The following is a 72,089-nucleotide window of genomic DNA, read 5'->3' as shown; positions in this document are numbered from 1 at the left end:
GACGGAATAATAGAATAGGCAATGGGTAGATAAGTTAGTAATATTTATTTGACAGAGAAAAGAAGTGTAGTTGAACGGTGTGTGATGACTGAATGTGTTTAAACATAAATCTCACGTGAACCGTGGCGATAAATAAGATTCAGTACTGTAAGGACACTCTCAGTTCTTGCCCACTAGCTTCTTAATATAAATGGTTTGAATATATCGAGATTCCACGAGCTAAATAAATAATTGCTGGACTCCCACTGTTGCCTACAATAACTATGTGTGTTTGCGAAATAGCTCAGTTGATCGCATCTACGTCTCCCACATAAAGTGTTTAGAGTAGGTTTCGTCTCCAGACAGTGGGACAAAGTGGTACTTTGAGTCATTCAGAGCTTTAGCTAGTTAATTTAGTTTAAGAAACGACGTAACACCTTTTTGTCAGCTTCTGCATACAGCGAAGACACGTTGGCTACAGAGATCCAGCGACCATTGTGCCCTGTCAGCGAATCCGACGGTCTCAGGCAGGTAGTGCAAATTCACGTCTTTGGAAAGGCCACATTCAAAACATCGACACCAGGGCGCGAGTACAAGGACAGAATAATATGCAACCTGCAGTATTTCAGTGCTGTTAATGGCTTGAAACATAAAAGACCAATGTTGATCGCCCAAAGATTAAATAACAAAAGCTAAACGCTTTTGCATTTCAGAAAAATAGGTATAAGAGAACGTCATCAGCACTTGATATGCAAGTATTTGTGTACCCAGAATACGGATTTTCTTACAGTTAACAGATATTCGACTACAGCTCAGATACAGTTTGGTACGCCCAAACAACTTGAGTAAAACATAAAGAAATGGGATTTTGTATTCTCTTGTTACACTTCCAAGTGGTTGTATCGTAATGTCGGTGAAGAACTAGTTGTCATCGAGGCTTGTCTTTTTTCACAAACATATTTCTTGCTATTGCCAGCCTGCATTTTATGTTCTCTCTGCTTCCCAAAAATTTAGTGCATCGAGTGAACAGCTGTGTCTGAATCCAAAGATAAACTGATATGTTTCACTTATTTTAGTAATTGCGCATTTTACACTACTGGCCATTAAAATTGCTACAACACGAAGATGACATGCTACAGACGCGAAATTTAACCGACAGGAAGAACTTGGTGTTATATGCAAATGATTAGCTTTTCAGAGCATTCACACAAGGTTGGCGCCGGTGGCGACACCTACAACGTGCTGACATGAGGAAAGTTTCCAACCGATTTCTCATACACAAACAGCAGTTGACCGGCGTTGCCTGGTGAAACGTTGTTGTGATGCCTCATGTAAGGAGGAGAAATGCGTACCATCACGTTTCCGACTTTGATAAAGGTCGGATTGTAGCCTATCGCGATTGCAGTTTATCGTATCACAACATTGCTGCTCGCGTTGGTCGAGATCCAATGACTGTTAGCAGAATATGAAATCGGTGGATTTACGAGGGTAATATGGAACGCCGTCATGGATCCCAACGGCCTCGTATCACTAGCAGCAGAGAAGACAGGCATCTTATCCATATGACTGTAACGGATCGTGCACCCAGGTCTCGATCCCTGAGTCAACAGATGGGGACTTTTGCAAGACAACAACCATCTGCACGAACAATTGGTCGCCGTTTGCAGCAGCATGGACTATCAGCTCGGAGACCATGGCTGCGGTTACCCTTGACGCTGCATCACAGACAGGAGCGCCTGCGATAGTATACTCAACGACGAACTTGGAAGCACGAATAACAAAACGTCATTTTTTCGGATGAATCGAGGTTCTGTTTACAGCATCATGATGGTCGCATCCGTGTTTGGCAACATCACGGTGAACGCACATTGGAAGCGTGTATTAGTTATTTCGTCATCGCCATACTGGCGTATCACCTGGCGTGATGGTATGGGGTGTCATTGGTTACACGTCTCGGTCACGTCTCGTTCGCACTGGCGGCACTTTGAACAGTGGACGTTACATTTCAGATGTGTTACGACCCGTGGCTCTGCCCTTCATTCGATCCCTGCGAAGCCCTACATTTCAGCAGAATAATCCACTATCGCATGTTGCAGGTCCTGTACGGGCCTTTCTGGATACAAAAATGTTCGACTGCTGCCCTGGCCAGCACATTCTCCAGATCTCTCACCAATTGAAAACGTGTGGTCAATGGTGGCCGCGCAACTGGCTAGTCACAATACGCCAGTCACTACTCTTGATGAACTGTGGTATCGTGTTGAAGCTGCGTACTGGCTGTAACTGTACACTCCATCCAAGCTCTGTTTGACTCAATGCCCAGGCGTATCAAGACCGTTATTACGGCCAGAGTTGGTCGTTCTGGGTACTGATTTCTCAGTATCTATGCACCAAAATTGCGTGAAAATATAATCACATGTCAGTTCTAGTATAATATATTTGTCCAAAGGATACCCGTTTATCATCTGCATTTCTTCTTAGTGTAGCAATTTTAATAGCCAGTAGTCTAGCTATTTGCTTTACCAATAAATAAAAAGTTGTTTGATGTACTGTTAAAATTGGAGATGTGTAATGAGCAGTAGTAAGTAAGATTACAGTGCGGGAAAGTAACGAGCGGTTCATATAAAGCGGCTAATGCTGAGAAAAATGATTTTACGATTTTCTTACTGAAAACAACTAAAGCTTATTAAAAAGTAGAAATTACTGTACGTAAATTAAGCAAAGCTACATCAACACCTGGAGTTGGGTTTTCGGTAAAAGTTCTCCTTTTATTTTAAAATATGAAAAACTAATTGTTTCTAATTCGCTCGTTTTTTCAGTAATGTATATTATACCTCTCGTTCGATTGTGATGAAAACAACTAGTGCACAAAACTGATTTTTTTCGTATCTTATAGTTTCATATCACTCCTCGATGATGAAGTGTTCATTATTTCGATATTGGTCATTGTAATTGTGATACGTAATTTCCTAGTACTCTGCAGCATAAAATTTGAAGAATCTGCAGTGAAAAATGTGGTAGCTGGCTATTTTATGTTTGATTCATTTTAGGTGAGGCATTACTGCGTGCTAAATGTAGATGACAATTCTATATCCTTTTTAAAGTTGGATGAAAGTCATATCTCACTACAGTATAGAGAAAATAGAATGGAAGCTACGTTATCTGAGCACATTACCTGACTCTACCAAGTGCAAGCAGCCCACAGCTCAGTCGTGAACAGTTCGTCCAAGTAGATACACGTTCCTCAAATCAGTGACCGCGAATTTTTTTGTACTTAATTCAGGACGAAGATGATGATGAAGAGGAAGACATTCCAAATCAACACTTACACAATGGAAAAGGTGAAATATATCTCACATTTACGACAACGTTCGACAAAAGAATCTTTGCGACATTTATCAATCGTTATTAAAATAATATGATTTTTATTGCAGAATATGTTAGAATCAAATTAGTTCTGGGCCTAATTCAAAACCTTTCTATAAATTAAGTTTTAATGCAACCGATTGTCTTGAATTAAACTAATACCTATGTTAATTCCAAATAAATTCACTGACAGAATATTTTTGCATCAGCAATGTCAGATATAGATATACTAACGATTATTGACTTATGAAAATCTTTGGTGAACCAGAACTCGAACTTGGATACCTTATTACAAACTGTGGCCTTCACCAGTTCGGCTATCGGTACTCGCCAGTTTATTTCGAATTAATTTCGGACGGCTGTCAGATATCGTTACCGACTGTTCATACAGGCATGCAAGTAAATAATTCCGATGCGTTAATTTCAGGTTGAAAACATGAATGAAGATTCCAGCACTGGTCCAAGCACTGAAACTCCTCCAGAGTATCGCAAATAGCTGTTTCTGTTGGAAGCGAAGTTGATTTATCAGCTCACGGTCCCGGTGAAGAGCAATCAATAAGTAAAATAACATTTCTGAAAGGTAAAAAACAGATATTTATACAACAAAGTAGCTTCAATGTCATCTGAAGCCAGAAGCATTGGCTATTCACAGATTGCACAGGCGAACAGTTATGAATTTAAAACTAAAGTTTTATAACAGCTTATTTCATTAGCGTTTCCTTTCACACAAGTTTTCATTTAGTCGTTTAAATTATTTCCATTTCGTAAGAACTTCTATTTCAAACCGTAGTAATAAGCCGCCATCGTTTCGTGTTTACTAGGATTCAGTGCGGGTTCGATTAGAATGCTTGACTTCATACAGATGAAAGGAGGGGCCATCAGCTTTCGTTTTTGTATACTCACTATTCTGTGGTGAAACTCTTGTCTTATTTATTAGTCAAATTCCCTTAGAATTATCTGAGTCCACTTTACTACGCTCCATTATGCTTGTGTTATTTTTGTTGACGTTCATTCTATTTGGCAACCTCTTTTGAAAACATTATGCATTCCGTACAGTTTGTCTTGTTAGTCCATTGCCGTAAATTACTTAAAACGTTTGCCAACAATGGCTGCCGTTCTGTAAACTATTTAATAACTGTATAATGGAGAACATCTTATCGACCCCCAACTAGTGCGCTGTCTTGCTACTCTGGTACATTAACTTCATGCTCTCCAGAAAATAATCTACTACTCTTACACACACACACAAGGCCGATTTTCGTAAGTACGTTAACGTAAGGTGAATGAAATTTTTCATAAGGGATATCTCACTGCCATGCCGAGGGAAAGGACGATACCGAATGCATTCGTGAAAAACATGTTTTACTGATACATTTCAGAAATGAGCCGAAGCTCTCGTCTTAATGCTAAATAGCTTTTGCGAGTTGCTAAAGGACTGTTGCGTAATTAATAGCATTAGCGTTGTGGGCCGACAAACATCCGTAGTATATCATACGGCTAGACAGGGGGTCTCTTGTTTCCCAAAGAAGCGAGTATTACGAAAGTCCATTAGGTAAATTGCTGCCTTGTTAAACGGAGCAGCGGACCGCGTTCGAAAGCCCAAAGAAACTTCCTCCGTCCTTAAAGAGATGTTTCACGCAACGACCCGAGAGCAGACCCTGTATTTTCTTGGCGATACTTAGTAATGCGACAATAGATAATATAATCCATATAAAACGAGTTATTATGATGTCTGTTTGGGAAGCGCTTCGACATTTCATTGCGATACAAACCTTTTCTTTGTGCACGTGCAAGTTGCTTTTGAGTTGCTATTTCTCCAAAGTTCGTACTGACCTTTATGTTTTACGTGAGTAATATCTGTCCTTAATTTTTATGGGAGACACACTGAAACTATTGAACAAGGCGTTAGCAGTCATCGTAATCATTCTTAAATAGCAACTTTCATTTTCGTTCTTTCTTTTTACGAGATACAGACATGGAGATGTTTTAGTTAGTAAATAAAGAGGTACACCTATAAATTAGAGATATGCTTTGCCTGACACAAAATGTGAAGCACACGCAAGACATGATGGATTTCAGTTTAACTTCTTACACGTACACACAGTTCTCTGTGGGAAGTAAAACGGCCACAAAAGTGCATTCGTGTTGCGCGGGTTTAGTGTTTCGTGTCGTTACTAGGCCTGGTAGTGTATATACGTTGTAAGTGCCATGAACAGTGGCAGGTGTTGAGTCATCACTGTGAAGGACATGGAGATACCACGTACTTCTGTGAAACAGTGTTATCTTCACCTCACGGTTTGAGAGCGACCTCATGATACGTCTCCATTTGGCCGGCTGGTCGAATGGCGCAATACCCGCATTTATGGGGCATTCGGATGTGACGGTGGCCCAATGTTAAACTTCACTTGAACGTGAGAGCAGTTATATCCGTCGTCAAGACTCCTGTGGGCCACGTCTGACGACTGCAAGGTATGATCTCCTTACTGTGCACCAAGATCATTACAACGCTATCACATCTACACCTACCATCCAAGATCAAGTAATGGACTCCCTGCAATATTCTCTGTCACAACGCACCATTTGTCAGAGACTAGCAACTGCCGGACTAGTGAATTAGCGTTCCAAGATAGGCCGCCGTTAACACCGCAACACAAACGGCTTTGTTTGAAGAGGGGGCGTCACCAGAAAGTACGGACTGCTGATGAAGGGCGTTACATAGTGATCATCGGTGAATGTGCACTATCATGGATATCCATCGTCAGCCAAAATAGCAGCGACCTGGGGTGAGGTCCCATTCTTCTAGTGTTTTGAAGAGTACAGCCACGTTAATCCTGGTGTCATGGTGTGGGAATACATCGCGTATGAGATCAAGTCACGTCTAGTAGTGACTGAGGGAACGGGAACTACGATGGCACAACGATACGTCTTGGACATCCGGCGTCCTCATGTGTTACTTCTCATGAAACGGTATCGTGGTGAGTGCCCATCCACACTGCGTGATTCTGTGGTACTCCTAAGGCTCCAGTTCAGTCCCCGAGAGAGCATGTGAGGGACCAGCTGGGACGGCAATTCCGTCCCATTTGCTTTTGCCCATGATAGGAAATACCATTTACGACAGTTGTAGCCGGCTGGTGTGGTCGAGCGGTTCTAGGCGCTTCAGCCTGGAACCGCGCGACCGCTACGGTCGCAGGTTCGAGTCCTGCCTCGGGCATGGATGTGTGTGATGTCCTTAGGTTAGTTAGTTTTAAGTACTTCTAAGTTCTAGGAGACTGATGACCTCATATGTTGTCCCACAGTGCTCACAGCCATTTGAACCAGTTGTGGACCAGCTTCCTTTAGGAGACGATGAAACGTATGTCTGACACATTTCCCAACCGAAGAAGTGCATACATCCAGGTCAGATGGGGTGCAAAGTCATCAAATCAAACGTATGTATTTCTTTAGTATGTTATCCTTTCAATTTAGTTGTCAGATAAACTGCAGCTTGGCCACGTTAGTTCTTTAATGATGACTCATTACTGCAGGATAAATGGGACTTAAAAAATGGATTACATAATTTCAAAAGAGAAGAAGATAGATACAAGAACGCCTTGATACTACTTGTACTTAATATGATTACGTTAATTAAATTGTCGTAGTAGCGATTCTCAAATCTTTGGTTCACTTAACAACGCCGCTCAGTTGTAGTGTATTATTTGGGAATAATAGCGTGAAAGGAGGGAAGTTAATTTTTGTTATGATTCCAACTGCCGGAGAACGCTACGGGTGATGGCTGTTGAGAAGTTCCCTAGGTGTTCGTAATAGATGTTGTACTTCCTTTTGTGAAATACAGAGTTACATTTCCTAGCGAGAGCAGGCCAGTGGAAATTTTTTTGGGCTATTCCTTACCATCAAACTTCTTGTGATTACCTACAACAGCGGTTAAGTAAGAGTCTTCTTACATTTGAAATTCTTTTCTCCGTAATATCAGACTTTTTCGCAAATTATAGTACGTTTATGTGTGAAACGAATTAAAATAAATACCCATCCATTGTTCAAAGCCACTATATTTCAGTACTTTCTCCAGATGCTTTAAACACATCTGAATACTGCCGATACAGAAAAAAGAAAGATTGTACAGAAAAATGAATGTAACAGTCATCTGTTGTTTTCTACGGGAATACACTTCTTTTACATTCAGAGTAGTGAATTTTATGTAATCAATTAATCACGTAAACAAATCTGACGACCAACAAAAAAACATAAGTTGTTCTTGGCAATCAATATGAGAATAAAAAACTGAGAATAGTTCAAATGGCTCTAAGCACTATGGGACTTAACATTTGAGGTCATCAGTCCCCTAGAACTTAGAACTACTTAAACCTAACTAACCTAAGGATATCACACACATCCATGCCCGAGGCTGGATTCGAACCTGCGACCGTAGCAGCAGCGCGGTTCCGGACTGGAGCACCTAGAACCGCTCGGCCGCAGAGGCCGGTAAAACTGAGAATTAGCACTAATCTGACGTATAGGGCACACCAGATAGTGTATGGAATTTTGAGGTTTGGCTTACATCAAAAATCGCGAATACAAGTACGAATGAATATTCGATTATCTGATTCCCATTTTTTGTAAACTGGTTCACCCACAGACTTCTTCTCTGCTGTAAACTGCATATAAAAGATCCCTCGTGTACTTCTACAGGAAGATACATAGCGGAAATTTAACTCAATCGAACTAACCGTACAATGTGTCTCACCCTGGCTACCTTTGGTCTGGACATCGTGATTCCAAAACCTCATGTTTCCTTGAAACATAAGAGCTATGTTGTCAATAAGCGGTTTAGTCCTCTTCATCAATCAGTTTGTCGAATGATCCTTCCTGACAGCACTGTTTCTCAAAGGAAAATGCAGTTGCAGCGCCTATACTCTGACATTTCAATACTTTAAATTGCATATTGATTATTTTTTTAATTTCATTCGGCAACAAAAGGTGTAGGATTGAACTATGCTTTAGAAACTACTTCTATGCTTTATTCATTGCTCGTGTGAATTATGTTAATGAATGTTGGTATAAGGGAATGGATGACGTCGTATGTGCCCATTCAACGCGTTCAGATTAATGCCATTAGAGTTACGTAGGAAATAACGCCGAAAAAATTTTAAATTCTACAACCATAGCTTGTAACGTCTACTTTCTCGATATACGGATATGTTTCTTGATAGGGATGTGCAGTGACTTTAAGAACTAAACTGAGATTTGGAATAGATTATTTTTTGCACATGTATACACAACCGATGACTGATACCCCGCCATAGCCTAGGATATAACATTGTTCTGTAGATGTAATTAATTGATTTCTGAGTCCTACTGCAGACAGATCCTGTGCCTAGGTGAAGCACGTAAATAATTGTGAAGGATTTCCAGAAAAAATTCCATTATTTCAACATAGCCAAAGAGGGAACAGAAATAACTGGATTTTACTAATTTCCCACATTTCTAACCCATTTTAATTTTTCCTTCCTTTTCTTCATTCTCGGGGGTTCCAGCACTTCGCCCCTATTTCCACAGCACAGTCATGCCACTGATGTCCCAGTCTAACCACTCCCTGCTATTATACTTGGATAGTTACTTAAGATGTGCAGTTAGCGTTTTCCACACGACCTCTAAGAGTAAGCAACGAATCGAAACGTGTCGAAATTATCAAAAATAATTCTATGGATCCCTGAAGAGGCCCACAATGTTGCTTAGCATCAGTTTCATCAGTTTGACTGTAAATGATTGCCGTCAGCAATAAGAGAATAGAACAACGGTTACAGTCAGAGAGTAAGCTATCAATAAAATATGAGTTCGCCAATATGTACTCCCTCAAACACAAACGTCAGATAGCTTGTACCATTCCGTGGACGCACACAATTTCTCACTCGCACATCCTCGATGTAAAAATACCATCTACACTAATGTACAGAGCTATTAAAGAAGATAAAAGGGAACACTTTTTTCATGTGACACAGTTACCAGTGCACCGTTCCGAGCTACAGGTCTTCGAAGGGCTTAACGTAGGACATCTCCTTAGGCCTATGTTCACAGTTGTTGGATATACTGAAGAATGGGATTCAACTCGCTGGCTTTGAACAATGACATCATACCAAAGCCAAAGACGTTGTACTATAATTATGTGATCTTTGAAACTAAGCGTAAAATTAAATAAGTGAATGTAGGTTACAATTAACAATTCTGTGTACGTTTTGGGTTTTATAGATCGTCGCCTAGATTGATAGTGAGTGTTTATAGTCTCATGAGTTCTCATCTGGAATTTTGTTCTGTGTTTTGGGCAATTTTAAGATATATGTTGTTCGTTTTTAGGTACGTATTTTTCCGTTTGTATGAATAAGGATGAAGTGTCTGCTGCTTTGGGTATGGATGTGTTATATACAATTCTATTGCCGCAGTTGTCTGGTTTAATTGCTGAGATAGTTTGGTTCCGTGAGTGTCGGCGAAATATGACGTCAACCAGTGTGTCAGAGTAGCGTACTAATGATTTATGTCTTTAGATGTGAAGCCAGGACGAATTTCGACCCTCAGTTAGAAGAGGAATGTCAATCGAGAAGTCTAATATTGACTCAAAAGATATTACCATGATCAGGTGTTGTTGGTGTCTGTGCGTTCCTGTGAGGTTGTGTGTTCACGATTGTTGTGTCCGTGACCGTACTGTCTTTGATTGGTATTAATTTTGTCACGAGGTTTGTAGGGACTATTTGAAGTAAATGAGGTCCAAAGGGCAGGATGGAGGAAGGAGTAGTCGGAGCTTTCGTTCAAAATGGTTCAAATGGCTCTGAGCAGCATGGGACTTAACATCTGAGGTCATCAGTCCCCTAGAACTTAGAACTACTTAAACCTAACTAACCTAAGGACATCTGACACATCTACGCCCGAGGCAGGATTCGAACCTGCGACCGTAGCGGTCGCGCGGTTCCAGACTGAAGCGCCTAGAACCGCTCGGCCACCGCGGCCGGCGACGGAGCTATCGTCTTAGAAATTCATGAGTCAGCTTTCGGAAAAAACAGGTATGATATCGGTGGGGGGGGGGGGGGGGTTCGGTGGGACAATGGTTGTGGGGATTGTTATTTCGTGGGGAGACAGTTCCCAACTCGTGTATAAGTTGTTGCATAGTCATACCAACGAAGTGTTGCTTAATTTAACTGAGAATTATATAGCTGAGGGATCGACCGTAATATCAGATGGGTTTTCGTCGTATTGTTATTTGGGGAAGAGGGGTTTCGGCATTTGGTAATGAATCCCAAGACTGAATTTAAGAATTATTGTGCTTCAATCTGGAACCGCGCGACCGCTATGGTCGCAGGTTCGAGTCCTGCCTCGGGCTTGGATGTGTTTGATGTCCTTAGGTTAGTTAGGTTTAAGTAGTTCTAAGTTATAGGGGACTGATGAACTCAGATGTTAAGACCCATAGAACTCAGAGCCATTTGAACCATATATTTGTTTTTGTAATTGTGTGCAGTTGTTTCTTGGTGTTTTTTCCTCTCCATATGCATTTTTTGAGTATGTTTCTATGTTTGTGAATTTTTTGTGTTCATGTTTCTGTGAGTACGTTATTTGTGTCTGTGGTTTTGAAGACCAGCTTAGGTATTTTCTGGAGGAGATAATGACGAGAGAGGTTTTTGTTTTCTTTTCCAGTAACAGTAATTTTAGTTTTTATACCACTTTTTGCGATGTTAGTGTTAAATAATCCTATGTTTTTAGTGGGTTAGTTGCTATGCAGTTTATGCTATAGCTGTGTAGGAATGTATGTTTAGTTCTTCGTAGTCTGCTGTAGAGAATTTAGTTCATTTTGTTTGTTGGTGCTACGTACAGTAGCTCACTCTGTGTGGACATCAGTGGTCGATGCCCTGTTATTTTCACTCAGTGTGATATTTCTATTATTATCATTATTTGCCTCTTGTAGGCCAGCTGAAGAATAGGACACCAATAACTTGTTTGTTAGTTTTTTCACCGTGCACAATATCGGTATCAACTGAAGAACAGGATAGTAATGCTCGGTTTGTCGGTATTTTTGCTTTGTGTAACAGTGGTAACATTTTCTTCAGTTAACGTATACACGTTAATCGAAGAACAGGATACTAAAGTTTTGTTTCTCCTTTACATCACCGTGTATAATACCAGAAACCGCTTCTTCACTTCACCTATGTACGTCAACCAAAGAAGCGAATACCACTGTTTGGCTAGTTTGTTTACTCCGCCATTGGTAGAAAACACGATACCAGTGTTGGATGTGTTGTTTCCCTTTCCCGTTGGACACTATTGGTATTCTGTTCTTTAGCTGACCTGTATAGATCAACTGGCGAACAGGATACCAATATTCTGTTTGTCGGCTTTTTGTTTTGCTTAACACGTATTCGAGAAATTTTTGTATATATTTCCTTTTGTGGTTTTACTTGTAATTGAGTGTTTTCAGGTACTCCCTGCCTGAAACCCCCTTTTCCCCTCGCGCGTCCCGTTGATTTCATACGGTTTATGATTTTCTATAACTTGCGTCTTCTCAAATTTTTTCGTTATACAAAATTCTGTTTCAATTATGGGTTTACATGATGTACGTCTGCAATACCTGTTCGCTATCCTACATTTCTCTGCTGCGTTTTTTCCTCATATAACATTATGTTAGATGTACTGGTTTACGTGATGTACACTAATGAACCTAAAGATAATGACTACTGCCCACAGCGAGGTTGCAGTCTGCCTGCCGGTGGTGAGAGCACGTGACGCGGCAAGGAAAGTGTATGAGCGCAGCAGAGACGAATGGGGACTCATTCTAGAGACGATAAGTTCAGCAGGATAACTGGCCGTGTTACAAGGCTAGAATCGTTAATGGCTAGAGGAACACGATAGTGAACTCACGCTGTCTTGGTCATCCGATGAAACTCAAGTGGGACGCTATCGGGTGCAGCTCTGCACCCACAAACCTACCGCCAGTAAATAACGGGAAGTGTATGACCTGTACCTAGGCATCTGGTGCCACAAACCTCTGGAAACCTATCAAGTGCTTTCCGAATCCATCGCAGGCTGAATCACTGCTGAACTGAGTTCCAGATGTGGACCAACATGCATTCAAGTAGGTTTGTTTTGGCTCATCAGTGTACGTGTACGACCTCTGTTTCTTGCGCTACATTTACTTGTTTCTGAATACGCGTTGATATTTGTTCAGTGTCATCTTTGACTTTGATATAATGTTACTAGTCAAAGCCGATGGGTTGCAACCCAATCTTTAGGATTCCCTTGTTGTTTCCACTGCTTCGGTTGCAGTACATTGTCGGCAAATGATTTGCAACACATTCTGCTTACTGATATGAAGAGTAAGTAGTCTTCAAGTCTCTGGATAAAAATTTCATTATTGCTGTGGTGTTACGTTGTCCTCACTGGAAGGTTTCTGCCAATGTTTACATCTATGGGGAGACACGATACAGCACTCAGGCAGCAAGGCGTCTGTGTGCAGAAGGATTTCAGGGAAGGAGATACCCGTATAATCACATTACAAAGACTTGATGGTCTTAGACACGAAACAGTAGCCCTCATTCGAGAGCGACGGGAACTCGGTAGACAGTGCAGTGGGCGAGATATGTTAAAGCGAACTGAGGACAGTCCCAGTACGCTGTACACGCCCCATAGACATGGAAATAAATACCACCAACGTCAAAGTGTCGAGTGTTCTCCACGAGAAAGGCCACCATCTACTCTAGCACCAGGTTTTTAATGCGGTCTTTTCTGCCGCTTTATCTAAGCACCACGACCATGTAGCTGTTTTTGCGGATGGGTCTAAGCATGGTAAATCCGTTGGTTGCTCCGCCGTCTTCCCGGATCGTGTACTCAAGGTCAGACTGCCTTCCGAATTTACCATCTTTGAGGCAGAATTATATACAATCATGCGGGCACTGGAGCAAATGAGACGTTTTCCCAGTGCCCAGTGTTAGATTTCTCGTCTGTTCAGAAACTTTGAGCGCCCTTTACTCTCTCCAGCGTTTGTACCCACCATATAAAGTAACCCAGACTATCCAGGATGCCCTCCTCGAACTACAGCGACTGGGGAAGGAGGTATCTTTCTGCTGGGTACCAGAGCACATGGGAATTCTGGGGAATGAAAGGGCTGATCGGGCAGCCAAGGAGGCGTGTCGTGACCGTCAGATCTTTTAATGTGCTATCCCCCTGCATGCCCTCACCTCGCTGTTGCGGTATAAAGCCCTATGTCGCTGGGAACATGAGTGGCTAGAAAGGACCGAACACAAGCTCTGTGTTGTCGAGCCCACAACTCGGACGTGGCGTACTTCATTCCAGCCACGTCGACGGCCATAGCCCTATGACGCATGGATTTTTACTCTGGCGAGAGGACCCTCCAATGTGTGGTGCTTGTGGCGTGCACATCACGAGACACCACATTTTATTGGACTGCATTTTATTTGCTGACCAGCGGACTGCATCGGATTTGCTGTCGGATCTGCAGTCTATTTTATGCAATGATCAAACGAATGTGGTTCACCTTTTAAGGTTTTGTGAATTGTCCCACGTTTTTAACAAGATTTTGGGGAGATGTTTTCAATGTGTCAACAGGGTGGCGGGCTCACCCAAAATTTTTGTAAGTGGTCAACCAGTCGCATTTCCCTATGCTGTTCTTTTAGCTCTTCTGTGTTTTTTTCCCCTCTGTTTTAATTTCTTGATTAGCTATCTTACCTCCTCATTGGCTTTAGTGCATGTGAGAGTGCCTGTGCGATAGAGTAATTGTGTGGTTATTTCATGTGCATGCGTGTACGACAGTTTCCGTTCTTATCCACATTCGTTTATTTTAATCATTGTTAGGGCACTGATAACCTTGCCATTGGGCGCCCATAAGATCCCAAACCACACACACGCACCAAAAGGTACAAGACAGATTAGCTGATGACTTTCCCCAGCGAGCGGCATTCTGCCAAACATACTGTTGTTGTGATCTTCAGTCCAGAGACTGGTTTGATGCAGCTCCCCATGCTACTCTATCCTGTGCAAAGTTCTTCATCTCCCAGTACCTACTGCAAACTACATTCTTCTGACTCTGTATAACGTATTCCTCTCTTGCTCTCCTTCTACGCCTTTTACCCTCCACGCTGCCCTCCAATACTACATTGATGATCCCTTGATGCCTCTGAATATGCCCTACCAACCGATCCCTTCTTCTAGTCAAGTTGTGCCACAAACTTTTTTCTCCCCAGTTCTATTCAATACCTCCTCATTAGTTACGTGATCTACCCATCTAATCTTCTGCATTCTTCTGTAGCACCACATTTCGAAAGCTTCTATTCTCTTCTTTTTCAAACTATTTATCATCGATGTTTCACTTCCATACATGGCTACACTCCATACAAATACTTTCAGAAACGACTTCCTAACACTTAAACCTACACTCAATGTTAACAAATTTCTCTTCTTCAGAAACGCTTTCCTTGCCATTGCCAGTCCACATTTTATATCCTCTCTACTTCGAACATCGTCAGTTCTTTTGCTCCCCAAATAGCAAAACTACTTTACTACTTTAAGTGTCTCATTTCCTAATCTAATTCCCTCAGCATCACCCGACTTAATTCGACTACATTCCATTATTCTCGTTTTGCTTTTGCTGATGTTCATCTTATATCTTCCTTTCAAGACACGTTCAATTCCGTTCAGCTGCTCTTCCACGTCCATTGCTGTCTCTGACTGAAATACAATGTCATCGGCGAACCTCAAAGTTTTTATTTCTTCTCCATGGATTTTAATTCCAACTTCAAATTTTTCTTTTGTTTCCTTTACTGCTTGCTCAATATACAGATTGAATAACATCGGGGATAGGCTACAACCCTGTCTCACTCCCTTCCCAACCGCTGCTTCCCTTTCATGCCCCTCGACTCTTATAACTGCCATCTGGTTTCTGTACAAATTGTAAATAGCCTTTCGCTCCCTGTATTTTACCCCTGTCACCTTCAGAATTTGAATGACAGTATTCCAGTAAACATTGTCAAAAGCTTTCTCTAAGTCTACAAATGCTGGAAAGGTAGGTTTGCCTTTGCTTAATCTATTTTCTAAGATAAGTTGTAGGGTTAGTATTGCTTCACGTGTTCCAACATTTCTACGGAATCCAAACTGATCTTCCCCGAGATCGGCTTCTACCAGTTTTTCCATTCGTCTGTAAAAAATTCGTGTTTGTATTTTGCAGTCATGGCTTATTAAACTGATGGTTCGGTAATTTTCACATCTGTCAACACTCTTTCTTTGGGATTGGGATTACTATATTCTTCTTGAAGTCTGAGGTTATTTCGCCTGTCTCATATATCTTGCTCACCAGATGGTAGAGTTTTGTTAGGCCTGGCTCTCCCAAGGCTGTCAGTAGTTCTAATCGAATGTTGTCTACGCCTGGGTCCTTGTTTCGACTTAGGTCTTTTAGTGCTCTGTCAAACTCTTCACGCAGTAACAAATCTCCTATTTCATCTTCATCTGCATTCTTTCCATTTCTATAAAATTGTCCTCAGGAAGACCGGCCTTGTATAGACCCTCTATATACTCCTTCCACCTTTCTGCTTTCCCTTCTTTGCTTAGGACTGGGTTTCCATCTGAGCTCTTGATATTCATTCAAGTGGATCTCATTTCTCCAAAGGTCTCTTTAATTTTCCTATAGGCAGTATCTATCTTACTCCTAGTTAATTGTGCCTCTACATTCTTACATTTGCCCTCTAGCCATCCCTGCTTAGTCATTTTGCACTTCCTATCGATCTCATTTTCGAGACATGTGTATACCTTTTTGCCTGCTTCATTTAGCTCATTTTTATATTTTATCCTTTCATCAGTTAATTCAATATCTCTTCTGTTACCCAAGGATTTCTATTAGCCCTCGTATTTTTACCTACTTGAAACTCTTCTACCTTCACTATTTCGTCTCTCAAAGCTACCCATTCTTCTTCCACTGTATTTCTTTCCCGCATTCCTGTCAGTTGTTCCCTTATGCTCTCCCTGAAACTCTCTACAACCTCTGGTTCTTTCAGTTCATCCAGGTCCCATCTCCTCAAATTCCCACCTTTTTGCAGTTCCTTCAGTTTTAATCTACAGTTCATAACCAATAGATTGCGGTCAGAGTGCACATCTGCCCCTGGAAATGTCTTACAATTTAAAACCTGGTTCCTGAATTTCTGTCTAACCATTACATAATCTATCTGATACCTTCTAATATCTCCAGAGTTCTTCCATGTACACAAAATTCTTTCTTGATTCTTGAACCAAGTGTTAGCTATGATTAAGTTATGCTCTGTGCAAAATTCTACCAGACGGCTTCCTCTTTCATTTCTTCCCCCCAATCCATATTCACCTACTACATTTCTTTTTCTCCCTTTTCCTACTATCGAATTCCAGTCACCCATGACTATTAAATTTTCGCCTCCCTTCACTATCTGAATAATTTCTTTTATCTTATCATACATTTCATCTATATCTTCGTCATCTGCGGAGCTAGTTGGCATGTAAACTTGTACTACTGTGGTAGGATTTGGCTTCGAATCTATCTTGGCCACAATAATGCGTTCACTATGCTGTTTGTAGTAGCTTACCCGCATTCCTATTTTCCTATTCATTATTAAAGCTGATCCTGAATTACCTCTATTTGATTTTGTATTTATAACCTTATATTCACCTGACCGAAAGTCTTGTTCCTCCTGCCACCGAACTTCACTAATTCCCACTATATTTAACTCTAACCAATCCATTTCCCTTTTTAAATTTTCAAACCTACCTGCCCGATTAAGGGATCTGACATTCCACCAGCCGATCCGTAGAACACCAGTTTTCTTTCTCCTGATAACAACGTCCTCCTGAGTAGTCCCCGCCCGGAGATCCGAATGGGGGACTATTTTACCTTCGGAATATTTTACTCAAGAGGACGGCATGATCATTTAACCTTACAATAAAGCTGCATGCCCTCGGGAAACATTACGGCTGTAGTTTCCCCTTGCTTTCAGCCGTTCGGAGTACCAGCACAGCAAGGCCGTTTTGGCTAGTGTTACAAGGCCAGATCAGTCAATCATCCAGACTATTGCCCCTGCAACTACTGAAAAGGCTGCTGTCCCTCTTCAGGAACCACACGTTTGCCTGGCCTCTCAACAGATACCACTCCTTTGTGGTTGCACCTACGGTACGGCTATCTGTATCGCTGAGGCATGCAAGCCTCCCCACCGGCGGCAAAGTCCATGGTTCATGGGAGGGGGGTGGGGGGGTGGGGGCTGCCAATGATATGTACACTAAATTTTAAACATCGCTCACTTCCAATGGTGTGTTTTGTTTACAGTCGAGGCTGCATTCGGGTAGTGGATGGGGGATAAGGGATATTCAACACCGAAGACTACGTCAAGAAGTTGGAAAATCATAAGGTAAGTCGTGTCTTCCACATCAACAAAGATTTATCATAAATTTTTAATGTGATGTTATTCACGACCATTGTGTGGTGTGTATTTTGTACCTGAGATATTTGGTAAAGGAAATTAATGAATTTTTTACGTGAAGGACAACCAGAAACGTTGCAAAACATACCGCTAAGGCAATATAATTATGTTTCCAGCGCGACGGGGTCTCACCACACTGCACGCTTTATGCAGGACGACATTTAAGTAATGTAACCTCCAGTTATATTATAGAGATGTGTGAGCCAGTTCAGTGGTGGCAACGTATTTCTGTTCTCACTCCTACGTATTGCTCCTTGTGAACGGAGATGAATCGTGTGGTGTACCAGGCACCAGTGGGACACTCCAGATCAACTGGTTGCCCCTTTGCTGATGCTTCAGAAATTATGCGTGTAACACGCATCACAAAATATTAAGAAGCCTGTTAGACAATAATTAGCACTCAGATACCAGATGTGTATTAATGTAAACATATGACATTTTTAGCAAAATTTTTAAAACAGTATCCATTACATGGCAGTTCGAATCCCTCTCTGAACTTCCCGACGTAAAACCCTTATTGGCCTCCTAACAGGGAAACGATGCTAGTTTCACATTTTCGTCGCATAAAGAAGTGTTTCTCTTATGTCCTCCAAACACTGTGAAATACTGTATACATAGTTTTTACATCGTGTCTGCGTAACGAATACGAACATCTTGGACGCATCAGTTATATTCAGACTAATTTCATTTCGAAAACTACTTATTCAGACTGTGTATCACGGCTTGCCTGAAGTAGTTCGCTTTGAAGAATCCTGAATGTTAGAAATGTTATAATAGCAGAAAAACCGGAATATACCAATCATACGTTATCCTACGACGTACCTGTGCTGAGGACACTTCTGCATTCGCTCATATATACAATATTCAGCAATTCAAGTATGTCAACAGTGTGTATCGATACATATGTTTTCTCTGTACGAACACTATGTGACCAAAAGTATCCGGACACATGGCTGAAAATGACTTATAAGTTCGTGGCGCCCTCCATCGGTAATGCTGGAATTTGATATGGTGGTGACCCACCCTTAGCCTTGATGACAGCTTCCACTCTCGCAGGATACGTTCAATCAGGTGCTGGAAGGTTTCTTGGGGAATGGCAGCCCATTCCTCACGGAGTGCTGCACTGAGGAGTGGTATCGATGTCGGTCGGTGTTCTACAGGATTCAGGTCAGGGCTCTGTGAACGCCAGTCCATTACAGGGATGTTATTGTCATGTAACCACTCTGCCAGAGGCGGTGCATTATGAATTGGTGCTCGATCGTGTTGAAAAATGAAATGGCCATCCCCTAATTGCCTTCAACAGTGGCAAGAGGTGCTTAAAATATCAATGTAGGCCAGTGCTGTGATAGTGCCACGCAAAACAACAAGGGGTGCAAGCTCCCTCCGTCAAAAACACGACCACACTATAACACCACCGCCTCCGAATTTTACTGTTGGCACTACACACGCTGGCAGATGACGTTCACCGAGCATTCGCCATACCCACACCCTGCCATCGGGTCGCCCCATTGTGCACCGTGATTCTTCACTCCACAGAACGATTTTCCACTGTTCAGTCGTCCAATGTTTACGCTCCTTACACCTAGCGAGGCGTCATTTGGAATTTACCGGCGTGGTGTGTGGCTTATGAGCAGCCGCTCACCTCCTACAGGTTTTCTCACCTCCCGCCTAACTGTCATAGTACTTGTAGTGGATCCTGATGCAGTTTGGAATTCCTGTGTGATGGTCTGGATAGGTGTCTGCCTATTACACATTGCAACCCTCTTCAACTGTCGGCAGTCTCTGTCAGTCAATAGACGAGGTCGATCTGTACGCTTTTGTGCTGTGTGTGTCCCTTCACGTTTCCACTTCACTATCACATCGGAAACAGTGGATCTAGGGATGTTTAGGAGTGTGGAAGTATCGGTACAGACGTATGACACAAGTGACACCCAATCACCGAACCACGTTCGAAGTCCGTGAGTTCCGCGGAGCACCCTATTCTGCTCTCTAATGATGACTACTGAGCTCGCTGATATGGAGTACCTGGCAGTAGGTGGCAGCATAGAGCACCTAATATGAAAAAGTATGTTTTTGGGTGTATCCGGATGCTTTGGATCAAGTAGTTTACGATAGAAAAGAACACATTATTGTAAGAATATGTACCGAAATGTAGACTGGTGTCACACATTATGCTGTTGATAATTGCCAAAACACTAACTTGCTGTTTAATGATAGCAGTCTTAAAAACTGTGGACATTGAAATAATGAAAATCATTTTCAAACTATTGTTTCTACAGACGTGCAATTAGACCAGAGCGATCAGCTGTACTATCTTTGTTTCACAGCAGTTCGTATCCGCAGTGCCTGTAGAGCACGCGCATATATACCTGTAGTCTCGACTTTCTGATAATGAATCCGTAGATGTCGCTTGAATTCGAGCTACTAATATTTCGGTTAGTGTTGGTACACTTTTGTGATAAGACGATACTGTCTAATCGTCAGCGTTTAACTCTGTGATCCATTTCGGTGAAAATAAATTTATAGCAATAATGACTTCTTGCATGACCTCTTACGACACCGTGTTCATCGTCTTTTACATCAATAGTTTCGTCTTCGACCAGTTTGTTTGAGAGTCTGTGAACGTTACATCACTGACTGTGTTGGCAGCAACATGATTCACAATGGGTTATCATCACTGACATCGCCACAGCCGAGGGTAAGAATTTAATGGGATTCTGGCCCAAATTCACCCGCACCTGAGCTTACATTCTCAGTCCTCTCGTACGAAAATAGGTACACCACATTTCCAGTTCTACAATTTTTAACCAGCATTTGCAGACCTTGTATCTCAGTGACTCGGATTTGCTTATGAACTTTGCTGTAGCGTCTCTTTTTGCCCGGATTCCTCTTGGAGAGTCCTTGATATTAACTATTGAAAATCTGGACGTGGAAATAACAAAGCTATGTCATTGTGTGGTGACGTCCACCTATTTTATCTTCACTAACAAGTATTTTGAACAAACTGAAGGAGTTGCCATTCGAGTAAACTACTCCCATAGTCGCCAATTTATTTATGGATTATTTGGAAGACAGGGAGCTGAGGATGGCTCTTTTGAAACCTACCTGCTTTTGAAGGTACGTTGACAACACGTTTATGGTGTGGTAACATGGAATAAAAATTCTGAGCTGTTTACTGGGTCATTTTAATTGCTTTCTTCCCAGCATTAAGTTTACAATAGAGATCGCAAGAGAATGTCTACAGAAAGGGTGAGGTGACTGCAGTGTTTATAGAAAACCAAAGCATAAAGACTGATATTTACGTGCGACGAATTGTCATCCACTGTAAGAATGCACTGGAGTGTTGTAGACATTGACAAGGAGAGCTTACGCCATTTGGGACACGCAAACTTTATATCGTGTTCAGTCGTAACAGCTACACTTAGATGCGTCGTGCCTTCATGTTTGAATGTTCGCCGGAAACATTAGAAGATGCATGTAGGTTGATTGTTTTCCTACTATATGCTTGAGGCGAATCTTCAAAGATAGGAAGGATTTTGAAAAGGTGAAGTATTAAAAGTTTATTTCGTCTGCCTTACAAGATTAGTGTGCTATTGACTCGGTGAAGGAAGATAAGGGATTGAGGATGTCCAGCGTTTGCAAGATTGTTTGTCATTGTGGTAAAACATATACTGGGCGAATCATTCGTACTGTTCACGACAAATACGTTAAGCGCTATCGCCACACACGACTATTACATCCGGAGGAATCTCCAACGGCTGAGTACTATCTAACCGAGGAACACAGATGTTGAGAATAGTTGCCCCTGCGTCTCGCTTTAGGAACTATGTCGTAAAAGAATCCATCGAAATTTGACTGGAACTATGTCTTAAAGGAATCAATCTAAATTTGAGTGACAGACATCATCATGATTAGAGAAAACGGTAAATTTTCAAGTAAAATGTGGAATACTGTTTTATCTGACTTTAAAAAACGATGGTTTTTGGCTCGATCGGCAGAATGTATTGACAGAAGTACTCTAAAGACATCCATAGTTTTTGCCAGCGTTCACCAGTGGGGCGTCGTACCTATACTTGCGTTAGGAGGCAGCAGCAACGATTTCTGGTGGATGCGCTGTCGGTCTTCGGGGAATATAAAGAGTCGCAGTCCACAATATGAGTTAGTTCTGGAGAGATTAGCAAACAGTTTTCTGAAATGAATATTGTGGCCAGGTGGACCCCTGAGCTAGTGTGTCTAGATGATTGTATCATCCGGCTGCAGACCCGACAACAATATCACCATATTACTATATTACAGGTTTTCACTCTTCTCGTATTGCCAGGTGACATTCTGGAGCGAAGGTTTCGTAATGTTAAATTATTAGTTGGTCATAGCTAAGATTATTTGGGACCTTGTTATCATTCACGTGTCCCTTTGAAATTGTACTTCGTAGTCCTGCGTACAACAGGACGTCCGAATTCCTGTATCACTTAACGCCTCCCTTTGACTGTGTCTTTCTTAAATGATTTGTTTGTTGTGAGTGTTTACCGTTGACAGTGTTTCCATCGGTCGCTGCGTGTTTTCGGCCGTCTTTTATTTGTGTTGTAGCCTATGTGAAAATTTTACTGTAATGTAAGGAGTTTTCTTTTGCGATTATTCATGCTAATACTTTTCATATCCCATTCCATGTCAGATTCGTGCCCATGCTTTATGAAGTGTTCAGCAGAGGAGTTACAGGTACATATGGAATAAGATTTTTCATTATTATAGAAATCGTCAGAGCCAAATTAGAGGAATAGTTTTCAGAAATTAAATGTGTATGCAACTTGCTGAAGGTTATACGGCAAGTTACGAACAATACTGCATGTTCTTCGAAAGTAAGCCACGGTTCTAGGCGCTTCAGTCCGGATCTGCGCTGCTGCTACGGTCGCAGGTTCGAGTTCTGCCTCGGGCATGAATGTGTGTGAAGTCCGTAGGTTAGTTAGGTTTAAGTAGTTCTAAGTCTAGGAGACTGATGAACTCAGATGTTAAGTCCCATAGTGGTCAGAGCCATCTTTTGAAAGAAAACCATAGCTCGTCATTAATCTTAATTTGATTCATCTGATATGTAGATTCAAAAATTCACTGAAGAGAGGCAGGAGACTGCAATGTTTAACGGAAGATACATACATAAAGAATGCCTTTTATGTGTGCTGTATTTTTCTTCTTTTAGTAGTCCGTTGTTCGATGACGAATCTCTTTCTAATTAATCATTAGTTATAATTGATGTTTCTAGGCCTTTTCATGCATCAAGCTGCCGACTCTCAATTACAGGTCGCAGGATATTCCATTAATAATCTTTCCTTCGTGACAGTTATTATGGTTGCGATACTACACATCCATGTACGAGATCCCACGTCATCTTTAAAAAGTCCCGTGAAAAAGCCACCTGCAAGGAAAAAAAACTGCGAAGGAGAAGCACTGAGAAGAGGAAACTCTGGGTTTGCGCAGCGCAGGGGACGGAGGTGACTGCAAAAAGCAGGTCTGCGAGGCGGTCTGGGGCTTAACGTGGCTTTGTTCTGCCGCTGGCGAACCAGGGAAGCAGCCACGGCCAGTTCCCGTCTTATTATCTGGGCCGCACCAGTTGCGCCTCCAATAAACGTCCCCACACAGCAAAAGCACTTCTCAACTAAACTACAGGAATATCCAGGTCGTGAACAATAATTAACGGTCTTAATACGTGGCTCTATGGATGATGGATGCTGTGTGTGAAGGCACAGTGGAAAGTTCAAGGTGTAGCACAAAAATAATTTCGATATCATTAAAACTATGAGGGCCGTCCAGAAAGCAGATGTTTTATTACAAAAAAGTGTTGGGTAAAGAGATGTTTTATTCATTTGAGAGGGACAATTAAATATTACTTTTCCACTAAATCGCTACACAAATTTAGGCAGTTATCGTAGTGGCGAAGAAGCTTTGAAATTCCAGTGTCATAAAATTGTGCCTCCTGCCTCCTGAGGCTTCAACCAGTTGGTCAGGCCCTTCCGCAGTTCCGCGTCGTCATCAAAACGCTGCGCTGTGAGTCAGGTCTTCATCACTGGAAACAGATTGTAGTCACTAGATGGAGGGTCTGTAATGTACGGCAGATGAGGAAACGTATTCTACTTGAAAATATCCAATCTTCTAAAGTGCGATCTCCCGTGTGTGGTCGAACGTTGTTGTGTAAGAACAAAATTTTTTGATCCAACTTTCCTCTGCGCTTTTTCTGAATTTCCCTTCTTTAGTTTTCAGAAGTTTGACAGTGCCTCACAGAACTAATTGTTGAGCCACCCTGAAGAAAACCGAAAAGAAGAAAACCTTTCCTGTCAAGAAAAGAACAAAAAATAAAAAATAAAAATAAAAGAAAAAACACCAGTTTCTTGGTCGCCCATACTGCTCTTCATTGTGAACCTCAGTTCGACCACTTTTTAACCTAATAAACCACTGGCGCACTCCGCATACAGTGATTACATTCTTTTCGAAGTCTTCAAACAGTTGCTGATAAATTTCGATCAGTTTATGGTATTTTGTCAACAGAAAACGTATTACTCACCGCACTTCGCAACTCGCATGATTTTCAGTCGAAGTATTTGTTTCACTCTTCATTTGTCAAATGTAAGGGCCATAATCACGTCAGGTGATAGCAACTGTGAACAGCTTAGAGTATCCGTTTCAGTTGTTTCATGCAAACTGATCCCATTTATCAATTTACACTCGTGCTATTCCGATCCCTCCAATGCGACTGACGTATCTGCAGAAAACATCTGAAATGTGAAATGTCCTTTCTCACACAAGTTGAAAAATTATCTCTGATGTGGCCTCCCATCCAACAATTCGGGAACTAACGGTTTGACGCTTCTGGACTACGTATTACATAAGATGTGCATACTAAAACTTTGCAATTGGAATGTACAATTGGATAACTGCTCTACAACTTCTGTGGACGTAGGGCTGTATTCTTAGTTAATGCTGCCTGTCTATCACTAAGAGGCCGCTTCAACAGTACTCAAAGGTGCGAAACTCTGTGGAAAAAAATTTAGTAATTCAGCTTACTGATTCATATTTCAAATGAAATGGTACTAGTTATCGTTCTTTTTAAGTCAAATAAGTATTCTTTTAGAGAGTTGCACTACTGTTTAAGCATTTCCATGTATTAAAGTAGAAATTCGCCGTTACCTCGTTTCTTTACTCTGTGTATAATGAGCGACTAGTGTTTCAAACGCTAATTTTATGTTTACCACAAAAAGAGCTGTATTCCTGTCGACGCCAAGTGCATGTGTGTGTGTCTGTGTAGATCTGGGGAGAGTGCTTACTTATTTATGCATTTGTGAAAATAAGTGTAGATGCTAAACACTGTTGCATGAAATATCAAATGTACTGTTTAGGGGAAGACGCGTGATTGGAAGGAGCAAATTATGTAGCGTAATAGGAGGAAGAGGGCGTAGATAGAATTGGGTAGTACAGGGAAGGAGATACTGAAGAATGTCGTACAATCATGCTCCTGTGAATCTAGAAATGCGCTAGGGTCGTTTGGAGACAAGGAACGGCAGGACAACTGGATCAGACGTAAAAGTGAGAAGAAGTATGGGAGAGAGGGATTATCCGATACCACTGATTTGATCATCTGTTAGGTTGTGTTTCTGTTACTGTTCCGATAGGTTGTGTTTCTGTTACAGTTTCGATCGGCGTGAGATGGTACTCACCTGTTCATTTTAAGACGAGTAAATTTTCTGCTACTGACCGGGACGGGTCTGGTGTAAGACGCTGGGGTCCTAATCGGAAAGCTGATGTTTCACATACTTGGCATTCATTCAGGCATATGGTTTCCGTGGTTTCCTCTAGTCACTTAAAGTAAAGGGCAGGCTGATCACATTTAAATTCGTGTATGTGAAGATCTGCACGTGATGTTGGAGAAACGTTTTGTTACTATTTTACATTTTATTCACACATCTTACTTCCTTTTCGACGACTTATTCTCTCATGTATTAAGTTTATAAATTGAAAAAGGGTGAAATTCTGTGTCTCAAGTGCTTCGGTAAAGAACATTACAGTATATACGACTGCGTCCAGTCTATCACCGCTCTGTGTTTGCCGTTTATGTGGTTCACCTTCAGCATTCTATACTAGCCATCGGTTTTAAGCCGTGACGTAGTGCTGTTAAACATCGTCTTGGATTGTCATAGCAAGAAGCGAAAACAGTAATTACATTTGCTCACGAACGTCGAATTATTTATAAATACGATTTCATTTTTATCTGAAAACGAATTTCTGGGTTTTTGTGCTACTTCCTTTGGACGTTCAGCTTGTGTATTACAGTGTTCTTAACATATCAAATGGTTCAAATGGCTCTGAGCACTATGGGACTTAACTACTGAGGTCATCAGTCCCCTAGAACTTAGAACTACTTAAACCTAACTAACCTAAGGACATCACACACATCCATGCCCGAGGCAGGAGTCGAACCTGCGACCGTAGCGGTCACGCGGTTCCAAACTGACGCGCTTAGAACCGCACGGCCACACCGGCCGGCTTAACATATCAGTCCTATGTTTTATTTCGGTACCGAATTTAGTTAATAGATGCGGCCTTTGGCTACGTGTGTTGGGATGGCTTTTTAGCTTTTTGTATTTGTCACACTGGTATCGGTGTTTTACGTTGAGTCTCGATTTCCGGTTCTTTATTAGTACCGACATTTATTCTTTTGTGCTTTCGGATTTTTTCATTGGTGTCGGTCTTTTAAAATGATGAAGATCAAGTGAAGCTTTCGATACTTGTTAAAGTTGATAGAAGATAACTTTGTGTTTCTCGCGTCTTTTTAATCAAGGAGTCTATCTTGTTCTTCTGGCATTTTCATTTTGTGAATTTTTCTGTCTTTGTGATTATGTGGTTATGATTTTACTTTCTCATCCCCCTAACCCTCCAGTCCCACGCCGTTGTTCCCTTCACTTCAGTATTTGTTATTAAGAATATGTACGTAAGATTCTGAGTTCAGCATCCATGGGAAAGGTTAATGCTATTGTTCTACATTTCGACATAATATTTGCGTTGCATTTTGGGGCTTGTTGTGGCGTCTTTGGTCAAAGTAAACAGATGGTATCGAAGGCTCTAGTTTATCCGTTTATTTTTGTCTACAGAACATTTCTAGTTAGGTATTCCGCTGGTACTGTACTGCGGTGCAGTTTGTAACGAGAGGCACGGGAAAAGTAAAGAGTGGGCGCTCCCCAGAGGGGGCCACTCAGTACTCTTACGAGCAGGACACAGACCTGATTAGAGCGGGCTTCGTGGCCGGCAGCAAACACGATTAGCCGGACTGACGCGGAGCCACGTGTATTGACCGGCCTTTGATTGCATTACGGCATGCAAATCAGAGCCTGTTCGCCGCCCTATCCTGCCCTGCCCTATCGGCGAGAGACGCTACGCTCCGGAAATAGCAAGCAGCGCGCCGAAGCAGGCAGGGCTTTCGGCAAGTAGCTCGCTTTCTCATTAGGGTCGCAACCTTTCGGCCCTACCTCCTCGCTCCTAAAAGGAACAGTTTCACTGAGCGGACTGGAGCGTTTCCGGCTGTAAACAATCCGGACAGAGGTGCAACTGCTCCTCCTGTTCGGATTTTCATTCGATGAGAGACGTATTCTTCTCGCGCAGTGAAATATGTAATGCTATTCACTGAAACCTCTCCAGAAAACAGATAGAAGGTGGAACTATTTCGTGTTACCGCTGTGGCAAGTACGATTTACAGGAAAACAATTTCCCTTTTACCGAAGGAGATGGCATGGATACTGACAAACTTTGTCAGTTGTGCCCCGTTTACGCCACAACTTATTTCAATACGAGGGCTATCCACAAAGTACATTACGTTTTCGTTTGTGTCCGTTAGGTGTGGGGCTAGCGCGGCCATCTTGGTGTCATGGCATTCCGCCGCTCAGTCGGCATCCTGCCGTGCTAGTGAGAGGTTCGTGCTGTACTCCGTTGAGTTACTGTCACAGTTTGAAATGTCAGCGTTAATTGAAAATGCCGCGAAGTGTGAAGTGCGTGCTGTAATAAGGTTTCTGACTGCTAACAACTGTACACCGATAGAAATCTATCGGCAGCTTTGTGAAGTGTATGGGGACAACATAATCACTTAAGGTGGAGTGCGTCAATGGGTCATAAAATTTAAAAATGGCCGACATAACGTTCACGACGAAGAGCGAAGTGGAAGACCCAGCATAGTGACTGTCGAACTTGTCGAAAAAGTCGATGCCGCGGTCCGTGAAAACCGTAATTTCACAATAACGGAACTCTCTATGAGTTTTCCACAAATTTCACGAAGTTTGTTGCACGAAATCATTACCAAAAAGCTTGGTTACCACAAGTTTTGTGCAAAATGGATACCAAAAATCTTGACAGAGATTCACAAAAATCAGCGAATGGCTGCAGCGTTAACGTTTTTGGACGCTTACGAGGAAGATGGCGACTCATTACTCGATCGTATCGTTACTGGTGACGAAACATGGGTTAAGCATGTGAACTGCGAGACAAAATTGCAGTCAATGCAGTGGGGGCACACAAATTCCCCCCAAAAACCCAAGAAATGCATGCAGACAATGTCGCCAAGGAAGTTGATGGCGACTGTCTTTTGGGACAGAAAAGGTGTGATTTTTGTGGATTTCCTGGAAAGAGGCACTACAATAAACTCTCAAAGGTATTGCCAAACTCTGCACAACCTCATAAGAGCAATACAAAACAAGCGCAGTGGAAAGTTGGGCTCAAAGATCTTGCTGATTCACTACAACGCCCGGGCCCACACGGCAAATGCCACTCGTGAAGTTCTCGATTCTTTTAAGTGGGAGTTGGTTGCTCATCCGCCGTACAGTCCCTACCTGGCACCGAGCGACTTCCACTTATTTCCAGCAATGAAGAAGTGGTTGGCTATGCAGCGTTTTGAAGACGACGCAGAGCTTCAAGAAGAGGTAACCACGTGGTTGAAGGCGCAGGCGGCCGAATTTTACGACGAAGGAATTTCCAAGCTCGTCCATCGCTACGATAAGTGCATTAATTTAAATGGCAACTATGTATAAAAGTAGTATTTAAGTGTGGCTTTCATCTGTATATAATAAAAAAAATTTCCAATACTTTATTTACTTTTAATTCCAAAACGTAATGTACTTTGTGGATAGCCCTCGTATTTAATTTTTCCTGATTGTGTATCATTAATGACGTAAGTTTACCTCATTCGAGAAAGTGTATGGCTAAAAATGAAAATTCCAATTCTATAATCTTTACCTGTATTAGTCGTAATATTGTAGTTGATTCTCTTAGTAGCTCAGACAACCTACTATTATTTTTAATCCGACAGTCATCCAAAATCTGTCATTAATGATTACTGAGCTGCGAATTATGCTTGACATAAAAATTTCACACGTTTATATACTTTGTGGCTTCTTCCAAGCAACCAAAGTAATTATCTTTCGTCCACACAGAGTTTCACATCATGTTCTTCATTGAAACACCGAAATAGTGTTTCACAAGCACATCTCAGCAAAGTAATCTAAAATCAAAGATTTCGTTTCTTACTATCAACAATACTCACAATTTTAAGTTTTTTCTTCATTTATGTTTTGAGTTGTAAAAATATCATCAATAGTTAAATCTCAAAATAAACTTCTTCACAGACGCAGCAGGAAATATAAATAATTCAGTGGTTATTAATACTTTCACAGACACTTCAAGTGGTTTTATTTTCGTCAAGGTATTCAACATAATGCCACGTATTTAACATCTTAACTTACTTAATTAAAATTGGACTTTCTCTAACAAGGCCAAAAAGAAATTCCATACAGTAAGAAACACAATAATGAATCCATTATTCATTACATTTTTCGCGATAAATTGACTGATTCTTAGTTCCTACAACACTAAATTTGATCGATTTTACTATTTATTTATTTATTCACATCTTAAGTTCCGTAGGACAAAACAGAGGAGCATATCTCCAAGTCGTGGAACTTCTCAGTACATGAAATTACAACACAAAAATAAAAACAGATATCAAAAAAATGTTTATGAACCCAAAAAAAGTAAACACGTAAGTTTAAGTAAACGCTATAAACAATTCAACAAGAATTAGCTTAATTTTTCAAGGAAATCCTCGACAGAATAGAAGGAGTAACCCATGAGGAAACTCTTCAGTTCAGATTTGAAAGTGCCTTGATTACTGCTAAGATTTTTTGAATTCTTGTGGTAGCTTATTGAAAATGGATGCAGCAGTTTACTGCACAACTTTCTGCACAAGAGATAAGGAAGCCCAATCCAAATATAGGTTTGATTTCTGCCGAGTATTAACTGAGTGAAAGCTGCTTTTTCTTGGGAATAAGCTAATATTGTTAACAAGAAATGAGAGTAAGGAAAATATATACTGAAGACCAATGTCAAAATATCCATACTCGTGAACAGGGGTTGACAAGATGTTCGTAAAGTTACATCACTTATTGCCCAAACTGCCCATATCTGAGCCAAAAATTTCCTTTTAGAATGGGAAGAGTTACCCCAAAATAAATACCATGCGACATAAGCGAATGAAAATAAGCAAACTAAACTAATTTTCACGTCGAAGGATCACTTACTTAAGACACTGTTCGAATAGTAAAAGTGGCAGCATTATGTATTTGAACAAGATCCTGAACAAGGGCTTCCCATGAGAGTTTACTATCCATATGAACACCTAGAAATTTGAACTGTTCAGTTTCACTAATCATACGCCCATTCTGTGAGATTAAAACCTCAGGTATTGTTGAAATGCGTGTCAAAAACTGTAAAAACTGAGTCTTACTGCGGATTAGCGTTAGTTTATTTTCTAGAAGCCATGAACTTATGTCATGGACTGTACTATTTGGATCCGAGTGAGTGTTGCACACAACATCCGTTACTACCAAGCCTAGTGTCATCAGCAAACAGAAATATTTTAGAGTTACCTGTAACACCTGAGGGCATATCATTTCTAAAAATAAGGAACAGGAGTGGGCCCAACAATGATCCCTGGGGCACCCCCATTTTTATTGTACTCCATTCAGACCCCACACACAGCCATTCTCGACACTGTGAATAATGACCTTCTGCTGTCTGTTGTTAAAGTGAGAGGTGAACCAATTGTGAACTATTCCCCATATTCTGTAATGTTCCAACTTCTGGAGCAATATTTTGTCATCAACACAATCAAAAGCCTTAGCTAAATCAAAAAATATGCTTAGCGTTCGGAAACTTTTGTTTAACCCATCCAGTTCCTCACAGAGAAAAGGCAATATAGCATTTTCAGTTGTTAAACGACTTCTAAAGCCGAACTCTATATCTGATAGCAAATTATGTGATATAAAATGATCATTTATGCTTACATACCTTGCCTTTCCAGTAACTTTAGCATTCACTGATGGCATAGAAATAGGTCTAAAATTGTCAAAATTATCTCTGTCTCCCTTTTTATAAAGTGGCTTTACTACTGAGTACATTAATCGTCCAGGAAACTGATCATTCCTAATGGAAAAATTACAAATATGGCTAAATACAAGGCTAACATGTGCCGCACAATACTTTAATATTCTGCTAGGCACTCCATCACATCCATGATAGTCCTTAGTCTTCAGTGATTTAATTATTGACTCAATCTCCTCCTTGTCTGTATCACAGAGGAGTGTTTCAGACATCAATTTCGGAAAGGCATTTGCCAAGAGAATTATATGATTCTCTGTAGAAACTAAATTTTTGATTAATTCGCCAGCAATTCTCAGAAACCGATTGTTAAATATTGTGCATATGTCTGTAACAGAAATATTTTTACTATGAACTGACACTATATTGTCGACCTCGTGCTGCTGACCAGACACTTCCTTCGCAACTGACTGAATTGTTTTAATTTTATTCTGTAAATTAGCTGTTCTATTTGTGTACCATATACTCTTTGCCTTCTTAATAACATTTTTAAGCACCTTATAATACTGTTTGTAATGGGCTACTGTTACTTGATATAATTCACACTTTATTCTACATGACATCCTTATATAACTTTTCAGCCACGCAGGCTTCCTTTTACTGCTAGTACCCCGTTTAGAACGTTCTAATGGAAAGCAACTCTCAAAGAGCATGAGAAATGTGTTAAGGAAAGCATTATATTTGTCATCTGTGTTATTGGCGCTGTAAACATCCTGCCACTCTTGTTCCTTGATGAGTTTCAAAAAACTCTATATGGCAGTTTGATTAAATTTCCTACATAGCTTGTAATTATATGTGACATTTGTTTGAGTACAAAAGCCTTTTCGTGTTAAAATTCGTGCATAATGGTCTGAAAGGCCATTGACGCTTTTCCTTACAGAATGCCCATCTAGTAATGAAGAAAAAATTAAAATATTGTCTATGGCTGTGCTACTGTTCCCCTGCACCCTAGCTGGAAAAAACACAGTATGCATCAGATTATATGAGTTTAGGAGATCTGCCAACATCCTTCCTCTTGCACCATCAGATACAATATTAATATTGTGATTCTTGAGTTTCTCCCGGCGTATTTAATAGTCAAAATACCCACGGGTGTACTGCCGGTCTACAGTGTCCAACGGCACAATATTTCGGTGATCATACATGTCGCCATCATCAGGTGAACTGACGGACTGAGCTCCTGTGAACGTGCCGGTACGGAGATCCGTACGCTATGGCTGCTCAGGGGGAACTGACTTCGGTCGCGGCTGCGGCCAATTTAAATACCCTCCGCCCGCGGCGCACTCCCTCCGCCGTCCGCGCCCCGCGCCACGGTCATGCGGTGGAACAGATTACGACAGCGTCTGAGATGACGTCGGTGTGATGGCTCTGTCCGCCGTGGTTATCACTATACGTTTGCTCGATTTACTCTTGATTAACCCAATCGCTGGTTCCAAAGCCTTGCTAAGATTATAGCCTCAGCCACGGTTTATGAGGTCGTCATTGGTGCGAATCTCGATGGCCTCTCTAACAACGCTGTCCCAGTATCTCGACGTCTGTACCAGAATCCTCGTGCGTTCATACTCCATAGCGTGATTTTCCGACAAACAATGTTCGTACCAGATTCCGTGTCAATGTGGCAAGTCGTATATTGGTCAGACGATGCGTACCGTCGAGGATCGATGCCGTGAACACCAGAGGCACACTCGACTGATGTATCCGAGTAAGTCGGCGGTCGCTGAACATTGTTTGTCGGAAAATCACGCTGTGGAGTATGAACGCACGAGGATTCTGGTACAGACGTCGAGATACTGGGACAGCGTTGTTAGAGAGGCCATCGAAATTCACACCAATGACGACCTCATAAACCGTGACTGTGGCTATAATCTTAGCAAGGCTTGGGAACCAGCGATTGGGTTAGTCAAGAGTTAATCGAGCAAACGTATAGTTGTGACGACTACGGCGGACAGAGCCATCACACCGACGTCATCTCAGACGCCGTCACAATCTGCTCCACCGCGTGACCGCGGCGCGGGGCGCCGACGGCGGAGGGAATGCGCCGCGGGCGGAGGTTATTTAAATCGGCCGCCGCCGCGACCGAAGCCAGTTCGCCCTGAACAGCCATAGCGTACGGATGTCCGTACCGGCACGTTCACAGGAGCTCAGTCCGTCAGTTCACCTGATGATGGTGACATGTATGATCGCCGAAATATCGTGCCGTTGGACACTGTAGACCGGCAGTACACCCTTGGATATTTTGATTAATATTAATATTGAAGTCACCACATATAAGTAATTTCTGGTACTTCCTACAAAGTGAATCGAGAGCCCTCTCTAGCTTGAGAAGACATGTTCTGAAATCAGATTTGAGGGGACCTTAAAATAACAACCATTAGAAGTTAAGTTTCACAAAATTCAACTGCCCCTGCACAACATTCAAATATCTGTTCAGTTAAGTGCCTTGATACGTCTATGGACTCAAGTGGAATACTTTTTTTTATGTACGTGGCCACTCACACATTCCGCAAGGAATTCCTTGAGAAACAGCCAGATAATCTGTATTCTGGTAAAGGAAACCTCTGAATTGTCAAATTATTTAAGTGGTGCACTGATATACCAATAATTTCAGAGTCAACATCTATAAGCATTTCACTAACCTTATCTCTAATTACTCTTATATTTTGATGAAATATGCTTATTCCTTCTCTACTTGGAAACATGACGTCCTCTGAAGGCGAGCCCTTAGAGGGACTTCCTTTAAGCAGATAAACCTATCAGCTGACCTCAGCCTGAAAACTACCGTGTGTGTATATATATATATATATATATATATATATATATATATATATATATATATATATCACCTGTAACCTCCCCACTTTTGTTCATATAAACTCAGGCACAATGAATTTAACATGAGCTGCTTTTTTTCAGACCAATAAGTTTCTTTAAATAATCTACAAAATTCTTTCCAGACCATGTATTCATTCATGTGTAATAGACCCCATTCTCCGGCTACTCTATTTAAATGACCACCAACGAACTGTTTTTTCCACTTGTGATACCAAGCACTCAAGAACTTATTCTCCTGATAAACTTCCCCATCTTCCCTAATATTATTCTTCTGATTCAGCCTTTACCTCGTTCCAAAGTTAGTGACGATATAAATGTGTTAACTGATGCTTTACACTTACTAATTCTTTTTTATCAAATTCTCTCTGTTTTCACTCTAGTTTCTGCTTGGTTCCCCAAAATTATAAAACATATTTTCGAAGCGTTTGGTACAATGGATTCTACTTCATTCAGCGCCTCTTGGGATACATCCTTCAGTACCTCTATATTTTCGTATATCTAAGCTTAATTTCAGTAATGATTATTATTAGGCCCTTAATAGACAAGAACTAAAATTTTCTGACTTCTTCTACCAACTGATCAACATTTTAATTCAATTGTATTTCTCTAATCCTAATGCCTACAGACAGGTTCCAAATCAATCACTATTATCATCTAACTTTCCTTATGGCATTCTAGCGTCGTTTGTCACTACAACCCCAACATTCCTTAATTTCTGTACTGTTAGCTTCTAACCTAACCGCTATTTCTTTTATGTCACTTGCCATTTCTTCCATTTCTGTACTGTTAGTATCTAACCAATCATTGATCTCTTACATGGTCTTGTCCTGCCTAACAGAGATTTCTTTCATTGTATCAATTTTTTTTTCTCTTGCCCATCAGCGGTTTCTATTACCTGACAATAGGGTCCAGGAAACCTGTCTCTCGAAGTTTCAATTATGAGTAAATATTAATATCCTATAGAATTATCTAAAAAAATACCATATGGTGAGAAAAATCATAGTTGCTAAGGTTAATGTTATAGTCTCAATAGTAATCTTCTATTGTATAGTCTACATCTACATCTACCGTACACAAGTCATATTTCGGTGTCTTGGGGAAGGTACTTTGTGATCTAGTGTCACTTCTCTCTTTTCCCGTTCCAGTAGCATAAGGTTTTCGGGAACACTGATAGCTGTTAAGCATTCATGAGGGTTTGGATCCCTCTAGTCTGACTCTGGGTCAAAGCTACATTTTTCACTCAGTTTATTAAAAATGGACCCACCTCTGTAGCCGAGATAACTAACACACGCCTGTGCAGTGCCGCTTGACTGGAAAGTGAGCAGATTTGTACCGTAGCAATGGATGAACCCTTCAGTGCCAGTATTTGGCCGTCAAAGGTAGGAGAGGTGGTGACAGGAAGTTACTGACTGCGTGCCAGTATCCGGGATTAAATTCCAAAAGTCTCCGCAGTATCGCGTGAAGTGAGGTCACGTGAGAGATGATGGTGATCCATCCATCGGATGGGGATGTTACCCAGGATCGACCGCTTAGTGCTTTACGAGAGGAGGAGGCCATGTGCTGACACTATGTTTCACTGTCTCCTTGCTCTCATAGTCATCATACAATACAAATGTAACTCTACATTACACACATATCCATTACACTTATATGCACTCAAGAAAACACATAAGGCACAACTCTCACATATCCGTAAAGGAAGGACACGTTGTACATAGAGAAACAAACTCTTTGCGACTAAGTGGCTGAACTTGTGTCTATGTGTCTCCCAGCCAACAGTGCCATACGACTTTACTTTTTCTGTCTTCGAATATAATAAATTTCCTAGAGACTGAAAAGCTTATGTCCACTAATCATTACGGCTTTAAAAAGAATCGCTGGTCCGAAACCCAGCTTGCTCTTCTCTCACATGATATACAGCGAACTGTGGATGATGGTACTAGGCTGGTTCCATGTGTTTAGATGTCCGAAAGCATTCGACACCGTACCCCACTGCAGACAGTTAACGAAGGTATGAGCATGCGGAATAGCCTACCAGATATGTGACAGGCTCGAAGATATCGTAAGTAATAGAACCGAGTAGTCTGTCATCAACGGCGAGTATTCATCGCAGACAGGGGTTACACCAAGACTGCCCCAGTGAGGTGTAGTAGGACCGTTGCTACTTTCTATATGCGTAAATGATCTGGGAGATAGGGTGGGCAGCAACCTCCGACAGTTCTCTAATGATGCTGTGGTGTACAGGACGGTGTCGAAGGTAACTGATTGTAGCTTGATATAAAATAACCTAAACAAAATTTCTAGTTGGTGTGCTAGCTCATAATGAAGAGTAATGTAAGTTAATGCGGATAAGTAAGAAAACCAAACTCCGTATGGTCGGACACAGCATTGGTAGTGTCTTGCTTGACACAGTCACGTCGTTTAAATATTTGAGCGTAACGTTGCGAAGCAGTATGAATGGAACGGGCATGTGAGAATTGTGGTAGGGAAGGCGAATGGTCATCTTCGGTTTATTGGGAGAATTTTGGGAAAGTGTGGTTCAGCTGTAAAGAAGACCGCATACACAGGGTGACAGTTATTGAACTATATGAAATAAAATCGCATAACTTCTGAACGGTTTGCGTTAGGGTGTTCAAACTGCACGATTGACCGCGGGGCTAATGGGAATTAGTATGCGCTGTATGGTTTGATTTGGCGACGAAGCTCACTTTCATTTGGATGGGTTCATCTGTAAGCAAAATTGGCGCATTTGGGGGACTGAGAATCCACATTTCGCTATCGATAGTTATCTTCACCCTCAACGGGAGTCTCTGTGGTTTGCAATTGTCCAGTTACTGAATAAGCGGTGCGATATTCCTTGATGGCACGGTGACTACCGAACAGTGTGTGAAGATTTTGGAAGATGATTTCATCCAGATTATCCAAAGTGACACTGATTTCGACAAGATGTGGTTTATGCTAGACTGCGTTAGACCCCACCGAAGCCGGACAGTGTTTTATGTCCTGGAAGAGCACGTTGAGGACAGCATTCTGGCTCTGGGGTATCCAGAGCCCACCGGCATGAGCCTCGATTGTCCGTCGTAATTTCGGGATTTGAGCACATTCGACTCCATTGAAGACAATATGTACAGCAATAGCCACAAAACCAATGCTGAGCTGAAACCAGGCATTCAGGAACTAATCGACAGCATCGATGTTCCGACACTTCAGCGATTCATACAAAATTTCGCTACTCCTCTGCACCACATCATCGCCAATGATGGCAAGCATATGGAACATGTCATTATCTAAATCCGAATATCTATAGGGACATTTACATGTTTGGTTGGGTTGTTTGGGGGAGGAGACCAGACAGCGAGGTCATCGGTCTCATCGGTTTACGGAAGGACGGGAAAGGGAGTCGGCCGTGCCCTTTCAAAGAAACCATCCTGGCATTTGCCTGGAGCGATTTAGGAAAATCACGGAAAACCTAAATCAGGTTGGCCGGAAGCGGGATTGAACCGTCGTCCTCCCGAATGCGAGTCCGGTGTGCTAGCCACTGCGCCACCTCTCTCGGTTTTACATGATGAATAAAGTGTGTGCACTCTGTACTTTGTAACTAATTTACGTTTTTTTTCATATTGTTCAATAATTGTCACCCTGTATGAGGCTAGTGCGACGTTTTCTCGAGTACTCGAGTACTGCTCAAGTGTTTGCGATCCGCAGCAGGTCGGATTGTAAGAAGTTTTCGAAGCAATTCAGAAGCGACCTGCTTTACCTGTTACTGGTACGTTCGATGAGCATGCAAATGTTACGGCTACGCTTCGGGAGCTGAAGCGGAAATCCCTGGAAGGGAGAAGACATTCATTTCGTGGAACGTTACATAGAAAGATGGGAGAACTGGCATTTGAAGCTGACTTCAGAATGATCCTACTGCCACCAACATATATTTCGTATAGGGACCTCGAGGATAAAATACGAGAAATTAGGGCTCAAACGGAGGCATATATTCCAAAGAGTGCTGCCGATTGTTGCTGAAAGGTGCCTGTGGAATGCCCCTAATGTCTCGCAGCGGTGTGCTGCTAATGTGTCGATTCAGCGCCCCCACCTCCACCTGCGCTGACGACGTCTCTAATGGTCACCCGATTACGATCAGTAATCGCCACCTGGACAAATTAATTTGCTGTGCCCACTCCCCAACGCCGTCTTCAGTCTTCACCTTTGATCTTGTATCTCCACTTCCTCCGGATGATCGGATTCTCTTCTCTTTCGTGTTCCTTTCATTTTCTATTTTAGTCTTCCCGTAACTGAAGTCACATGTGTGGTGAAACACGTCTCTCTGCTAACACTGGTAAGGTTCATTGTTTCAGAATCGACCGTCTGCTGTTCAGTTGCTCCAATAGTTCCTTCTCATAGCTAATTCTCCCTTATTGCGTATCGTTAATAACGTAAAGGTTTGCGGGTTCCCCTCGTTCGAGAAAGACCATGCTCATAAAAGAAAATTCTTTGGCTGTAGCCTTCACCTGAAGTAGTCATAGTTGTTCATTCCTCTCCTTGCTCAGAAAATCAACGCTGATATTTAATCCAGCTCAATTAAAATCTGTGAATCGTTGATTTTTGCATTATCAGATATATTCTAAATTAAAAGTTTATCGCATTAATATACTTTATGGTTACTTTCAGCGAATCGGAATAAATTTCTTTGGTCCACATTCAGATCATAGCTCATAACGTTTTTCAAATAGCTGCATGACTGTTTGCGAGCACATCTCAATGGAATATTTTAAAACAAAAGTATCCTTTCTCACATTTTGCACTCCTCACAATTTACTTCCTCTTTCCAGTAAAAGTAATAAATTCATGGAAGCTTCCACAATAGGAAGAACTCAAAATAAACCTCTTCGTCATCAGAAAAATGGATAACTAAACGACTATTAAACATTATCACAAGCACTTCAATTGATTTAATTTTCAAAAGAGTATCGTATACCATTAGTAGAATACTCAAACAAAGCAAAGTAGGTATTATTTATTTGTATTTGTGTTTTTTCCATTTTTTGCTGAGATCTGAAGATGGTTATTCCACACCGAAACCGGTAGTCTAAGGACCTAACAATTTTGTAATTGTAGGCGGAAATAAAGAAATTTATTCTATACTTGCCTACTTTGATGCAACTAGCGTACTAAACCTAACGTTTTCACACAAAACTCTACAGAAGAACATGCATGGTCTGTACATTAGTTCATCGAAATGCTTAAATACTTTGGCGCAAATGGCGCACTAAACCTTATATATTCACTGAAAACTCTACAAAAGAAGAGTAATACTGTACAAGAGACCAGCGAACTGACACACAGTTCAATCAGACAACAACTCACCTGTGCTAGGCAGCATCAGCACAAGGATCTCGTTAACCAGGTTTATATTATTCATATTAATTACAACAATTAAAAAAAGTGTTACGAGAGTTATTGATAATGTGCCGAAAACACAACCACAGTCAAACTACAGCAAAGCAACGATGGTGAGTTTGCCTCATCTTAATTTTGTCCACCTCGACTGGCCAGTGGCAGATGCTTTTATAAAACGGTTTCTGCTCGTCAGGCACGTATTGTAGAATTTTCTTTACATCGTCCGTTTCCTTCTGGTTTTTTTTTTTCGGAAGTGATTCACCATACGCCTATATATCCTTATTTATCTGCACATGACGCCTTCCCTAACTCAATACCCATCTAAGGAGCCCTACTGTTAATGTGTTATGACCCCTAGCTATGCCAAACAACGCATACAGACATGAATAACAGTTACCACAAGTAAATGTAATTTGAAATAAAGGTAAACATAAGCCTTTTACAACACACCCACTCGATTGAAATATATACCAACTAGCTTCCAAAGGCTTCCCAATGCATAACAGGCATGACATTTTGTCCAAACTGCATACCTCCTTCTGCTCTTGACTTGCGCTATGGGTAAGTTCTTACTCGTAGTCAGCATTTTTTCTTCATAAAGAAATTCAAATTGTATGATTGCAGTTAGAATTTGATTTATTAGTTAAGTGACTCTAAATTTTGGAACAAAGTCATAAGAGGTGAGAATGATTTGACTGCAGAGAATGTTTGAATTTTACAAATGCTCCATTTTTATTGGTTGATTTACACTAGTGGCCATTAAAATTGCTACACCACGAAGATGACGTGCTACAGACGCGAAATTTAACCGACAGGAAGAAGATGCTGTGATATGCAAATGATTAGCTTTTCATAGCATTCACACGAGGTTGGCGCCGGTGGGGACACCTACAACGTTCTGACATGACGAAAGTTTCCAACCGATTTCTCATACTCACACAGCAGCTGACCGGCGTTGCCTTGTGAAACGTTGTTGTGATGCCTCGTGTAAGGAGGAGAAATGCGTACCCTCACGTTTCCGACTTTGATAAAGGTCGGATTGTAGCCTATCGCGATTGCTGTTTATCGTATCGCGACGTTGCTGCTCGCGTTGGTCGAGATCCAATGACTGTTGCCAGAATATGGAATCAGTGGGTTCAGGAGAGTAATACGGAACGCTGTGCTGGAAACCAACGGTCTCGTATCACTAGCAGTCGACATGGCAGGCATCTTATCCGCATGACTGTAACGGATCGTGCAGCCATGTCCCGATCCCTGAGTCAACAGATGGGGACGCTTGCAAGACAACAACCATCTGCACGAACAGTTCGACGCCGTTTGCAGCAGCATGGACTATCAGCTCGGCGACCACGGCTGCGGTTACCCTTGACGCTGCATCACAGACAGGAGCGTCTGCGATGGTGTACTCAACGACGAACCTGGGTGCACGAATGGCAAAACGTAATTTTTTCGGATGAATTCTGGTTCTGTTTACAGCATCATGATGGTCGCATCCGTGTTTGGCGACATCGCGGTGAACGCACATGGAAGCGTGTATTCGTCATCGCCATACTGGCGTATCACCCGGCATGATGGTGTGGGGTGCCATTGTTTACACGTCTCGGTCGCCTCTTGTTCGCATTGACGGCACTTTGAACAGTGGATGTTACATTTCAGATGTGTTACGACCCGTGGCTCTACCCTTCATTCGATCCTTGCAAAACCCTACATTTCAGCAGGATAATGCACGACCGCATGTTGCAGGTCCTGTACGGGCCTTTCCGGATATAGAAAATGTTCGACTGCTGCCCTGACCACCACATTGTCCAGATCTCTCACGAACTGGTCAATGGTGGACGAGCAACTGGCTCGTCACCATACGCCAGTCGCTACTCTTTATGAACTGTGGTATCGTGTTCAAGCTGCATAGGCAGTTGTACCTGTACACGCCATCCAAGTTCTGTTTGACTCAATGCTCAGGCGTATCAAGGCCATTATTACGACCAGAGGTGGTTGTTCTGGATACTGATTTCTCAGGATCTATGCACCCAAATTGCGTGAAAATGTAATCAAATGGCTCAAATGGCTCTGAGTACTATGGGACTTAACTTCTGAGGTCATCCGCCCCTTAGAACTTAGAACTACTTAAACCTAACTAATCTAAGGTCATCACACACATCCATGCCCGAGGTAGGATTCGAACCTGCGACCGTAGCGGTCACGCGGTTCCAGACTGAAGCGCCTAGAACCCCTCGGTCACACCGGCCGGCAAAATGTAATCACATGTCAGTTCTAGTATAATATATTTGTCCAATGAATACCCGTTTTTCATGTGCATTTCTTCTTTGTGTAGCAATTTTAAAGTCTAGTAGTGTATTTTATGTGTGAAGTCAGCGTTGTACTATCGTCTGTATTAACTTTTATGTTAAGAGCTTGCATACAGAACTGCAAGATTTTGCTTTCGTGGGGATCCACAGCCGACCGCTGTGGCCGAGCTGTTCTAAGCGCTTCAGTCTGGAACCACGAGGCCGCTACGGTCGCAGGTTAGGATCCTGCCTCGGGCATGGATTTGTGTGATGTCGTTACATTAGTTAGGTTTAAGTAGTTCTAAGTTCCAGGGGACTGATGACCTCAGATGTTAAATCCCATAGTCCTCAGAGCCATTTGAACCACCTAACTGTCTAAAAAGAATACACTGGCCGTTGTGGGCTGTACTGAACTTTATTGAATAGTTCTATTAGCTAATTTCTGCAGTGAACCATTACTAAGCACATTTTCTGTCACGTATTACATATCGTGCTTATCACGTTCTTTTATATGACATATATGACATGTATAAAACCAGAAGTCGTACGACTTCTGACGACATTAGCTAACAGCACGATTTTAAAAAGCACAAGGTAGCCTATAATGGACGATGTATTCTTCTACTAAAACTGTAAAGTTATAGAGGTCGGTGAAGTGAAGAATCACCCTCGAAAGAACGCCTCATCCTTTTCTGAACGGTACACTGTTAGACGGTCTGAAATTAAGTGCGTCGTCACGTTAACCTACTTCACAGGGAAATGTGAAAGTGCTGCCGGAAGACACGATCAACTTTCACTAGCAGCAACTTTGCCAGTGATTTGGAAACGATGAGATGGAACACCATTTAGAGCTGAGAGAGGCGTTAATGAGAAGCCGATCTGCAGTAAGTGGACGGGTCTCTGATTCCCATCAGTCTCTAACAAGGTTGGCCAGAAAAGCGAAAGGGATTCTGGCTCAATCCTTGGGTGCGCTTGTTACGCACAGCTATTCGGGGAATGATGAAAATTTTTATGAAAACGCTATTGTAATGTTCGATTTCAGAGATTTGCTTTTTAGGTGTGACTAGTTTTGCATCAAATTCGCTTGATGATCTACCATTGTCATTTTCCATTAGTTTTACGAATTGTTACCAAATCGATTACGTTGACTAACTTACGTATGATTCAATTAGGCCATCTCAAACCGTAAAGTAAGTTGTAAATCATATACGCTGATGAACACAGATGTACACTCGACGGTAAAAAAGGGGGTCACCCCTGAATTCCAACGTTTAGGCTGCACCTGAATGTATGCAACCAACACAGCATATCTGTGTTGCACATCGTCGCAACCCTCTACATTACTGTTGTAAGATACACAATGGGTACCGCTAGAGACTACTAGAGAACACCGGGCTTTATGACAGTCCGTCCAGATGTGAAGTAACACCACGATAGTACAGATGTGAAGTAACCCCACGATAGTAAAGTAACACCACGATAGTCCTTAACGTTTGTCAACTAAACTTAATTACAATAAGTGACATTTCAAACGTTATGGGACAACTAGTTTTGTCACATAAATCGTTCAGTAATCCTTAGGCACAATTAAATATTTGAGACAGTATGTGGATTTATAAAGTTGTATGGCAATTGGAAACAAGTTCTTTGCTGCCTGAAAGGATTACCCAACACATGCTGAACGTCGTTCAACGTTCAACGGGGAGTGGTTTCGCATCAACTTTATGTAATACTAAGCAGTTAAAAGAAAACGTGATTAACGGCGGCAAACACTCTACGGAAATCCCAACATTAACAGCGAATCACAAGTAATATCATTGTTCACATTACTCATCAACAGTTACTTGTACACGAAGTTGTACTTTAAATGACATGACCAACGTCTTCGTTGTGGATCCGGATGCAAACCCAGAACGTAAAGCCATTGTTAACCAAGCAAAGCATTGTGCCTTATCGAGACTCGATCACTAGGCAGAAAGAGACGTCAAATATTGACGTTTGCACCAGTATCCGTTATAAATTATCAACTTGACGGTAAATGACGATAATGTTTGTACGAAAGCAGGAACCCTAACATGACAATTACCTTCTTGGTATTTAACCTCGAAAGACGGTGTATAGTGTTGCATTGTCAAGGAATAAAGGATGCACATGTTTAAAATTGAAATGCCATAATGTAATGCTGGGGACAAGGATGCGAACCCGGCACCTAATCGGATTGTTGAAGAAGTACGTAAAATCAGAATGTAGATATCACAGTTTGTCACCAGTAGTGAGGTTGGAACCTTAAATGACGACTCAAGTATTGCCTGACCGGGATACGAACCCGGCGCCTACCGCCGTCGTTGTCTAACCAGGAACAGACGAGAAATGTCCTATGTTGGTCCACCATCAGCGAGATTTGCACACGTTTGACTAGAAATAAGGTGACGAAAACGTCTCTTCTGACTGAGAGTCGAACGCCGCACACATGGTTATGAAGACACGTTAATAATCAACTTCATATTCAGTAGTAGCTAGGAGTAGCATGTTTAGTTGCAAACCTTAAGGCGTTACTCATCCCTAGTAACGTGTTACCTAATATCTGCGATATCATGATGTTAATTTACAAGTGGATTGACTGCCGTAAAGAGCAATGTTCTCTAGTAGTCGCGTATCATTGAGATGTAAATGAAGTGCCTCAGCAGAGAGTAATTTCCGTCGTGCAGCACGTATTGTTTCAGAGACACTGAGTACATGTTATAAGTGCACAAAACGTGTATTATATACTAAGTATATACTATTATTTGGAGAAGCTGCCGCCAAACCTGTTTACTTTTACATTCCGCTTAGTTGTCTTGGTTGAATACAGGTTTTCTTAAGGCTACATCTAATGTACAGCGCTTACAAGAAAGTATAGTTTCCTGCGTCATGCTATTGCTAGCTAGGTGAAATATTTTCTGGTAGCTATGTTTAAAATGAATGTATTTTTGAAAGTATTGTTCGTCAAATATTTGAATAAATCGTCAACTGTAGGTGTGCCTGCACATGTTGTAGCATAGTAGCTGTAGCTGCGTTAGTTTATACTACAGACTTGGGTAGGTTAGGTGTAACTTTTGATCCTTCAAGGGGTGATCGTGGCCATGCGGCCCGGGTCTGTACTAGGCGCGGCTCGCGAGCTACGGGCCAGCCAGGCTGGTCGAGGCGAGATGGAAGTGAGCGAGCTGGCGTTGGCGTTGGCAGGCCAGCACGGCTGCGCCGCATGCCTCGGCCTCTACCGCTCCGTTTGACGTAAATATGTTTACCTCCTCTCCTGGAATCAGTATAAGAGCGGCAAGCAGAAATACACATCAGGCTGTCTGCCGTAATGGCTCACTGGGAGAGGTCTGTTCGAGGTAGAGTCAAAAATGGTTCAAATGGCTCTGGGCACTATGGGACTTAACATCTGAGGTGATCAGTACCCTAGAACTTAGAACTACTTAAACCTAACTAACCTAAGGACATCACACACATCAATGCCCGAGGCAGGATTCGAACCTGCGACCGTAGCGGTCGCGCGGTTTCAGACTGAAGCGCCTAGAACCGCACGGCCACTCCAGCTGGCCGAAGCAGAGTCGTCGCTCTCATTGAGGAAGCAGGATGTTCCATCAGAGAAGCTGGCAGACGGTATGGCGTACCACATAAAATTGCAACTAGATGGTGAAGGATCTGCCTTGAAAGAGGCACCACCAACAGAGCTCCTGGCCTAGGCAGGAAGAGAGTGATCTCATAGCAGGAAGACAGGGACCTAGTGTCTAGGAGCAGAGATAATCCCTTTCTGAACGCGAAGCGGTTGCGGCGGGAGACGAACTTCCACGGCTCCAGTGACACGATTCGCCGAAGGCTGAGGGACGCTGGACTGCATGCACGACGATCCGCCGTGAAACAAGAGCTCAGCGAAGACAACGTTTTATACCGGCTAGCATTTGCGGAGCGCCATCTGAGGGGGTCATGGGACAACGTCATTTTCACTGATGAGAAGGTGTTTTCCACCAATAACGACGGTCCACGAATCGTTTACAGGCCGCAAGAGACTCGCCATCGACGCGATTGTGTAACCACGACGAGAAGAAGTGGCCGGCTATCTGTTACCTGCTGGGGTTGGAATTCTGCGAGAGGGGCGGGAATTCTTCACAGGACAGAAGGAACTCTGGACAGCGCGCAGTATGCCCACATATTGGAAAATGTGATGCTTCAAAAAAATGGCTCTGAGCACTATGCGACTTAACTTCTGCGGTCATGAGTCGCCTAGAACTTAGAACTAATTAAACCTAACTAACCTAAGTACATCACACACATCCATGCCCGAGGCAGGATTCGAACCTGCGACCGTAGCGGCCGCGCGGTTCCAGACTGTAGCGCCTTTAACCGCTTGGCCACCACGGCCGGCTGTGATGCTTCCGTCAGTGAGAATACTGTACGCAGAAGTGGACGTCACATTGGAAGAGGACCATTCTCCCGTTCAAAAGTTTGCATTTGTTCAGCAGCGGCTCTCCACGATTGGCGTCAACGTCATGGACTGGCCGCCACGGGCGCTGATATGAACTCCATGGAAAACATGTGGGCTGAGGTCCCCAGAACATTAACAGAGAACTGGCCACGAAACTAACCAACTACTGCGGACGCTCTTTGGGACAGCGTCCTGGAAGCCTGGGAGGAAGTTGCTTCTTCAGGCTGTTACGTCCGACGGCCCATACATTCTATGCCAAGATGCGTGATAGAAGTACAAAATAATGAAGGATTCTGGATAAAATATTAGAGTTCTTAAAATGTTTTGTTATTTCTTCTTTTTCGTTATTTTTCCTCACTGGGAGCTAGTGGAAAATCGCGTGGCAACAGAAAAGATACAATATGGGTTAGCTTTCTTTTGAGTTGCCCTTTTAGTTCAAGTGGGTTTCATTTAAATATACTGTTTCTTAAGTATACTATTTTGATTTCATTTATACCCTGTCTACATACTTACAAACTAATCAGCGTAGATGGACTCTGTCACGGTACTTTTTGTTACTTCTTCCCCTCCATCCATGAATACACCCTCCGTCCTTCACACAATACGCCAACGATTTCATATTATGTTTACTCGCCGCGCGGGATTAGCCGAGCAGTCTGAGGCGCTGCAGTCATGGACTGTGAGGTTGGTCCCGGCGGAGGTTCGAGACCTCCCTCGGGCATGGGTGTGTATGTTTGTCCTTAGGATAATTTAGGTTAAGTTGTGCGTAAGATTAGGGACTGATGACCTTAACAATTAAGTCCCATAAGATTTCACACACATTTGAACATTTATGTTTACTCGTTGTTAATATCTCTTCTATTCTCTCTCACACACTCTCTCTCTGACACTATCGCCGCAAGTGCCCTTCTATTACACTCCCCCAAAACTTTGTAAACAAATCTAGTGGTTTCCAATGGCGCTACATTTTCTCTTTTAATTGCTGCTGTCTTTACTCTCTATCATTCCTCTGACCACCTATGAGACCGTATTCTTTGATACCCACTTCCCTATAACCCATTCTTCGTTCTGAGAACAGTCCTTCTTTATCTCTCGGTCCTAAGATAAAACGAACTGTGGCACACATCTAAGTAAGCAATACTTTGCAAACATTCCACGCTTATATTTTGCACTTCTGCACTTCTATCCATTCCCAGATCCCGCCCTCCTTCCTGTTACGCGTCCCTTGACATCTGCATCTACATCTATATGAAGACTCTGCAATTCATAATTATGTGCTTGGCAGGGGGTTCTGTGGTCTGGTGGATTAATCTTGTATTGGTGTGTAAAACGTGTACGTTCACATCTCACGTCAGGCGTAGATTTTTAACACATACAAGTAGCTCTCCTTCGACCCTACTAACGCCAAGTGCAGAACGCCAGTACGCTCCGTAGTTCAATATCCGCAGTAAAGATAACATCCCTTCGCTGCCGACTGGGGCAGAGTGGCATTCGCTTGAGCTGTGACAGATGGAGAAACCCCGTAAGGCAGAGACTCTGTCACCAGCAAGCCGCCGTAAACTAGAAAACGTATTTCATTTAATGAACCAATGGTCATGTAAGTTCACAAGGCTCTTACTTTATTTGAAACTGAGACGTTGAAAATTGTGCTGCTGGACTGGGATTAGAATTCGATTTCACTGTGTTCCCGAAGATTCCAAACTCTTCTAGGCGTCCTGGAAAGGCATCTATGTGGTTTCGAATCCTGATCAGCGTACTGGTGAAAAATAGTTGCATTTTCAACGTCTCTTCGTGCGTTGTCAGCTGTAACGTGTTCATTTCAACTCAGAGCCACATGATGGGTTTTTTATCACAACATTACAAGATCAAACGTTTCCTTAAATCTTTTCAAGTTCAAACATTCCTCTCCATCCTACTGGTGAAAACGGATTTGGGTTTGACGTTGTGTTCGTTGTGAGCACCAACGACGACATGTTGTGGATTCAACTTCTAGCCTGCAGAGTATTTTCCATCACAGCATTGAAAGTACAAACATGCCATTCCTAGCTATTATTGGAAAAGAATTTGATAGTTAAAATTTCTTCATGACCACGTGTGCGGGGTTTGAATTTAATTCAGCACAGAACTTTTCGTCGCCTGATGTCTAGCTAAACATGCGCTCATCTCGCTACTGGCGAACCAACAATAGCTATTTATCGTCTGTTCCTGGCTAGAAAACGACGGTACTAGACGCTGGGTTCGAATCCCAGTCAGGCAAAAACAATTCTATCGTCAATTAAGGTTCAAGCATTTCACTATTGGTGAAACCATTGGATATTTATCTTCTGATTTTATGTACAGTCGTGCTCAAAAGTATCTAAATGACCTGCATTGCATTTCACCTGATTCTCATGCGACCTACATAACGCAGCTGTCTAGCAGGTCCTCTAATCGCTCCTTGGTACAGTCGTTTGACTATTGAAAATGTTTCCAACAAATCACCACTAGAAAACACTGCTCTGTATCGCTATAACTCAAGATGTAAAGTAATATCACGATACTAAAAATATCAGGGAACACCTCATCACAGATACGACTGTCCTTAAGGCTTGTAAGCTCACATTTATTGCGATAAATGACATACCTGAATGTTAGCACTCTCATTATTACGTCAGATGGGTAATGCACGTAGTAAGTTCGTCGTATTCATGATTTCCTCTTCAAAGTAACATACCATACTTGTTATTTAACACAAAATGTCATTAAAAATTTACGTTATTCACGAGCAGCTAGTTGAGAATATGTATGAACTTCAAATGACACGACGAACCGCGTCGTTCTGCATATGGATTCAAACCCAGGTCATGCAGGCTAGGCCACGGTGGCCGTCCGGTTCTAGGCACTTCAGTCCGGAACCGCGTGACTGCTACGGTCCCAGGTTCGAATCCTGCCTCGGGCATGGATGTGTGTGATGTCCTTAGGTTAGTTAGGTTTAAGTAGTTCTAGGTTCTAGTGTACTGATGACCCAAGATGTTGAGTCCCATAGTTCTCAGAACCATTTGAACCAATCATGCAGGCTAAGATTTCGTGGCTGACGGAAATTGACAGCAGTTCCTGACTAGGCATAAAGAGAGTGATATACCTCATTTTGGGACAGTATCAGTTAGCAAAAATCAACTTTAAATTACAAAACGAACGCGAAATCCTACCCATCATCTATTGTCCCTGTTAACGAACTACGAGAGATGTTAAATATTCCTTCTTCACAAGTAACTAACTTGAAAAGCAGTGAGGTAAAGCTTTGTGTTGGACAGGGATTCGAACCCAGAACCTAAACGGATTGTTATCGAAGCACAATCAACTTTGACATATCGGATTTTCTCGGCAGCCACGTAAGTGCCACCTACACAGAACTGCCAACAGTGTAGGATGCAGAAATTTAAATAGGAAGTGTTCCTTTACATTTGAGCTACTCTATTGCGCTATCTGTTTGTTGAAACCATCGTGCAGTGCAAAAGAAATGCTGTAACTGTCTGTCTCTCAGAGGTCTAGATACGGCCATTTGCATTATCTTACAGCACTGTGGAATGCCGAAGTTCTGGAGGACCTGTTGTTCCCTTCCAGAGGTGCTACAGCTACGTCACAGCTAGTAGCGTAACGGTAAGCGTCGCGCGTTGATAAGACGTTGCGTGTTCTATTACACTCGCTATTACATTTTTTTAAAACGCAGTTCTGCTGTCTGCTAAAGTTATCAATTTAATGGAACTCTGAACATGATTCTCTTCACTTCTCAACCCAAAATAGTCGCATGTGTCAAAAAGGCTAACTTCTGCGTCATTTTATTCTTTTCAGGTTTAATAGACGGCCAGGCAGCAGATGCGTCTCGAAGCTTTTGTTTTATGTATGAGGAGAGCACATCGTGCCAAAATAGTCAGAAAAGTATTTTCTACATTAGCTGTCGTCTGGTTGTGGCATTTTATTCTTCTTCAAACCTTGTTTGACAGCTTAAACTCAGAACAAGTTTTCTACATGCATGTAATCAATAAATAGCACGTGCATTGCCAGACTGTTATAGATAACATCAGAGAATTCGCATATATTGTTGATGATTAATTTCTCTCTCGTGTTTAGTATTGTTTTAACAACACTAAAAGAAACCTTACGAAAACTGTGCACTGTATTATAAGAAACTAAATAAAACTACCCACGATAACCTTACGACGAAAGTCTGTTTTAACAAAACTGAGTATCTGTACACAAGCGTGCCTCTATCTGCACTAATTATTATAATACTAATCACTTAGATTTCGATTGGGTCTGTGTTTAAATGGTATTCTGTGTCATACTCAACAGGTATGCAAATGTTACATTTCATAAATAAAGTTACGTATTCCTAGAAACCCAAGATTTGCTTGTCAGCAGCGGAAAGAGGCATTACCTGTTGTGCAGCATTGTAAGTTTTTAACCATTGCACTTTGAGCTGAAAGTATTTTCTTCCGTTTTGCTAGTCAATTTATTTCCTTCATACTTATCACCCTGGCATGGGAGTCAGAATTTCGTATCGTTGACAGTCGATTCGAATTTCTTCAGAGACCCTTGAATTGTATAGCAGCTTGGCAGTCAGAAAGCCGAGATCTACGACCATTAACACAACTTGCTGAGTCAAGCTGCCAAGAGGATTTGATGTGTATAGGTTTCCATCTGATTTTGTTACAGAATTTTTTCTGGGAATTCGCAGCTCCATGAAATAAAACACAAAAAAGCTCACACTCGCTGCCCCTACCACGGTTAAAACTGACGATACACCACGAGTCATTCAAATGGAAAGGGAATATCAAGTGAATTTAGCGAGTCAGTTCGGTACCATACGCGGAAGTGATTGCACTGTCACAGTGTTGCCAAATGTTTGTAACGATGTTGCCAATTCTCAGCTGTGCTAGGAACAGCTCTGTTGCGTTATAGGAGGAGAATCCTGTACTCGTGTCATAGGAGGATACGGAGAGGAGGCGCGGGGTTTGGTTAATATGCAGCGTTTTCTCCTACCAGCTGTTTCAAACATTCAGGTGTGTAATTTTCCACCACGATTACAGTTCCCCACAAAATATATACGAATAAAACACTTACCTTGTTACTTTGTTACAAAAGATTATTTCAGTACAATAAAAAGTCATTGGAAATCAACTTTGCCAACCTGTCACGAAAAGTAAGTTTAACAAACACTTTGCACCTCGAAATCGTTTGCATCTATGTGCAGTCTTGTTATCATACAAGTAGAATTTCATGAATTGCACGAGAATGTAGAAAAACGTTGGTGCGAATGGAGGCTGCAAGAAACACAGTTACGTAATTATTCTGTACCACGTAATAATCAATTCATTTGATAATTCAGTAGAGAAGAAACTAAAATTTATGCCCATTAAGACAGAAACTAAAATGCAGATGCGGGCACTGTGCAGATCTGCGCTTTTTCATCTTCAGATCTATATAAATAATGTATAATAACCAGCGTATTCATTGCTTTCGTAATGTTTCCCTCTTTTTTAGTCTTCTTATGATGAACTGGATCCACATCCATGAGTCTGATTTTTTCTTTGTATCCTTCCATCTACTATCTTAGTGTGTTATTGTTCGGTGTTCAAAAAGCAAAATATTATGCCTGCTCCCACGAGGTATTAATATGAGATCGCAAAAAGGCTAACAAATTATAATCAAAATACCGTGAGACGCCAATTTGTCTGTCGTCATGGTGTTAAGTGGACAGAAATAGTTGAGTGTTATTGTCGTCTTTTCTTATTGAGATTTTCATATTACCCTGACACAAGACGCCGAGATAAATGTGTATATTCTCCGTGACAAAACATCCCACATTCCATTCATCCTGATCCATTCGTTACGTGCATCGGCGGCTATGAGTGATAGGAAAGCTGTTGTGGGGTGTCGAATAACAATAACAATGGTAGTAATTACAAATCAATAATCAAGGATGTTTACTGCATTACAGACTACATTAACAAAATAACCAAGAATGGCTGAGTGTTTAATTGGCGCGTTGAGTCGGTGTTCTTACCACTATGTTACTGAATCCTGTTCTAGTTGTTTGCAGAGAGAAAACGAAGAACCCCGTAGCCATACATATCGCTAGTACAACGAGATATTACCTATCAACTATCCTTGCTTTACATCACGAGACGAACATGGCGTCACTGAGCTGATATTTGAAATACATTTCTGTTTTCTCTCTCTGTCTCTCTCTCTTTTTATTTTTATTTTAATTTTTTGAGGAAAGCTTGGAGAAGCGCGATAATAAGCAAGTAGGCATATAACCTGTTTACAGTTATTTTCATCGGTATACATATTGCAAAAAAACAACTTTTAAGTGTGTTATTGCGTATTATTCGTGAGTTTGCTCGCATTCAGTGGGGTGAACCCTATCACAGAAGCAAGCAAAACACAAATATTTCTTGCACCATGCGCAACACACAAACTAAATCTCGCTGCACTGACGTGTTGTTCTATATATTGCTCGGAAAACGTATCTGATTCATGTTGCTAAATACAGCTCTATCAGATATCAATCTGGAAGCGTACCAAGTGTATAAAAGTATATCTTGAAATACGCAGAAGGGCCCATAGAGGTATTCGACTGAAACATAGCCATGACCAAAATTGTAACTGGGGTCGACAGCATCGTCGTCTACCACCTTGACAGCACGAACGGTGACAGTGCTCGGCCGGTTACTTACGTTTACTGGTATCAAAGCTACAGCATAAAAACACAAAAATGTTAATAACCCGAAGATTATCAGTTTTGGAACCCATAGAAAGTAAAGCAGTCATCAGTCGTAAGAGTGGTTTGAACACCACAGTACTTTAATAGGCACGGTCTTGTTGGAGTGGTATGCTGTTGCTTTCATCCGACCTTTGAGTTGACTTACCTAGCCAGTTAATAGGGGAGCCTACAGTTTTACGTGGCTTTCGGACCACAGTGCAACTCGGCATTTTTCACATCAACAAACACTGCCCCAGGGGAAATATGTGTAAAACGGCACATAAAAATCGTTGAATTGGTAAGGGATCGAACCTGAGACCTTCATATCCATAGTCTTGCTCTTTATGACCTTGCCACCATGCAGCCAACACCGTGGTTTCTGCTTGCCATTAAAATTTAGGATCTCTCGTTTGTGCCTGCGTTGGCACTTGCATGTCTCTTAGGAGACCTTACCTTTGGGATTACCCTCGTATACGTGTGTGTAAACGCCTTCCAATGCCCACTCAAGGAAGACAAGGATACCTAGTCTAGCTTCAATATAACAAGTACGCCTCAGTTTGTGGATGAACGCAGACTTAGGTGGATAGTCATTTTGAATATTTATCAGTACTGTACCCATTGGTGTGAAACTCGCTTTGTGCCAATGATTCCCACAGCTACAGGAACACTACTTTAATACCTCTCACACAAAATACTTACGCAGTGCTATCAGACGGAAAGATCGACCAGACACAGTGGGAAGTTTGTTTTACAACCTTCGTACCTGGATAAAAAGCTTTTCCTATTTGAGATATCTGTGAACGTTGCTGCATAAGACGATTTAAGAAGAAACTAAATTCGTTCAGCTACGCCAATGTTTAAAGAAATCGTGTTAACGGCAATAAATCGTGGTTTGTAAATCGTTTACCAGCCGTACTCTGCCGCATTTCGCTGTTTCGAAGGCTAAAAGCTTACTGACAAATTTCACAGAAGGAAAGGTGGGACGAAATGTCTCCCACTCGAAGGTCATGTTGTTTTACTTAAATGATTACAAAATCGGGTAAAACTAACAATGAGGTTGTCAGTATAAGCACATTACTGTTTTCAATACGATGTTACACTTCCTAGAGCCTGTAATGATAAAGGGCCCGTTTAGGTCAGGCATATTGTACACAGAAGTGGAAGAGAGATCACCACTAAATTCTGCAATCCGTATGCATTGCATACACACAGAAATTACTGTTGCAGTGTACTTATGGAGCCCTATGAGTGAATTACATATTTTTCGGTGAGAAAGGGCACTGGCAAACAGTCTTCGCTACATTAGGTTACTTAAACTAGCGTCACTTTGAGCTAGAATTTACGGCCAGCGACTAAGTGTAAGGACAGTGAGTCGGATGCGGGTTTTGCAACTGTGAAATACTTTCCTTACATTATGGAAGCGAATATTAAATTTGAACTACTGTTGCGAAAATGTTGGACTTGGATAGCTTAGAATGAAAATCTTTCTGTTTATTGCAAAGGAAAACAATTGCCTTTCTAAAACATTCTGTGTAATACACAACTGGAAAGAGGTCACGTCGACCAAATCATATGGAAGAACCGACAGCGACGTATATTGGAAGGCAGTAAGCTCCCTTGGCTTTTGGTTTGGCAGTATTCGACAGCCATTTCTAGGCGCAAGTAAATGAAGAAAGGCAGCGCGTTTTCGTTATCACGTAATGTATCATCAGTTACTTTAGTTTTAATATGATCTACGAGTAATTGCTGATGTTTGATATTAACATGCAAAGGATTCCGTAGAAAGGGAAAGAACTTGTTCTTGGGCAACTACTTCTATAATGACGAAAATGACTTACATGATCTTCAAGCACATGTGTTCCAGCAGAGGTATGAAGAAAATGATAGTAATAATGACGGTGATAATAGAATTATCCGGTAACTTCACACTTCACAGTGGAGTTTCTCGAACTAAGAAATTTCCTGAATTAGTGAAAATTTCAAAATGGCTTCAAATCGAGGCTATGAGGCCTAGAAGGGTCTTTACATCCTGCTGACATGAGAATAGCATAATCTCCACGTGAGAAGCTTGCTTCTACTTAACCACCTAATAGACTCGCGTTTTTTTTTCCACCGTGAATAGTTTATTAAAGGCCTGGCCAGACAGAATCCGGCCTGCCGCTGCGACGGACGGCACAGCAGTGGGCCGCGCCCGTCAGCGGCCAGGGACGCCACACAGGCAACGGGCGGCCGGCCGGCCGCAGCGACTCTTGATGCGTCAGCTGTTACACTGTGGAAGGGGCCGAACCCCATTATTAAGCTTGCATGCGTGGCGCGATTGTCTTTCCTTAGACGATTTGGAATTCTCACGCGGGACGCGTTATTTTTGTGCGAGTTTATTTATTTATTTATTTATTTATTTATTGCAGAAATGAGTAGCTCGCACTAGCGATACGAAATGGCACCAAGAAGAGGAGATGTTGGGTGCACGACATTAATAGCAAGAGAGAAAGCTTACGAGAATACCATCGTCTGTGTATTGATCTAAGAGTCTGACGAAGATAGGTTCTTCAAATATTTTCGTATGTCACGAGAATGTTTCGAGGAAATGCATCGCCTGATAAAAAGGTAGCACCGAGAAGAGCACAACGAACTGGAGAAAGCCAATTGATACAAGGCACAGGTTAACCATTTGTTTGAGGTACGTTTTACCGTTTGTAGCCTCTTTGTGCTTCAAACAGAAGTCATATAAATTATTCCATTTCAGTTTTGCTGCATCATATGAAAGGTTCGGCGGAAGAAAGTTCTATCTCACAACGTAGTTACGAGTGGAGTGATAAATTTATTTGCAGTGTTTACGAATACAGCAAACGATAGTAACATCTAGTTCCGTATGTCCCGCTAGAGAGACCTTTCTACTTAATAGATTGTTTTGTTTCATTGTATTCGTACCATTGTCATTGAATTTAAACAAACATATCTTTGGTCGTTAACTTATCCATTCGTTCTATCGGTATAACAGATTTTAATGTTTTCCAGATACTTGACTACAGGCGACAGTCACCAGACCATAGCTTTTTCTTTTCGGTTAGGACGTTCAACAGTCTCAGATATTGTGAAATATGTGTGCCAGGCAATATGGACTGTTCTACAGCCCAAGTATTTATTTACATACTCCTACAACAGAGATGTGGAAGAAATCTGAAGAAGGATTTCTAGAACTTTGGGGGTTTCCGGACTGCCTTGGAAGCATAGACGGAAAGCCTATCAGGTTAAAATGCCCGAAGGATAGTGGATCCCAGTTCTTCTGTTACAAACAGTTCTTTTATCTAGTTCTCCTGGCGATCGTTGATAAATACTACGGAGTTTACAGTAGTTGATATTGGAAGTTATGGACGTCACAGTGACAACACTATTTCTGAGAATTCAGCTTTCTATCAAGAGTATATCGAGGGCAAATGTATTCTACTTCCAAATCAGGATCGCGTGTATCATACAAGAAGTTCTATTCTCTCACCTCCTCTGTAAGTCTTTGTGTGTCCATGATGCGTGCACTAGGAGCTGCAAGACAAAAACCGCCTCACGCCGCTGCTTATAGTGTGACAGCAGAGCAGTTGAATGCGCCACCAGGGGCAAGCAGCCGCTCCGGCTTGCGGCGAATCTGTAATCTGTGACAACCTGGCGGCGGCCGGTGCGGCAGGCGGCATGCCAGTGCGGCAGAGCCGCACCCTGTGTGACCGCCGCCAAACAATAACGAGCGATTCAACAGTGCGGCCTGCCGGCTGCGGTTCAAGGCCACAGGCCGGACGGCCAGGCCGCATTCTGTCTGGCCAGGACTTAAAGGCCTGGCCAGACAGAATCCGGCCTGCCGCTGCGACGGACGGCGCAGCGGTGGGCCGGACCTGTCAGCGGCCAGGGACGCCACACAGCCAACGGCCGACCGGCCGCAGTGACTCTTGATGCGTCAGCTGTGTTACACTGTGGAAGGGGCCGAAACCCATTATTAAGCTTGCATGCGTAGCGCGATTGTCTTGCATTGGACGATTTGGAAGCTTCACGCGGGACACGTTATCTTTGTGCGAGTTCTTTTTTATTTTTATTTTTTTATTGCAGAAATGAGTAGCTTGCACTAGCGATACGAAATGGCACCAAGAAGAGGAGATGTTGGGTGCACGACATTAATAGCAAGAGAGAAAGCTTACGAGAATACCATCGTCTGTGTATTGATCTAAGAGTCTGACGAAGATAGGTTCTTCAAATATTTTTGTATGTCGCGAGAATGTTTCGAGGAAATGCATCGCCCGATAAAAAGATAGCACCGAGAAGTGCACAACGAACTGGAGAAAGCCAATTGATACAAGGCACAGACAAGCCGTTTGCTTGAGGTAAGTTTTACCGTTTGTGGCCTCTTTGTGCTTGAAATAGAAGTCATATAAATTATTCCATTTCAGTTTTGCTGCATCATATGAAAGGTTCGGCGGAAGAAAGTGCTATCCCACAACGTAGTTACGAGTGGAGTGATAAATTTATCTGCAGTGTTTACGAATACAGCAAACGATAGTAACATCTAGTTCTGTATGTCCCGCTAGAGAGAACTTTCTACTTAATAGATTGTTTTGTTTCATTGTATTCATAACATTGTCATTGAATTTAAACAAACATATCTTTGGTCGTTAACTTATCTACTCGTTCTATCGGTATAATTGATTTTAATCTTTTCCAGATACTTGACTACAGGCGACAGTCACCAGACCATAGCTTTTTCTTTTCGGTTAGGACGTTCAACTCTCTCAGATATTGTGAAACAAGTGTGCCAGACAATAAGGACTGTTCTACAGCCCGAGTATTTTCCTACTCCTACAACAGAGATGTGGAAGAAATCTGAAGATGGATTTATAGAACTGGGGGTTTCCGAACTGCCTTGGGACCGAGCGAGGTGGCGTAGTGGTTAGACACTGGACTCGCATTTGGGAGGACGACGGTTCAATCCCGCGTCCGGCCATCCTGGTTTGGGTTTTCCGTGATTTCCCTAAATCGCTCCAGGCAAATGCCGGGATGGTTCCTTTGAAAGGGCACGATCGTCTTCCTTCCCCATCCTTCCCTAATCCGATGAGACTGATGACCTCGCTGTCTGGTCTCCTTCCCTAAAACAAACAAACTGCCTTGGAAGCATAGACGGAAAGGCTGTCAGGTTAAAATGCCCGAAGGATAGTGGATCCCAGTTCTTCTGTTACAACAGTTCTTTTCGCTAGTTCTCCTGGCGATCGTTGATCCATACTACCGAGTTTACAGTAGTTGATATTGGAAGTTATGGACACCACAGTGACAACACTATTCAGCTTTCTATCAAGAGTATATCGAGGACAAATGTATTCTACCTCCAAATCAGGATCGCGTGTATCATACAAAAAGTTGTATTGTCTCACCTCCTCTATAAGTCTTTCTGTGTCCATGATGCATGCACTACGAGCTGCAAGACAAAAACCGCCTCAAGCCGCTGCTTCCAGTGTGAACACAGAGCGGTTGAGTGCGCCAACGGAGGCAAGCAGCCGCTCCGGCTTGCGGCGAATCTGTAATCTGTGACAACCTGGCGGCGGCCGGTGCGGCAGGCCGCGTGCCGGTGCGTCAGAGCCGCACTCTGTGTGACCGCCGCCATACAGTAACGAGCGATTCAACAGTGCGGCCTGCCCGCTGCGGTTCAAGGCCACAGGCCGGACGGCCAGGCCGCATTCTGTCTGGCCAGGCCTTAAGCTAAGCATATCATCCTTTCCAGCACATTCTTGGGGCTGGGAAATGTGGCCACAATGGTCTGGTGGAACGAACTATCACAAGTGCAATGCGTGGGTTCAGGCATTTACGTTTAAGAGGCACAAACAGATTTACTTTACCTCTGGTAACCTCAAGAGAAAGCTGTTATAATCCAGAATCCACATTAAACATCACGTTCCTTCATTCCAAACTGGGCAGAGACGGTTTACGTTGGAAAATGACATAGGTGGGGGTCAGGGTAAACAGAAATACAGTCACCAGTAAACTTACTTACAAAAGAAAATTTTATATTGTTTGATGAACTGATAGCCGTCTAAAGGAACAGGGCTCTTATTTTACTTGTACTTGATTGAACTAGAGACGTTGAAAAATTTGGTGCTGGACTGTGATTCGAATTCGTATCTCATCTTTCGAGGATCTGAATCTCTCGGAACAGTATAGTTCAATCATTTTATTCCTTTTCCCAAGACTGCAGTCTTCCCTAGGTCTCCTCCAAAGTTAAATATGTGGGTCCGAATCCTCATCCAGTACAAAAATATTCATAATTTCATTTCAAGCCCTATCACGTGCACACCGGCATGCTATTGAAAATTAACGTGCATTTTTAACGTCTGTTCATGTTACCAACAATTTCTGGACAAACACGCACACATCTTACTGTTTGTGAGTAAGCAATTGATACTTAAGCAATATTCGTGGACAATAAAGAAGAATGATAGAAGTGCGGTTCAATTGTCGCTCAGGCACAAAAATTTTGTCCTTACTTTAGATTCAAACACCTAGCAGCTGGCAAGAAAAACCGATACGTAATATTTGATTTTACTTAGTTTACAATCCGATTACGTCTTGGGTTCGTATCTCCGTTGCAGAACTTCACATCATGCGCTTCCTCTTTAAATGCATACACACTTCGTTACTTCTGAATTGAGGTATATCTGACATCTTTCATGGTTAGTTAACAGGGATGAAAAGGTCTTCATAGGAGTCCCGGTTTATTACAAAAATTGTCGTCTTTTATTTTCAAGTTTAGATATGGTTACTGATACAGGCGAAAATTTCGGTACTTCATGACTCTTGATGGATAGTCAGCAATATGATATGATTAGATTAGATTAGATTAATACTTGAATACGACATTTCGTAATGATGTGGAACGAGTCATTTTAATGAAAGATTTCTGTACATACCAGTATTCAATTTCTTTACAACAATTTTTTACCCTCTCTCTCTCTCTCTCTCTCTCTCTCTCTCTCTCTCTCTCTCTCCAGCCCTCTCTCTCTCTCTCTCACACACACACACACACACAACACACACATTCTCTTTTTATTTTTATTTGTTTGTTGTGCTCATCGGCGAGGCACGAAAACGTCCGTGAATGAGTTTCTTAGTTTTCAGTGCAGTTACGAAAGAAATATAAAAACAACTATGAGAGTTACTGATTTATGATGCTTAGTAGCAGTCAGTTCTGAGTATCATTAGTAACTAAGCTCCAGTCCCTAAACCTAGTTACAGAAATGCGAATCAGACGCATTACGTATTCCAGGCCGTAGATACCGCGACTTTGACGCGCCAGCTATGGTCACTTCCCAGCCCGTTGTAGGATCACATCGGTTCGTCTTCTTCCTGCTGGTAATGTAACTGAGATTTGGCAACAACGCAACGTATGTTTGGCAACTCTGTGATCGACGAGTTACTTCCTGCTGTGCACAGAATTAAGCCTCAAAGTTGATTTCTCGTGTAATTTCCATTGAATAATCTGAGTTGTTATCGCTTGAGCTGTAACAGAAGATTGTAAATTTACGGTTTTCAGACCAGCAAAGTCATTGAACGTGGCAATCGCAACTACTCTAGTTCTCCAAATAGCGGTTTACGAGTTCTAGCCACTATTGGCCTCGTAAGAGACAAACGCAAACATATCTATCCGCTAGAACTGTGTGGACGTGCTGACCTGTGGAAACGCGACTGTTATGGTTCGCGGTTCCAGCCTCACTGAATCTAACGTTCTTATCCCTTCTGTGTAAGAGCTGAAAGCAGTGAGATCGAATATCGATAAGCAAACCGTAAGAAAATACTTTCAGCTCATAGTGCAATGGTAAAAAAATTACAATGCTGCACAACAGGTAACGCCTCTTTCCACTGCTGACAAGCATATTTTGGGTTTCTAGGAATACGTAACTTTATTTATGAAATGCCACGTTCGCATACCTGTTGAGTATGACACAGCATACCATTTAAACACAGACCCAATCGAAATCTAAGTGATTACTATTTTACTAATTCGTGCAGATAGAGGCACGCTTGTGTACAGATACTCAGTTTTGTTAAAACAGACTTTCGTCGTAAGGTTATCGTGGCTAATTTTATTTCGTTTCTTATAATACAGTGCACAGTTTTCGTAAGGTTTCTTTTAGTGTTGTTAAAACAATACTAAACACGAAAGAGAAATTAATCATCAACGATATATGCGAATTCTCAGATGTTATCTATAACAGTCTGGCAATGCACATGTAGTTTATTGCTTACATGCATGTAGAAAACGTGTTCTGAGTTTAAGCTGTCAAACAAGGTTTGAAGAAGAATAAAATGCCACAACCAGACGACAGCTAATGTAGAAAATACTGTTCTGACTATTTTGGCACGATGCGCTCTCCCCATACATAATACAAAAGCTTCGAGACGCATCTGCTGCCTGGCCGTCTATTAAACCTGAAAAGAACAAAATGACGCAGAAGTTAGTCTTTTTTACACTTGCGACTATTTTGGGTTGACATGTGAAGAGAATTATGTTCAAAGTTCCATTAAATTGATAACTTTAGCAGACAGCAGAACTGCGTTTTAAAAAAATGTAGTAGCGAATGTAATAGAACACGCAACGTCTTATCAACAGTGCGCGACGTTTACCGTTACGCTACTAGCTGTGACGTAGTTACAGCACCTCTGGAAGTGAACAACAGGTCCTCCAGAACTCAGACGTTCCACAGTGCTGTGAGATAATGCATATGGCCGTATCTAGACTTCTGAGAGACAGACAGTTACAGCAGTTCTTTTGCACTGCACGATGGTTTCAAGAAACAGATAGCGCAATAGAGTAGCTCAAATGTAAAGGAACACTTCCTATTTAAATTTCTGCATCCTACACTGTTGGCAGTTCTGGGTAGGTGGCAGTTACGTTATTTTATTCCGGTGATTACAAAATAGAGTCGAATGTATGCACTGGGTAGCCATAGCAGCTAGTTCATGGAGATTCGGTCAACCAAGTAAATGAACGTACTGATCATCCTGCATACCACTACAGGGAGCCTGTGTGTCAGAAATCTCATCTTGTGTGACGAAACGGTGTTATGCTAGAGAAATGAATCGTAGAAAAGAGGGTTTGGTGGTCTGTTGGACTGATGATAGTTTCATACGATGATGGTCTCGGTTCGATTCCATCTTCTGCCGATGTTATTTTGATAGGGAGGGGCAGATTCTATTCTCTTCTGGCAACGCCAAGTGAAGAAGGTATAACGTCATTGTGGTCTGAAAATCACATTAAACATGATTTTCCTTCTCTAACAAGTAGACGTTAGGTGGAACCACAATAAAGTAAGGAGTGGCGACATGTAGAAACTCTATCACCAGTAACATTTCTTATACTAGTTATTTTATTTCTAGTGACGAAACAAACCCTGTGTATGCTCACAGGACACTTATTCCGTCTTTTATTTGAGCTTCTGTATGTCGATAAAATTCGTTCTGAACTGAGAATGCTACTCAGACCGCCCTTAACGCGGAATTTGATCCCTTCGTGACAATACAGCTCGACTACAACTTGTTTGTTCAAAACTGCAGATTCCTCTACATCTGCACGTATTGCGCATGAATGGGTTTGAATCCTGGCCCAGCACTAAACTTTTCACTATGTATTATCAAGCTCTAGCATGAGAACACCTATCTGCTGGTGGATAATAACTTTTATTTTTAATGCATTTACATTCGTTGTCAACACTAACGATATCTGACGTTTTTGACTCCCAGTGAGACGCAGAACTATTTGCGAGATCACTGTGAGGTCAAGGATGTTATTCCGAGCTGCTGGTGGAGAAATATTCGGTAAGTGTCGTCTCTTTGTGTTTAGTCAACAACGATATGTATGGGGTTCAATTCCTAGACAGCACTGAACTCTTTGTCATATTATTTCTAGTTCAAACATGCTCACATGTCGCTGCTGGTGTAACAAACCCATACTTAACGTTCCTTTTGTCTAGAATATAACAGCGATATGTGCCGGATTGGAGTCCTGCTAAGGAAAAAATTAATGTTTGGTATCGTCATTTCAGTTAATACATCTAGCTACTCCCGAAAAAATCCGATATGTCAAAGTTGCTTCTGCTTCGATAACAATTCGATTAGGTTCTGGGTTCGAATCCCTGTCCAACACAAAGCTTTACCTTACTGCATTTCAAGTAAGTTACTTGTGAAGAAGCAGTATTTAACATCTCTCGTAGTTCGTTAACAGGGACAATAGATGCTGGGTCGGAATTCGCGACCGTTAAAAATGTTTACGTTATGTAATTTAAAGATGATATTTGTTAACTGATACTGTCTAAAATCGAGCTATATCACTCTCTTTATGTCAGGAATGACTGTTAACTTCCGTCAGTCACGAAATCTTAGTTTGCATGACCTGCAGAACGACGCGATTCGTCGTGTCATTTGAAGTTCATACATATTCTCAACGAGCTGCTCGTGAATAACGTAAATTTTTAATGACATTTTGTGTTAAATAACAAGTATGGTATGTTACTTTGAAGAGGAAATCACGAATACGACGACTTAATACGTGCATTACCTATCTGACGTAATAATGAGAGTGTTAACATTTCAGGTATGTCATTCATTGCAATAAATGCGAGCTTACAAGCCTTAAGGACAGTCTGGTCTGTGATGAGGTGTTCCCTGATATTTTTAGTATCGTGATATTACTTTACATCTTGAGTTATTGCGATACAGAGCAGGGTTTTCTAGTGGTGACTTGTTGGAACCATTTTCAATAGTCAAACGACTGTATCAAGGAGCGATTAGAGGACCTGCTAGACAGCTGCGTTATGTGGGTTGGATGGGGATCAGGTGAAATGCGATCCAGGTCGTTCGGATACTTTTGAGCATGACTGTACTTCGTTAACAATCCGATTAGGTGCTTGGTTCGCATCCTTGTCACAAGCTTTATATGATGGCATTTCAATTTTAAGCATGAGCATACCTTGTTTCTTGTAAATGACACCATATTAAACGTCGTTAGGGGTAGTTCCCAGGACGGTAACTGTTGTGACAGGATTCCCAGTTCAGTACAAACATTTTCGTCATTTATTTTCAAGATCTGAATTGATAACTGATACTGCCCCCCCATGAACCATGGACCTTGCCGTTGGTGGGGAGGCTTGCGTGCCTCAGCGATACAGATGGCCGTACCGTAGGTGCAACCACAACGGAGGGGTATCTGTTGAGAGGCCAGACAAACATGTGGTTCCTGAAGAGGGGCAGCAGCCTTTTCAGTAGTTGCAGGGGCAACAGTCTGGATGATTGACTGATCTGGCCTTGTAACATTAACCAAAACGGCCTTGCTGTGCTGGTACTGCGAACGGCTGAAAGCAAGGGGAAACTACAGCCGTAATTTTTCCCGAGGACATGCAGCTCTACTGTATGATTAAATGATGATGGCGTCCTCTTGGGTAAAATATTCCGGAGGTAAAATAGTCCCCCATTCGGATCTCCGGGCGGGGACTACTCAAGAGGACGTCGTTATCAGGAGAAAGAAAACTGGCGTTCTAAGGATCGGAGCGTGGAATGTCAGATCACTTAATCGGGCAGGTAGGTTAGAAAATTTGAAAAGGGAAATGGATAGGTTAAAGTTAGATATAGTGGGAATTAGTGAAGTTCGGTGGCAGGAGGAACAAGACTTTTGGTCAGGTGATTACAGGGTTATAAATACAAAATCAAATAGGGGTAATGCAGGAGTAGGTTTAAAAAAATAGGAGTGCGGGTTAGCTACTACAAACAGCATAGTGAACGCATTATTGTGGCCAAGATAGACACAAAGCCCATGCCTACTACAGTAGTACAAGTTTATATGCCAACTAGCTCTGCAGATGATGAAGAAATAGATGAAATGTATGACGAGATAAAAGAAATTATTCAGGTAGTGAAGGGAGACGAAAATTTAATAGTCATGGGTGACTGGAATTCGTCAGTAGGAAAAGGGAGAGAAGGAAACATAGTAGGTGAATATGGATTGGGGGGAAGGAATGAAAGAGGAAGCCGCCTTATAGAATTTTGCACAGAGCATAACTTAATCATAGCTAACACTTGGTTCAAGAATCATGAAAGGAGGCTGTATACATGGAAGAAGCTAGGAGATACTGACAGGTTTCAGATAGATTATATAATGGTAAGACAGAGATTTAGGAACCAGGTTTTAAATTGTAAGACATTTCCTGGGGCAGATGTGGATTCTGACCACAATCTATTGGTTATGAACTGCAGATTGAAACTGAAGAAACTACAAAAAAGGTGGGAATTTAAGGAGATGGGACCTGGATAAACTGAAAGAACCAGAGGTTGTAGAGAGTTTCAGGGAGAGCATAAGGGGACAATTGACAGGAATGGGGGAAAGAAATACAGTAGAAGAAGAATGGGTAGCTCTGAGGGATGAAGTGGTGAAGGCAGCAGACGATCAAGTAGGTAAAAAGACGAGGGCTAATAGAAATCCTTGGGTAACAGAAGAAATATTGAATTTAATTGATGAAAGGAGAAAATATAAAAATGCAGTAAATGAAGCAGGCAAAAAGGAATACAAACGTCTCAAAAATGAAATCGACAGGAAGTGCAAAATGGCTAAGCAGGGATGGCTAGAGGACAAATGTAAGGATGTAGAGGCTTGTCTCACTAGGGGTAAGATAGATACTGCCTACAGGAAAATTAAAGAGACCTTTGGAGAGAAGAGAACCACTTGTATGAATATCAAGAGCTCAGATGGAAACCCAGTTCTAAGCAAAGAAGGGAAGGCAGAAAGGTGGAAGGAGTATATAGAGGGTTTATACAAGGGAGATGTACTCGAGGACAATATTATGGAAATGGAAGAGGATGTAGATGAAGACGAAATGGGAGATAAGATACTGCGTGAAGAGTTTGACAGAGCACTGAAAGACCTGAGTCGAAACAAGGCCCCGGGAGTAGACAACATTCCACTAGAACTACTGATGGCCTCGGGAGAGCCAGTCATGACAAAACTCTACCATCTAGTGAGCACGATGTATGAGACAGGTGAAATACCCTCAGACTTCAAGAAGAATATAATAATTCCAATCCCAAAGAAAGCAGGTGTTGACAGATGTGAAAATTACCGAACTATCAGTTTAATAAGTCACAGCTGCAAAATACTAACACGAATTCTTTACAGACGAATGGAAAAAACTGGTAGAAGCCGACCTCGGGGAAGATCAGTTTGGATTCCGTAGAAATGTAGGAACACGTGAGGCAATACTGACCTTACGACTTATCTTGGAAGAAAGATTAAGAAAAGGCAAACCTACGTTTCTAGCATTTGTAGACTTAGAGAAAGCTTTTGACAATGTTGACTGGAATACTCTCTTTCAAATTCTGAAGGTGGCAGGGGTAAAATACAGGGAGCGAAAGGCTATTTACAATTTGTACAGAAACCAGATAGCAGTTATAAGAGTCGAGGGGCATGAAAGGGAAGCAGTGGTTGGGAAAGGAGTGAGACAGGGTTGTAGCCTCTCCCCGATGTTATTCAATCTGTATATTGAGCAAGCAGTAAAGGAAACAAAAGAAAAGTTCGGAGTAGGTATTAAAATTCATGGAGAAGAAGTAAAAACTTTGAGGTTCGCCGATGACATTGTAATTCTGTCAGAGACAGCAAAGGACTTGGAAGAGCAGTTGAACGGAATGGACAATGTCTTGAAAGGAGGATATAAGATGAACATCAACAAAAGCAAAACGAGGATAATGGAATGTAGTCAAATTAAGTCGGGTGATGCTGAGGGAATTAGACTAGGAAATGAGACACTTAAAGTAGTAAAGGAGTTTTGCTATTTAGGGAGTAAAATAACCGATGATGGTCGAAGTAGAGAGGATATAAAATGTAGACTGGCAATGGCAAGGAAAGCGTTTCTCAAGAAGAGAAATTTGTTAACATCGAGTATAGATTTAGGTGTCAGGAAGTCGTTTCTGAAAGTATTTGTATGGAGTGTAGCCATGTATGGAAGTGAGACATGGACGATAACTAGTTTGGACAAGAAGAGAATAGAAGCTTTCGAAATGTGGTGCTACAGAAGAATGCTGAAGATAAGGTGGGTAGATCACGTAACTAATGAGGAGGTATTGAATAGGATTGGGGAGAAGAGAAGTTTGTGGCACAACTTGACTAAAAGAAGGGATCGGTTGGTAGGACATGTTTTGAGGCATCAAGGGATCACAAATTTAGCATTGGAGGGCAGCGTGGAGGGTAAAAATCGTAGAGGGAGACGAAGAGATGAATACACTAAGCAGATTCAGAAGGATGTAGGTTGCAGTAGGTACTGGGAGATGAAGAAGCTTGCACAGGATAGAGTAGCATGGAGAGCTGCATCAAACCAGTCTCAGGACTGAAGACCACAACAACAACAACAACAACTGATACTGGTGCAAACGTCTATACTTCACGTCTCTTTATGCCTAGTGATTGGGTCTCAATATGGCACAAACAAAGCTTAGCTTGGTTAGCAATGGCTGTAGGTGCTGGGTTTGAAGCCAGGTCCAGAACGACGATGTTGGTCATGTGATTTAAAGTTCAAGTTTGCGTATACGTAGCTGTTGATGTGTTACGAGAACAATTATATTACTGGTGATCGCTGTTAATGTTGAGATTTCCTTAGAGTGCTTGTTGCCGTTAATCGCGTTTTTCTACTGGTTCGTCCAATATCGAGTTTCCAGAGCAACTCGCCGTTGAGCGACCTTCAGCACGTGGATTGAAAACCTCTTAGAGAGCGGAAAACTTTTTTCCAATTGCCGTACAGCTTTGTAACTTCATATATTGTCCCAGATATTTAATTTTGACTTAGGATTACTGTACGGTATATGTAAAATAATCCGATTTCTCAGAACTTTTCTAATGTCACTTGTTGTAATTAAGGTTAGTTTATGAGTCTTATGGGTTGTCTCATCGCTAAGAACGTGTTTTCTAATATGTTTTGTATGACGATATTAGTTGACACTTAGACTGACTGCCATAAAGACCTTTGGTCTCTTAGTAGTCTCTTGCGGTACCCATTGTATATAGTCAAACGACTGTAACCCACTGGGTTTTGGTGTTTAGAGGACCTGCAACACAGCTACGTTATGTTGGTTTTATTTGGCAGTGACCCACTTTTTTTGCTGTCAAGTGTACATTGTACTTGCCAACCCTGTGAATTTTTAAACCGAAGTAGTGGTTGATATTTTGTAAAATAATGTGCTTTAGGACGTATTTACGTAATGATTGCATTTTTAAGAACGGAATTAATTATTTAACTTCTCTATGTATTCATTTCATCTTTTTCTTTATTCAAATGACTGGTAGGTCTCCACTATGACGCCTTCAATAAACAATCCACTTTTATGCGTTTTCTTCGTAAAGCAATCTTAGTTCTTTTGTTGAGATGCAAATCAGATTTTAGATGGCAATATGAAATATATTTTATAGTGACATATTTTTGTAATGGTGGAAGAAATTGTAGAAGAGATTTTATTTTGCCTTCACATGCAGAGGAAAATGTATATTTTTGTCTTCATATGTACTGCCCGTGAAAGATACATAAATTAAGCTCCATAATAGTCAACGTAGAAATTTCTGCAAGTGCTAGCAACACATTTATGCCTCATGTACGACCTAAGTTTTCGTTTTTACACCACTACAGCACGTTCTCACAAAATTTTTGTTTATTAATCAGCCCTTTAATAGATAACGCTATACAATCTTCTTTGCATCATGCCAGTCATCCCTAACTGTACCGAGTGTGATAGGAAGAAACTGGAAAACTTTGTCAGCTGGTTAGTAAAAGCCGTACAACGAATTTTAATGGATTTGCAAATCCTTAAAGGACTGCTACAAAGTCAGAATTCACAGTCGTCTGTTTCCAGAGACATTCATATTTTTACATTCATGATGAGTGGTTCGATGTATACATCAGTCCTGCACAGAGAACTACAGTGAAAATCAGACTGTTACAGAAGCAACGGTAGTTAAAGTAAATAATACAATAAAATAAAATAAGAGATAGATAGTATTCTGTGATAAACCATTGATAACGAAATTTCAAAGATCCAGATGCCTATCTGTGAACCCCATTCGGTTTTGTAAACTTTATATATTAAACATCTTCTCCTGCAGCTTCGAATAATTTTACTTAGAACTTGAGACTTATTGTGCCTTTCACATTGTAGAATGTTTTCTTTTAAGTTCAGCAAGTCCCATGAAAGTGCCTTGCCTCCATCATATATGTCAACGGAAGAAGTACCGCTCTGGTGCCTTTATCTTTTCAAATGCCAAACTGATCGCCATCTAATACGTCCTCAGATACCTTTTCCATGCTTCTTTATCTTGTTAGTAAATTGGACACATGAGTTCTTAAGCTGAGCAAATGACACTTCTCGCATTTATCTGCTTTTGACATAGTGTTGATACATTCTCTCGAAAATCCAGTGGTGTGGCTCCATTGTCATATATTCTACACACTAACTTGAAAAAGCAAGTGGTTGCCACTTCCACCAGTGATTTTAGAGATTCAGAGGGATTATTTTCGATGCCTTGTACATTGTTCGAAAGCAAGTCTTCCAAAACTCTTTCAACCTCTAATACATTACCCCGTATGTTCTCCCACTTGACAATCATTTCCTTTACCTCGTATGTTCTCCAACTTGACAATCATTTCCTTTACCCCGTATGTCCTCCAACTTGACAATCTTTCCTTTTTCAACCAGATTGGCAGATAGGTCCTCCCGCTCGGGGAGGACTTGAATGTACTCTTTCAATGTGTCCACTCTCCCTTTGCGCTTAAAAGTGGAATTCACTTATCACACTTGATGTTGATGTCTTTGTTTTTATTTTCAAGTTTTCAGCAGCTGTTTTCCTTTAGTTTCCATGCGCTCTCTAGTGACTTTATCCCTAAGTGATCTATATTACACTATTCCCTTCGGTTTTTGAACTTTTTATATTTCCTTTTTTCGTCCACCAATTGTACTATTTCCTCTATCATCTAAGATTCCTTCGTAACTACTTTCCTTGTACTTTCAATTATTTGTCCAATTTTTGTGACTGTCCTTTCTAGGGATTTCCATTCCTCTTTCACATAACTGCCTACAGTGGTAATGGTATTCGCAGTATCTACAGTCCCAGATAACGCACTCACCGTATTTCAGTACTTACGCATTCCAGCTCTATACACATTAATATTTCCTGTTCATTTTCTTGAAATTCAGCCTACTATGTTACTTTGTTATATTCTTTTCTGTGCCTGTACCTGCTGCCATGTTTGCTATAGAGTCCAATATCTATAATCGGCTTATTTTGTCTTAACATGACGTACGACACCAGTTGTTATCAATTGGTGCCCTTGGCCTTTTACGCGTGCACATGTTCCTATTGTTATTCTTCAGTAGCATATGATATATGTTACAGAAATAAAGAAGTCTTTTACCTCTCTCTTTATAATCGAGCCAGTATAGTTCTGCCTTCCAATCGTTCCTCTACTGTGCCATCCAAACCCTATGCTTATCTGAACTTCATCTCTGAATTTCACCTCTCTTTACATTCTGAATTACCCATTTAACGTCTCCAAATACTGTCTTTATTTGATCTTCTTCTTCTGACGTCATCATTTATATTTGAACTTTTATTGATTGGCTTTGAATTGCTGTCGAAACGGATTAGAGTAATCCACTAAGCCGTGTACAGAACATTTACTCTTCTCTCTACATTCCTATTCATAGTGAATCCCACACCCATTTTTTGTCGCTTTTTTTGTTACTGTGCACCAGTCCTCTCTTGTTAAACATGCACTCTCTTGTCAAAGATGTACTCTGGCTTCCTCTGGCGATACGAATGTGTGACTAACCTGGAATATATAGTTTTCTCAATGCAGAGATCATCTCGATATTATTTCAACTGAAAGCGATTTTTCTTGTGGTTATACAGTTTTTTGTTTTTAATACAGTGTTTTCTATTTCGTGCTACATCCTTATGTCTTTCACCTTTGTATATTCTTCGGCCTTGAAGAGCAGTTTTTCGCCATCTTTCAGAATGAGGCTGATTCCATGAAGTCTTCTGCCGACAAAGCCTATTACTTTATTAAGTATATAAACGGTAACTGGGAATGAAAACAAGACCCAGAGCTATTCTATCATACAGTATATAATTTCTGGAAGACAAATCCCAAATCCCCCAGGAAGCATACACATAAGAGAAAAATGCAGCTTCAGATAGGCTAGGTAGGATAACATGAGACCAGTGTTTACTTCCATGGGACGTCCATCGCGGCATAGCGATGCTAATTTTGAAGCTCAAGAATTGATCGAGTCGATACTATAACAATGGAAGCGTCGATATTTATCTTGGTACGTTCTCCAAGCAGAGTACCTTATATCTTGACCGAGGCGCTGTAGTTGCTGAAATTTGAAACTGGGAAAGCCTGGAAGCTTTACCACATCAACATGGAATAAGAATATAGAACCCGTAAGACTGCATAGGTAACAGAAAGTTGCTAACAGCGAGGTACGGTGCCCTGATAGTGGAAATATCTCTTCCCGACAAAGCCGAAGACCAGCGTATATTACGAGTAGTGTCCAAGGATTTCTACGCAATTAATAAAGTTGTTTACCCTTTTGTACTACAAGACATGAGGCAAACAATTTTGAAGTTATAAACAAAGACATATTCAGGTTCGGATGGAAGTGTGAAAAATTAATACGAGCCTTAACTGATCAATTAGGTATCTACCTTGAAAGAGTGACGAAGTGTTGCTTACCGGTGAAAAGACAGGAGAGCGATTAGATGAACCCAAACATTACAACCACGTTGGTCTAATGATCGTTCTAGGCGACGTATTAGAAAAACTGTTCTGCAAAGCGAGCGACTGCTACAGCGCATAAGCCCTTACCAGAGAGAGTTTAGAAGAATAAACTCAATAAATATGGAAATATCATTTGCGATAGACACTCGTTCTACAATGAAGAGCCAAAGAAAACGGTACAACGGCCTAATATCGTGTAAAGGCCCCCGTGAACACGCCGTAGTGCGGCAATACGATGTAGCATGCACTGGC

Source organism: Schistocerca nitens, chromosome 5 (assembly GCF_023898315.1).
Source record: "Schistocerca nitens isolate TAMUIC-IGC-003100 chromosome 5, iqSchNite1.1, whole genome shotgun sequence".
Lineage (NCBI taxonomy): Eukaryota > Metazoa > Arthropoda > Insecta > Orthoptera > Acrididae > Schistocerca > Schistocerca nitens.
The sequence above is the reverse complement of the archived record's forward strand: the minus strand, read 5'-3'. Positions refer to the sequence as shown.